This window comes from Nylanderia fulva, unplaced genomic scaffold (assembly GCF_048542155.1).
Source record: "Nylanderia fulva isolate GAGA-0341 unplaced genomic scaffold, ASM4854215v1 Scaffold432, whole genome shotgun sequence".
NCBI classification, from domain to species: Eukaryota; Metazoa; Arthropoda; class Insecta; order Hymenoptera; family Formicidae; genus Nylanderia; species Nylanderia fulva.
The window spans coordinates 7,266-69,080 of record NW_028190513.1 but is presented as its reverse complement, the minus strand read 5'-3'; the positions used below and the strand labels follow the sequence as shown (position 1 = coordinate 69,080).

General features: G+C 38.8%; 2 protein-coding genes, 1 long non-coding RNA gene, 1 other non-coding gene and 3 pseudogenes across 5 annotated transcripts; 4 read left to right on the top strand and 3 right to left on the bottom strand.

The window, feature by feature from the left end:
* The first annotated feature begins 1,946 nt into the window (after positions 1 to 1,946).
* Positions 1,947 to 3,813, top strand: LOC114930363 (uncharacterized). Its single transcript, XM_085486458.1, has 4 exons — positions 1,947 to 2,063; positions 2,467 to 2,638; positions 2,773 to 2,971; positions 3,502 to 3,813. The coding sequence occupies exons 1-4, from the start codon at positions 1,981 to 1,983 to the stop codon at positions 3,786 to 3,788; spliced, it is 741 nt and encodes a 246-aa protein (XP_085342584.1). The 5' UTR covers positions 1,947 to 1,980; the 3' UTR covers positions 3,789 to 3,813.
* An 8,929-nt stretch (positions 3,814 to 12,742) lies between these two features.
* Positions 12,743 to 13,641, top strand: LOC114936634 (uncharacterized). Its single transcript, XM_085486457.1, has 2 exons — positions 12,743 to 13,129; positions 13,266 to 13,641. Exons 1-2 carry the CDS (start codon positions 13,083 to 13,085, stop codon positions 13,639 to 13,641), a joined length of 423 nt encoding a protein of 140 aa, XP_085342583.1. The 5' UTR covers positions 12,743 to 13,082.
* A 6,148-nt stretch (positions 13,642 to 19,789) lies between these two features.
* On the top strand, positions 19,790 to 20,677 carry LOC146721666 (uncharacterized). Of its 2 annotated transcripts, none has more exons than XR_014925576.1 (4): positions 19,790 to 19,861; positions 20,011 to 20,127; positions 20,205 to 20,368; positions 20,495 to 20,677. It is a non-coding gene; the product is annotated as an uncharacterized LOC146721666 (long non-coding RNA). The 2 variants fall into 2 exon arrangements; XR_014925577.1 differs by having other exon boundaries at positions 19,956 to 20,127.
* Positions 20,678 to 30,646: 9,969 nt separating this feature from the next.
* On the top strand, positions 30,647 to 31,389 carry LOC114941312 (uncharacterized; annotated as a pseudogene).
* A 13,070-nt stretch (positions 31,390 to 44,459) lies between these two features.
* Positions 44,460 to 46,786, bottom strand: LOC146721665 (large subunit ribosomal RNA; annotated as a pseudogene).
* A 1,061-nt stretch (positions 46,787 to 47,847) lies between these two features.
* Positions 47,848 to 48,002, bottom strand: LOC146721664 (5.8S ribosomal RNA). Its single transcript, XR_014925578.1, has one exon. It is a non-coding gene; the product is annotated as a 5.8S ribosomal RNA (ribosomal RNA).
* An 818-nt stretch (positions 48,003 to 48,820) lies between these two features.
* LOC146721663 (small subunit ribosomal RNA) lies at positions 48,821 to 50,650 on the bottom strand (annotated as a pseudogene).
* Positions 50,651 to 61,815: the final 11,165 nt, after the last annotated feature.

Sequence of the window (61,815 nt, the reverse complement as noted above, 5' to 3'; positions counted from 1 at the left end):
GAAGAGCAGTCGCCCGGCAAGCGAAAGAAGGTCTCGGGTTCGATTCCCGATTCAGCGATTTTCGGATCTATATTTTTCTCTTGCATTCATTTATTTATTTTCCGTAGGGGGGTTAAAGGGGTATTGAAATTAAATCTCAAAATATGAGATTATTTCATATTTAAAATCTTGGCCGTGTCCAAGTAAAAATTTGGTGCCTTGTGCACCGGTATTTAATTCTAACGAAAAATTATTTAGTTTCGTTAGGATAACGCATTGTCATCCGCGATTTGGCTCTTGTTGCCCGTCTTATACGTTAAATTTATATTTATATTACAGAGCCTTGTTAAAACTCTTATATTTGATACACGCTGGCTTAAAAAATGCGTTTGTTTACCAACATTAATATATATAACAGAGAAAAGTATAGAATCGAAAGGATCTGAATAGCTCAGCTGGAAGAGCAGTCGCCCGGCAAGCGAAAGGTCTCGGGTTCGATTCCCGATTCAGCGATTTTCGGATCTATATTTTTCTCTTGCATTCATTTATTTATTTTCCGTAGGGGGGTTAAAGGGGTATTGAAATTAAATCTCAAAATATGAGATTATTTCATATTTAAAATCTTGGCCGTGTCCAAGTAAAAATTTGGTGCCTTGTGCACCGGTATTTAATTCTAACGAAAAATTATTTAGTTTCGTTAGGATAACGCATTGTCATCCGCGATTTGGCTCTTGTTGCCCGTCTTATACGTTAAATTTATATTTATATTACAGAGCCTTGTTAAAACTCTTATATTTGATACACGCTGGCTTAAAAAATGCGTTTGTTTACCAACATTAATATATATAACAGAGAAAAGTATAGAATCGAAAGGATCTGAATAGCTCAGCTGGAAGAGCAGTCGCCCGGCAAGCGAAAGGTCTCGGGTTCGATTCCCGATTCAGCGATTTTCGGATCTATATTTTTCTCTTGCATTCATTTATTTATTTTCCGTAGGGGGGTTAAAGGGGTATTGAAATTAAATCTCAAAATATGAGATTATTTCATATTTAAAATCTTGGCCGTGTCCAAGTAAAAATTTGGTGCCTTGTGCACCGGTATTTAATTCTAACGAAAAATTATTTAGTTTCGTTAGGATAACGCATTGTCATCCGCGATTTGGCTCTTGTTGCCCGTCTTATACGTTAAATTTATATTTATATTACAGAGCCTTGTTAAAACTCTTATATTTGATACACGCTGGCTTAAAAAATGCGTTTGTTTACCAACATTAATATATATAACAGAGAAAAGTATAGAATCGAAAGGATCTGAATAGCTCAGCTGGAAGAGCAGTCGCCTGGCAAGCGAAAGGTCTCGGGTTCGATTCCCGATTCAGCGATTTTCGGATCTATATTTTTCTCTTGCATTCATTTATTTATTTTCCGTAGGGGGGTTAAAGGGGTATTGAAATTAAATCTCAAAATATGAGATTATTTCATATTTAAAATCTTGGCCGTGTCCAAGTAAAAATTTGGTGCCTTGTGCACCGGTATTTAATTCTAACGAAAAATTATTTAGTTTCGTTAGGATAACGCATTGTCATCCGCGATTTGGCTCTTGTTGCCCGTCTTATACGTTAAATTTATATTTATATTACAGAGCCTTGTTAAAACTCTTATAAAGTTATTCATATTTATTTGTTTTTAACTTTCTATTGTTTTTCAAGGAAAAACAAATATTTCTTTTTTCATCGTTTCTAAGGAAAAAAAAAGACGCTAGCAAAAAACCGTAGAGCATTTCTTGTGTGTATCGACTCCAAGACGGTTGTGTAGTACATTCATTTTCTTTTTAACGTAAGTATTAAAGATTATTATGCTGAAAATATCAGTATCAAAATTAATAAATTCTACTTTCACAGAGCAAAATTTTGGTATAAAACTCAATGTTGAACATTATTTATATTATTAATAATTGTTAAAAAAGCATTTAATAATATAAACACATTAATATAGGTTTAACATGGCTTTAAAAGAAATAACAAATACCAATTTGTTTACAAAAAAAGAAATTTTGGAGGACATTATGGAAAACGATACGACTTTGTAAGTTATATTTTCTTAATGATTATGCATATTAATAATTAGTTATAATATTATAAAGAAAATAAAAACTATAAAACTAAATTTACACACCTCGCGCGCACACAGTCACATGCATACATAAAAACACACACACACACACACACACATACACGTACACTTAAATTTTCACATGTAACATACACATTATACATTTAAATATACATAGATGCAGATACACACAAATATACAAACGCATACGCACAAAAACACATATACATATACACATTATATATTTATTTACAATTATAGTTTTACATTAAATAATTTTAGCAATAATTTATAATTTTAAATTTTAATTATATTAGATATTTTAATTTTAATCAAACATTTCCTTATTTCAATCAAATAAATTCTTTCATTATAGTGAAATAACTGGCTACGTCAGTTCAATATTTCAAATTAAATCAACCACAAGAAATGGCAAAACAACGCATCTTTTTAATTTTATTATGAGCAACGGTGAAATTACCATTCAAATTGCTGCCTGGAATGATTTAGCTTTTAAATATGCAGACATAATAACTCAAACAGAACAAGTAAGATATTTTTATATTTATATAGTATTAAAATAAGATTTTTTATATATTATTATTTATATAACATTACATTTTAATATATTTATATAATATTATTTATCATATTAATTAAAACAAATTCTTAAATTGTATAGGTTTATTCTCTACAAAAAGTGGTACCTAAAATCCCTTTGAGGAAAGAATATTTACATAATGCTTCATTTCCATACGAATTATTAATCCGAAGTTCCACTATTGTCGTTCCTATTGGCATTTATAAAATACCAAAAGAAATTGAAACAATTTCTTTGATTAAAATGCAAAATGCCAGAACCAAAAGTGGTTTAATAATAGGTAATTTAATATTATAATCTCTCTTATATGTTAATCAATATATTTAAATTTAAAACTTTTTGATTATCCAAAATCAAATTTTGATTTTTAATTGTAAATTTAATAATAATAATCAAATATAACAATATCAAACATAATAACAATAATCAAATATAACAATTTAACGATATCAAATAATAACAATAATCAAACATAACAACAATTATCAAATATAATTAAATATACTCAGTAAACACAAAGTAACTGTAACATAACATATATATTAAAAAGTCCGTTTTAATAAGATAACAGTTACGTGACATGCTCTGTTATATAACAGTTACATTATAGGAACAGACATTTTAATATATATTATGTTATTATTATTTTGTGTTTACTAACATAATCAAAAGAATTTAATTTAAGTTTTAGTAGAATATGCTTCTTTTATTTCAACTATCAATTCTGAAACATTCTGTATATTTGTTTTCATTAAAATTCCTAATTATATGAATTAATTATTATCTAAAATATTTTAATTTTCTTTTCAGAAATGGAACATCATATAAAAATGATTTTTGAAAAATCATCTAATAATCATTTTTACATTGGAGCGATTACAGATGGTTATTATAAACTGTCTGTTTTAATAACATGTAATGGAGAATTTGAAGATAATTTCACTTACGGCTCACCAATTAAAGTAATAGGAAAAATGCAAGTACCTGAAAATAAACCTCCATATCTTTCAGTTTCGTCAGTGGAAAATGTGCAATTAATTGACGGCGAAAAAATGTCATTTTTGCAAACCTTAAAAGGATATCATCCTATTCCATAAATTTTAACAAAATTATTTTCTTTACGAAGAGACAATTTGATTTTAAAAATACAAATATTTTACATATTTAAAGTAATAAATAACATATTTTAAATACTTTAAATATTTACAATAAGTAACATTATATTTTAAATATTTAGCATTATTATACGTATTATTATATGTATTTTATATTAAATATTTAATATTACTATGTTTTACTTTCTCGTTCTCATTTGCAAATAATATATATATATATATATATATATATATATATATACGAGGTGTGTTCAAAAAGTATCGCGAATTTTGAATTTCCGCGGGTTACGTATATTCGATTTTCGATTTTTTTGTGGCGTTATATTGGTACTCATGTTTCTCATTTATGCCGACAAGTACGGCCATTTTGAATGTTCAGTTAATTTTTGACAGCTGCTTTGCTTGCACGTGTTTTGGCTCGTCTTCGATTTTTGCCTATTCCAAAAAATGGATCAAAGAATCTGTATCAAATTTTGTGTGAAAAACAAAATTAAGTGCGCGGACGCATTCCGAATGTTGACTGTGGCATATGGTGAAGCTACCTTGGACCGAAGCAACGTTTATCGGTGGTACAAAATGTTTTCCGAGGGCCGAGAAGATGTGAACGACGATGAGCGTGCCGGACGCCCGAGCACGTCAACAACAGACGAAAACATTGATGAAGTGAAGAAAATAGTATTGGTCAATCGTCGAATCACCGTTAGAGAAGTTGCTGAAGACCTAAACATATCGATTGGCTCGTGCCATTCGATTTTTACCAATGATTTGGGCATGACACGGGTCGCCGCGAAATTCGTACCAAAATTGCTCAATTTCGACCAAAAACAGCATCGAATTTTTGGCCAAAAACAACACACTAATAATGCCGCAGCCACCGTATTTCCCAGATCTGGCCCCCTGTGACTTTTTCTTGTTCCCGAAACTGAAGAGGCCCATGAAAGGACGACGCTACGCTACGATTGAGGAGATAAAGACAGCATCGAAGGAGGAGCTGAACAAGATCACAAAAAATGATTTTTTGAAGTGCTTCGAGGATTGGAAAAAACGTTGGCACAAGTGTATAATATCTGGTGGGGATTACTTTGAAGGGGACAAAATAGATATTCATGAATAAATAAATAATTTTTGAAAAAACAAAATTCGCGATACTTTTTGAACACACCTCGTATATATTGATAAAATGTTACAAATAAAATTCAGAAAAAGAATAAATAAATGATCTTCAATTAAATAATTATCTCCATAATTTTATCTTATTCAAATTCTGAATTTCTTTCTAGCTAATATGCGACTATAAAAAGTTATTCAATTCAATTCAATTCAATTCTTTATTCGTCCCCTAAGGGATTGAAGGCGCTTTTGAAGGAGCGTTCCCCAACCTTACAAAACTCTTACAATTATACTTATATCTACTCTTATCTCTACTCTTACATCTAATTTACAAATAACTTAATTCTACCTTAACCTACTTATCTACTACTTTAGAGAGAGAAAGAGCCGTCCCTACCTATCGCTTCGCTTCGGCTTCCGATTCCCCATATATTCTCCACCACCTCATTCATACCTCACTCATTCTCCTCCTCATACTTCCCTCGTCCTTTTCCCCTCCCTCCCCCTTTTCTTCCGTTCTCCCCTCTTCCCTCTTTTTCTCTATTTCTCTCATCCATCCTTCCCCTTCTCCTCCTTCCTGCAATATTCCCTTCATTCTTTCCCACCAGTTTCCCTTCTCCCCTTCTTCCCCACATTCTCCTATCACATGCTCCCATGTTTCATCTTCTATCCCGCATAACCTACATCTTCTTTTCTCCTTTTCTTCCCAGTATCTCGCCCCTCTCATCTCATTGTTCATTCTGAACTTAACTATCCTTCTCCATCTACTTTCCCCCCATCCCTTTCTCAGGTATTCCGGTAAACCCTCCTCCTTCCATTCCTCATACCATCTATTATATCTCGACTCTCTTATCCTCTCCCATCTTTCCTCCTTTTGCCTTTCCCTGTCTTTCTGTTCCCACCCCTCATATACTTCCTCTCCCCTTCCCCTTTTTTCCTCCATCTCTTTCCCTTCTATTCCTCTTTCTTCCCAGAATTTCTCCCTCTCTTCCTCCCACATCGTTCTTTCCTTTCCTTTTCTTATCCTCTCTTTCATATCCTCAAAACATTTCCTCGCTAAACTTCCTCCCCTTCCTTCCTCCAACTTCCTCTCATACCCTACCGCCCTCCTTCCTGCCCTTATCCTAAATTTGTCTTTTCCTATCTCCTCTCTTACCATATACCCCGGCGTGCACCAGTCTACTCCTAACGTCCACCTAATCCATCGCTCCTGCATTGCCTCCACCTCTCTCCTCTCCTTCCATCCCCATATTTCCGCCCCATATTCCAACACCGTCCCCACCAACCTTTCCATTAGCCATACTCTTTTCATCCAGTCTCCTGCAAACCTTCTCTTTCCCATTCCCCACACCTGTCTTATCACCGCTCCTGCTTTCCTAACTCTGTTCTTTACCTGCGCCTCCTGCCCCCCGTTCCTCTGTAGCTTATACCCTAAATATGTGAATTCTTTCACTTCCTCTAACCTTTTTCCTTTCCATCTCCACTCCACTCTCTTCATTCTTCCTCCTCCCTTTTTAAACCTCATTACCTTTGTCTTATCCACATTCACCTCTAACCTTTTCTTGTCCATATAACTTTTCATTTTCCCCAACATATGTATCATCCCTTCCTCATCCTCCGCCAACAGTACCATGTCATCTGCGTACGCCAAACAATGCACCTTTTCCCCTCCCAGTTTCACCCCCCCCCCAACCTCCTTTTCTTAGCACTTCCTCTATATCCGCTATCAGCAGACTGAATAAGTGCGGACTCATTGGGCAACCTTGCCTCACCCCCCTTGCCGTCCAAAAATTTTCTCCCTCCTCTTTCCCCACTCTTACCTTACTCCTCGTTTCCCTGTACACCTCTTCTATCCTACTCCTTAATCCTTCCCTCACTCCCCTCCCCTTCATTGCCTCCATTAACACCTCCCTATCTACCGAGTCAAACGCCGCCTTCAGGTCCATAAATGCCGCAACTACCTTTCCTCCCTTCTTATTTACCCTCTTATTCACCAGATAGTTCAACACATAGATACTATCCATCACCCCCATTCCCTTTCTAAAACCTGTCTGACTCTCCGGTATCATATTCTTCCCCTCCATTTCTTCCTTTAACCTTTCAGTTAAAATCCCCACGTATATCTTGTATAGCGTTGGCATCAATGTCACTCCTCTATAGTTTTCCACTTTATTCCCCGTTCCCTTTTTCAACAGTGGCACTATTATCCCTTCTTTCCACCTCTCCGGCCATCCTTCTCCTCTCCATACTCTGTTGCACATTTCCCATACCCACTCTTCTACCCTCTCCCCTCCATATTTCCATACCTCACTCGGTATCCCATCCTCCCCCGCTGCTTTTCCTTTCTTCAGTTTTCCCAGCATCCTCTTCACTTCCTCCCTGCTTATCTCCTGCTCCTCATCTCTCTCCCTTTTTTCTTTTCCTCCTCTTACAACTTTTACCTCTATCCCTCCCAATAAGTCCATGAAGTATTCCTTCCATTCCTCCGCCTTTATCTCCTCATTCACCCCTTCTCTCTTTTTCCTTTCCCTGTTTATAATCTTCCATACTTCTCCTTCCGTTCTTGCCTCTATCGCCTCCTTGTAACATCTTAGCCTCTCCTCCTCCCTTTTTCCTTTACACATTAGCCTATATTCCGCCCTTACTTTTCTATATCCTTCTCCTCCTCCTCCTTTTTTCCTCCATTCCCTTAACTTTTTCCTCACTTCTTTCCTCTTCTCCTCACATTCCTCGTCCCACCACCCTTTCCTTTTCCCTTCTTCACTCTCTTTTTCTCCTTCTCTCAATTCCTCTTCTATTCTTCCTATTTTTTCCTCTAGCTCCTCTTCAATCCCCTCCTTCCACCCCTCTCCCCACTCTATTTCCTCTTTTATTCTTTCTCCTCCCCTCTTTGTCCATCTCCCTCTTTTTCTTATTCCTTTTCCCTCCCCCCTTTTTCCCTTTTCAGCTCCTCCTCTTCTTTCTAGCGTTACAATCAATGGGTGATGGTCCGATTCTATGTTATCTCCCACCTCCATTCTCTTTATCCTTTCCTTTACTCTATCCTCTCCCACCACATAATCTATTACCGATTTCCCTCTTCCTCCTGTATATGTGTACTCCCCCTTCCTATCCCCTCTTATCCCTCCGTTAAAAATTCCCCATCCCACCTCTTCCAACTCTTTTATCAACTTCTTCCCTTCCTCATTAACTTTCTTGTCCTTCGATCTTCTTTCTTCTTCCTCCTCCCCTCCTATCACTCCCCCCCTTCTACCTGTCCTTAGCGTTGAAATCTCCTCCAAAATCGTCCATTTATTTTCTTCTTTCTCTTCCATCCATTCCTTCATTTCCTCCAATTTCCTTTCCATGTCCCCGTTGATGTATACGCCTATTACCCTCCACTTCTCTCTTCCTACTTCTAAATCCGCCATCATTATTCCCTCCTCCTTTTCTCCCATTTCTGATACTTTTATCTTCCCCCTCTCCTCCCTTACCCCATGATCATTCCCCCTATCGGTCTTCCTTTCTTCTTTCTCTTCTTTGCTGCTTGCTTCTCCCATCTATATCCTTTCGGTAACCTCTTTTTAATCGCCTCCCACCCCCTTTCCTCTATCCATGTTTCCATCATCACCACCACCTCCCAATCTTCTATTTCCTTCCAGAACTTTATAAAAAGTTATTCATTATATTATATTATACTTATATTTTTCAGAGTATCAATAATACAGTCATAAAATATTATTTCTTTCTTTACTTGAATAATGACATAATATGTTATTTCGCTATAATAAAAAAAAAATTTTTTATTAAAATAAAGAAATGTTTAATTAAATAAAATTAAAATATATAAATTAATAAAAATTTAAAATTATAAGTTATTGCTAAAATTATAATTTTACTATAAATATAAAATTATAAAAACTATCAATATTGGTAATATTTAAAAGACGTATTTTTTGTATTTTACATTCTAAATTGTAGTTAAAATTATATATATAATAATTCTGCTTAATTATTTTAGTTGTAATTACGTATAATCAAATTAAATAAATAGTAAATAAATGTGAATAATTATGTGTGTAAAATATGATGTATTTATTGATAAAATGCTACAAATCTTTGATAAAAAAATTCCAAAAAAATATATAATTAATTTTTAATTAAATAATTATTTATCACACGCGCGTACTTACGCACGCGCACACAAACACACACAAACACATATACACAGACATACACACACATGCACACACATGCACACACATGCACATACACATGTACGTACACACGCACACTCGCACGCACGCACGCACAGTATAAAATTAAAATATCTATACTGATTCAAATTTTAAGTTATAAATTATTGCTAAAATTATTGATTAAATTATGCTAAAGTCATAAAATTATTATGAATTATTATAAAATTATAAAAAAATGTCAATATTTTAAATATTTTTTTAAATACTAAAAGATTATCATTTTCTACATTGTTTTTACGTTCTTATTTGTAGTTAAGATTATATAATATCTTATTTGTAGTTAAGATTATATAATAATTATAGTTATAGTTAATTATTTTTAATTCAAAATTGCAAGCTGTCAAACGAACATTGCATCGCTCATCGTCGCGCACTTCACGTCAACTTGCGTCGCGAGATCGATCGCGTCGCCACGACCAATCACGATCGGAATAAAGCGGCAACAATGGGATCGCGATTTTCGGCAAACTTCCTGGTATCACAGAGATTTTACTGTAGGGATAATGCTGGACGAATATAACTTTGCTTTTCCTTTAATTCTAACATATTTAATATTTTCCTTTTTTTTTGCATTTCTTGCGTGAAAAAACTGTTCATATATTTCTGTTATAACTTGATTATCTTTATCGTCATTATACATTTCATTTATTAAAATAGTTAAAAATACTTTGAAACTCATGTCTCTCTACTTCACACTTACATACAACAGTATAAATTATTTGACAGTTTTGAATTTGCGCGTATAGAAAAAAATCAACACGTTTTAGTGACATGGTTGCTGGTACCTATACCAAAAATAGTTCCGCCTCTACCAATAACAACCACGGTACATGTACCAAACAGTTGCCAAAAATCGCCTATTATAAAATTTAGAAATTCTGGTGCTTTTGTGCATGCATTGGTTTCTGATATGGGGTCTAATTTTATGCAGCTATCCCGTGAATTAGGTATTTCGACAGAAAATTCAACATTTTTAGTAAATGAAGAGGAAATTTTTTATATTTTTGATACTCCTTATTTAATGAAAGCAACTCGTAATAATTTATTAAAATATAATTTTAAATTTGATAATAAAGTTGCTTCATAAAATCATATAATCCAATTTTATAATAGAGATTCTAAACAATGAATAAAAATGGCTCCTCATCTAACAAAATATCATATTGAACCAAATTCCTTTCAACGAATGAAAGTAAAATATGCTGTCCAAATATTTAGCAATCGGGTAGCTGCAGGTATATGCACGCAAATGTCGTTTGGTTTTCTTCCAAGTGAAGCAGTTGGCATAATAGAACTTATTGAAAAATTAGATAAATTATTTGATATTATAAATTCATTTGCTTTAAATAATCCAAAAGAATATGGAGAAATTTATACTGGTAGTGAGAAACAAAAAGAGTTCTTAGAGAAAATGTTACATCTTTTCAAATATATTACAATAATTAATGCCAACGGTTCACGTGTTAATGTAAATATTAAATGTTTTCAGTGCTGGCAGATTACAATTAATAGTATAATGCAGTTATGGAATAAAAAATTAAAATTTTTTAATTTTCCTTATCTTCGAACACGAAGAATAAATCAAAATTGTGTCGAAAATTTCTTTGATACTATTATGCAACAAGATGGTAATTCTCTGAATCCGACATCGATTTAATTTATGCGTGCCTTTAAAAAATTACTCAGTATTAAATTTCTACAGCATTCTGAATCTCAAAATTGTGCTCATGATAATTACCAAATGTTAAATTTTATTAAGAAGCCGTGTTCAAGTAAATGTTTAAATCAAACTATTCCACTTTTGCCACGTAAAATTTTAGATATCCCGAACCATGATTACTATTCCATGGATCTGCCAGAGGAGAATGCGTTTACATATGTGTGTGGATGTTTGATTAAAAAGTGTATGGAAATTTATTCCTGTAATACATGTATATTATATGTAAATAAAAATAACGCTGTTTTAGAAGACACTATATTATATTGTTCTTTTCGAGCTTATTCTAATGAAGAAAATAATTTATATGGCTATTTAAACATACCAAATAGCAATTTTTGTTTTTAAATCCATCAATTAGAAGAATTATTTGTAAAAAATTTTGAAAATAATTGTTTTAAAAGAAATATTGCCAATTATCTTTTTTATTTAGTGCAAACTATACTTTTTGAATTGCTATGCCAAGATTTTTTTTACTAATTTTTTGATAAAATTATTTTTACGTACGTGTATATATTTTACATTAACACAGCATAATAAATCATGCAAAAGCATTAGTAAGAAAAATAGGAAACTTCTAAATGTGAAACATTTATAAATCTTAATATTAAGTATACAGTCTTATAGCCTGTCTTATATATGTTAAATTTATATATACAGTCTTATTTTCATAATAAAAAGTGTGATTGCGCTTTAAATGAAATATTAATATTTATAACATTTGCTTTATATATATCATACATTAACATTATTAACAACTTGATCTTATATATACATAATTTTTTATTAAAATTAATTTATTTTACATGTAGTAATATACTAAAAAGAGAGCAAAAATGAAGAAAGAGTGAAAAAAAAGTTCAGATGGCAGTACTGTTATACTCGCTGATTTCGCGCATGCGTACTCCATTTTATGTTACACAAACATCAAAGGTGCCGACAGAGAGTTGTGCTATTGTATATACTGTGATATTACTTCTATAACAACTGTGGAACGCTAGCGAATTTTAAGCAACACTTACTGTAAACGCATTTTAATTAAGCGAAGAACTGTAGTGACATTGGTGCAACTGAACTTAAGACGTTTCAATAAATAGAATCTTATATAATACAAATTTAAACAATTAAAAAATGCGTAAAAAGATTTAAAACCTAGAACATTAGGTTTGTTCTTCTTGCTTACACTTCGTACACTATCGTGTAAAGTGTACACTTTGGCGTTCTTCTTGTCGGAAATGACGTAGAGTTGTGCGATTACACTGGATTACACGCTGTTCGTCTTGAAAAGTGGATCACACTTTTATGACGAATTTTACACTGGTTTACACGAGCCTGAGAGGTGGTGTACGCAGTGTAAAGTTACACTAAGAGGTTATAGTTTTCCACGATTGCTTCCTAATTTTATTTTTTACAATGGAAGAAGTCGTATAAGTGCCTAAAACGGCAATAGTATTTCGAAATGCCGATGAATCAATAATTATTGATGAAGAAGGTTACATAACATGCCAAACCGACAGTATGTATACATTTTTAATTGTTTTATTTACATATGTGTTTTGTTAATTGTATGTATACATTTTTAATTGTTTTATTTACATGTGTATCATGTTAATTTGTAGGTGGGCTAACTTTTAAAATACACACTTCCGAAATAGATTTGAATGGTCCACCCATTACATGTACTTTGGATAACGAAAAAGTTTTAATAGTATTAACATCTACACACAGAACAATAGACACACCGGACACTAACATTTCCAATCAAGAAAATCAGAAGCCAAACGTCATTCAACACAATTTGAAATTTTTACATGAAATGATGCAAATACCAAACTATTTTTATCACTCTACAAGGAGAAGAAAAAATTAGTTAGTTCTAGAAGAATTAAAAATTTTAAAGAAATGTGGAAGCGTATAAGCGACGAGATGAGAAACTCGGGATACGACGTGACTCCTATACAAGTGGAAAATAAATGGAAGACTTTAGAAAGACAATATAAAAAAGTTATTTCCAATAATAATAAGACAGGAAGAGGGCGGATTACCTGTAGTTACCAAACGTTTACGTATAGCTAAAATTGAAATAATAATAAATCATAATAAATTGATGCTTTATTTTTACTTACATGCTTTTACAGGGAACTGACAGAAATTTTGGGAAAGAGCCACAAAATAGTTCCACTTGCTGTGGCGGGTCCGGAAATAAGAGTAATGGTCCGAAATAGTATATCAGATCTCAGGACTTTATTGAATAACAGGTTTGTTTCGTAAATACTAATATCATCTATGAATTGTGATTTAAGTATATTTATTATTGCATATTTTGAAAATTGTTCATATATTTTCATATATTATCATTAATTTTTGAAAATTAATTTTATTTTTTAACTTTAGTGCGCCGATTTTAATGCCAGTATCGACAACAATTGTATTACCAACCACATCAAACGTAGAAAAAAGAGAGGAACCTGAAGATATGCCTGTGGCTGATGAAAGTGAAGTAGTAACCGTACCTGAAAATGCCAACCTCGTTGCTGTTGCTAAAAAAAGAATCGCCACTGGAACAACGGCAAAGGCATTGCAACAGTGCCAAAAAGAGATGCAAGAATACAGGAAGACACTCGAAAAACGCGATGAAAATCAAGATAAAATGTTATCACAAATCCTGGAAACCTATAAATCAATAAAAGATAGACAAGAAGAACATTTGACCGCAATAGAAAACCACAGAAAGGAAATTATTCAACAAAGACAACGAAGAAACGACTAATTGGAAGAAAAAAAAATTCATTAAAAAAATTTTTAAATTTATTTTTAAAAAATTAACCAGTGTGACGTGGCGACTCTTCTTTTCAGTAAATTTAGCCGACGATTATATTATTTTATTCCATTTAATTTCCACTTGTATTGCAGTCACGTCATATCCTTAGTTTTTCATTTCGTTACTTATGCGTTTCCACATTTCTTGTACAGTGTTGAAAACAGCTTTGTATTATATTTGTGAAGTTTATTGTTTATTGTTGATTTAATGGAACAATTTAATAAAAGAATTTTTATATTAATATGAAATAAGGATTTTTATTGAAAACACATTTATTATTTATAATTCACAAATAATATAATATATAAGGCCTTTAAAAGATAAATTTACATAATTCTTATTTAAATAGAATGTACAATAATTGAGACATTTATTGTGCTGCGAGTTGTCTACATATTTCATCTCTAAGTTCTCGTCCCTGTTGATTATCCTGCGGTATTGCATTATCTCCAACCATATTAATCAGTGCATTTACAGCATCAGGATCAGGTTGATTTTCATCGGGAGGTGGTTCAAATAACTGTAAATCATTAGCATTCGCCATATTGTGCAAAACACAACATGCATGCACAACCTGAACCATTCGAACAATGTCTCGTAACTTAAAATGGTACAATTGACGAAATCGCTGTTTCAGATTACCAAATGCATTTTCGATAATAACTCGACATGAACTCAATCTTTGGTTAAAATTGATTTGAGCTCGTGTCAAATGTCCGTTATCTCTATACGAAACAATCAACCGTTGTAAACAGGGATACGCACTATCTCCAAGCAAGTATCCATCTTCTGCAAATTAAAAAAATTGGTTCAGTAAAAGATTGTACACTAAGTCTCTTTACAATAGCATCCGAATATACATTTTGATATTATTTTAATCTAAAAAAAATTACGTCACAAACCTCCACAAAGTTCATTCAGTCTATTGTACACAGGCGATTCCCTGAAAACTCTTGCATCATGAACCGATCCAGAGTAACCGATAAACACATTCATAAACTTTTGTCCGTGGTTCACAATGCCTTGTAACTGAATGGAAAAAAATTGTTTCCTATTTATGTACAAATCTTTGTCTTCTATTGGTTTGTCGATTCGAATGTGCGATCCATCTATGGCACCTGTAATAATGAATTATTTAGTAATGAAATAATCGAAATTCTATATGTATGAAAATAGTACTTTTGAAATATACCTATTACTCCAGGAAATCTGTTTTGCATTTGTAGAAAATGTTCTTTAATGGCTTCTCTCTCTTGCATTGTAGGAAATCTGATGACATTTGGTGCAAGAGATATTAAAAAATTTGTGATCCGGGATATAACATTGTACAGCGCACTTATGGTAATCCCAAATTTATCTGCTACATCCCGATAGCCACTGCTTTCATGTCCAACGTACCAAAGAAAACTTATGATATGTTTCTCTGGAGAAATAGGCTCGTAGCCTGCATAAGCTGTGATAACATACATAGATATAATAAGATATTATATTCATAAAATTATGCAACTAAAATATGTTATTTATAAATAATATTAATGTATGTGGAACTCATAATTATGATATAATTAACCTTGTAATGCCAAAAAAATTTGAGATGCTGCAAAACGATTGATCAATTCATTGGTCACTTCTCGTGATAAGCGAAAGTGCATTATGAAATCACTCTCAGTGTATAAATGTACAACATTTTCAATATAATTTAAAATTTTTACGTGATGTACTCTTTAAACAACTCCTAATACTGGCTCTAATAATTGTCCAATGTCTTCATCTAAAAAACAATGTTTTGAGGTTAGATTACATAGGTTAAATTACTTTAAACAGTGGTTAAATGTACTCACATGTAGTAAGTAAAAAATTATTTAACTATCTTACCATTATTTGCAGCAAATAAAACAGGTGGTTCAGGAACAATCTCGTCAAAATCCTCTTCATCGGATGACAAATCAGATTCAGACTCCGACTCCAAAATGTGATTAAGAATTTCTACATTTAATTCATTCATCATTTTGTGATAATTGTAACAATATAACCAATAATAAATTTTAAACAATAAAATTCCACTTTTTTATTAAAACTTTAAATATGAACACTATGCACAAATAGCTGTCGTATTTATAAACACTTGATGTTACACTTCGGCGTTCTCGTTGAAAAGCTTACACTTTACACTGAATTTACACGACGTTACCCCCACTCTCAAAAATTGGACGGAGTAAAAGTGTACACTATACACTTTTCGTGTAAGCAAGAAGAACAAACCTATTGTTTAACAGAGCAATTGTACTTAAAAATATCTGCAAACATTTTTAAAAAGGATGGAGAGATGTAAACTAAAATGTGAAAAACAAGTTATTATAAATAACGTAACAAAAATTAAAAACCATCAAAACTTTTAGAATTATATACCAACTGCGAAATATTGAATCCGCAAAATATATAAAAAAAACTAAGATCGACAAATGTAAGTATTGAAGGCTTGATCGACTAATATAATTTGCTGACGGTTTCTTAACTACGGAAAGGCATTCCGCCGTCAGGCCATCTGTCGGTGGGAGGTAATACTAAACACAAGCCAAGAAACTAACTATTATTTTTATTTTTATCGACAACAAGGGCTCTAAATCGAAGGATCGGGGGAAAATCTAGCCATATACATTCCCGTAAAAGTAGAACGTTCCATCTTGCACGGTTCAATTGTTATTAATTTTTTAATTTTCAAAATGTAATATTCGTTTTTAAGAATATTTGCAAACATAAATGGGTGTAACTCGGGCCTTCGGTGCGTGATGTCGTTGGCACTCGCGTTTGTGCAAAAGGATAAGCTTCTATCTCCAACAGTTCCTTTGTTATTAATTATTCAAATTATTTTTTCAAAAAGTAGTAACTATTTCTTTTTTTGCTTTTTGTCGACATCAGGGATTCTAACTCGGAGAATCGGAGGACGGCCTCGCCATCTACGTTCCTGCGAAAGTAGAACGTTCCATCTTGCGCGGTTTATTTGTTATTAATTTTTTAATTTTTAAAATGTAATATTCTTTTTTAACAATATTTGCAGACATAAATGGCTGCAACTCGGGCCTTAGGTGCGTGATGTTAACACTCACGTTTGTACAAAAGGACAAGCCTCCATCTTCAACGGTTCTTTTGTTATTAATTATTCAAACTATTTTTCAAATACATATACATATACATGTAGCGACTTATGAATAAATTCACCAGATCTTTTAAGAAAGTAATGTTTATTCATTGAAAGTATAAAGCGAAAGACAAAAAGAATTAATATATAACAAATAAATGAATGAATGTGTTGTTATGGAAATATTGATTTTTCTTAAAAACATTATGTTAATTAATGAATTGAAGTTATTACAAATGTATAAAGATGTAAAAAGTGTAAAAGTGCAGTGAAAAGTGTAAGGTGTAATAAAAGTGTAGAGTGTAAATAAAAGGTGTGGATGATAAATGCTACAGTACTCCCTCCCAAGTGACGATATTCGTTGCGAAATGGACTTTCTTCTTCTTTGGTGGGTAGGTACGTAGAGCTTTTCCAACAGTAGAAGAAGAAGAAGGAGGATTTGAAGTAGCAGAAACAGGAGCTGAAGTAGCAGGAACAGGAGCTGAAGATCTGGTAGAAAGTTCAGTAGAATCTGAAGTTCTAGGAATGAAGGCTGGCTTGAGACGTTCTGTCGAAATATTGACAACTCTTCCTGAAACGTTAACTGCAAATAAATGATCAGAGATACGTTTCTCAATAGGAAAAGGGCCAGAATAAGGAGGTTGTAGTGACTTCCTAACAGCATCTTCTCGAATCCAAACATGAGTACAATCAAAAAGATTCTTGTGAACGAAAGGTGATCTTTTGCAATGATGACTTGTAGGAGATGATCTGATATTCCTCATATGAATCCTGTGTTTTTCAAGAAAGATTTCAAGATCTGCAGGAAAATCTTCTTCAATGAAAAATTCTCCAGGAATACAAAGAGTGGATCCATAAAGAAGTTCTGCTGGTAAAGCTTTTAAATCTTCTTTGAAACACGAACGTAATCCCAAAAGAATTGAAGGTAACGATTCTATCCAGTTGGTTGTTTCGTGGCACATAATCGCTGCTTTCAAAGTTCTATGCCATCTTTCCAGAATTCCATTTGAAGCAGGATGATAAGCAGAAGTTCTAATTCTTTGACAGCCAATTAGGTTTGTTAAAGCTTTGAATAAAGCTGCTTCAAACTGAGGACCTTGATCTGTTGTAATGCTGATAGGAGAACCAAAACGTGCTACCCAATGTGAATAAAATGTTGTAGAAACAGTTTCAGCAGAAATCTCAGAAATAGGAACAGCTTCAGGCCATCTGGAAAAACGATCAATCATAGTAAGACAATAACGGTAATTTTGACAAATAGGAAGTGGTCCAACAATGTCTAAATGCACATGCTGAAAGCGTTGATCAGGAATTGCAATCTTAATTGGAGAATTCTTGGTGTGTCTTGAAATCTTCGCACGTTGACATGGAAGACAAGTTCGAGTCCATTCCTTCACATCTTTCTTCAAAGAAGGCCAAATGAATTTCAGTAGTAATTGTTTAGATGTCAATCTGCCGCTGGGGCGAGCGAGTCCATGAACAACATCAAAAATTCTCTTGCGTAAGAGTTTAGGAACATATGGACGAATTAATTCCGAAGAACAATCACAATAAATAGGTATGGTTGATCCTGAAAGAATAAGTTTCTTCAACAGAAGTGAAGAATTTGAAGAAAGTAAAACTTGAAGTTCTTCATCTTCTTTCTGATAATTAGCAAGTTTTTCTAAAGAAACTATAATAGACATTGAAATAGATTCAATTCTTGACAGAGCATCAGCAACTGAATTCATTTTTCCAGAAATATAGGTAATATTTGTAGAGAATTGAGCAATAAAGTCCAATTGTCTGATCTGTCTTGGTGACGCTTTATCCAATTTCTGACGGAAAGCAAAAATCAAAGGTTTATGATCAGTTCTGATAATCAGTTGTCTTCCTTCACCAAAATGCCTGAAATGTTTAATAGCCAAATAAATGCTAAGAAGTTCTCTATCATAAGTGCTATAATTTCTTTGAGCTTTGTCTAGTTTCTTTGAGAAAAATGTTATTGGTTTGATATCGTCGTCAATAGACTGTTCAAGTGATGCACCAACAGCAAAGTCAGAAGCATCACAAGTTAAAATAAGAGGAGCATGAGGAGCAGGATGAGAAAGGGTAGTAACTTGTAAAAGTTCTTCTTTACATGACTCGAAAGCTAATTCCGCTTCTTTAGTCCAAGAAATAATTCTTCTATCCCTCTTGCGACTGTCCTTTAAATATTCTGTTAACAGAGCTTGATGATTTGCAGCATCCTTGAGACAGCGACGATAATAATTGATAATTCCTAAGAATCTGCGTAATTCATGAAGTGTCTTAGGTTTAGGATAATCAATAATTGATTTCACTTTTTCGGATGTAGGTTTAACTCCTTGGTTAGAAACTAAGTAACCAAGAAAAGAAATCTCGCTTTGACCGAAAAGACATTTAGCGACATTGATTGTCATTCCAGTTTGTTGAAGACGATCAAAAATAATGCGTAAGTGAGCAATATGTTCTTTCTCGTCTTTAGAAGCGATAAGAATGTCATCAAGATAACAAAAGGCAAAACTCAAATCATTAAGTAAAGAGTTCATGAGCCGTTGAAAAGTTTGGGCTGCGTTTAGTAAACCGAAAGGCATTACGACAAATTCAAAAAGCCCAAATGGAGTAGTGACAGCTGTTTTGTGAATATCTTCTTTAGCGACGGGTACTTGATAGTACGCTTTAACTAAGTCGATTTTAGAAAAGATATTCTTACCAAAAAGTGAAAAAGAAAAATCTTGAATATGAGGTAAGGGATAACGATCCGGGATAGTCACTGAATTGAGTGCACGATAATCACCACACAGTCTCCAAGAATTTTGTTCCTTTTTAGGTACCATATGTAGAGGGGCTGCCCAGGAGCTGCTTGAAGGCCTGCAAATTCCTTGCTCCATCATAGATTTGAATTCTTCCTTGGCACATTTAAGTTTCTCAGGAGTAAGTCTTCTGGGAGTTGAAAATTTAGGAGAACCTTCCGTAAAGATATGATGCTCAACACCATGCGTTTTTACCGAGGAAATTGGAGAAAAACGGGTGAGTCCTGGAAATTCGGTTAAAAATTTATGGTACACAGAATCAGGAGATGTGGTAAAAATTGACAAATGCGCAACTTCTTGAATTTTTCCAGTATTCATAAGACCGGTAACGTTATCAATCAATTTCTTGTTTTTAATGTCAATCAGGAGATTAAAATGACAAAGGAAATCGGCGCCTAAAATAGGACGTTGAATATCCGCGACACAAAATTTCCATTTGAATTCTCTCCTAAGACCGAGGTTCAAAATTAAAGTTTTAGAACCGTAAGTACTAATTTGAGTACCATTTGCGGCAAAAAGTTTTAAATTAGTATGCCACGGCTTCAATAAAACTCTTTTAGGTAACAACGATATATCAGCGCCCGTATCGACAAGAAAATTCAAATTTGAATGTCTGTCGAAAATAATGAGGCGATTGTTAGAAACACCGTCGTAAGCAGCTTCAGTCTTAAACGGCGTTTTTAGTTTTCCTGTGAAGCCAAGAATGTTTTGGACATAGAACAAGGTAAAGTACATCGTTTAGCTTTATCACCAAACTTCTTATGGTAAAAGCAAATTGATGTATCTTTAATATCTTTATTTGATTTGTCTTTGTTACGCGATAACGATCTAAATCTTCTATTCTCTCTAGACCGGCTTTTGGAACGATCTCGACGACGAGAAACTTCAAGAGCTTCGATTCTTCGTAATAAATCCGCAAAATCCAAAGATTTATTATTTGCATTATTGGAAACTTCCGCGACTTGCAAACCGCCGTCCCGATCAGCAATTTTATCGGCTAATTCCGCAAGTTTAATAAGAGGAACATCTTCTACTACGGCTAAAGTCGTTTGAATTCTATGTGGTAAGCGTTGAAGCCAAATCATTTGCAAAACACTATCCGCTAAAGATCCTCCAGACAAATGACGAATTTCTCGAAGTAATTCCGAAGGCTTTTTATCATTAAGTTCAATTCCAGCTAATATTTGTCTCAAACGTTTTTCCTCTGAATCCGTAAAGCGATTTATTAATATTTTCTTTAAATAATTATATTTATCTGTTTCAGGTGGATTTTCAATGACTTCAGATATGTTTATTAAGGCTTGTTCATCAAGATGACGAATGACAGAAATATATTTAATATCATCTGATCGAATTCGATAAACCGTAAACTCACTTTCAATAGAAGCAAACCAGAGTTTAGGTTGCTTATGCCAGAAAGTCGGTAGTTTTAATAAATGAAACTCATTTGAGTGAATTTGTAACATAGGATCACTCACCTAATGTCCAGTTTGAGAAGGTAAAATATTAATATTATCTGATCCAACCTGATTTGATCCGCTCGCCTAATCCATATCAATCTGTGTATCCGTACAGAGTCTAACTGGTGATCTATCGATTGGCATTTTCCTCTTGTTCCAGGAATCCGATAAAATGATTTGAGAATTTCCGTGAAGGACTAATCCGCCTCTAATGTTTCAAAGATCCGGAGAATGAATCTCTTAAAATCAGAATATCCAGCAATTCCTCCAAGCGATGATAATATTTCGCAGACGTCAAATACGACGATCACTTGACACTTATTCCGCATCAGCTTTTAAAATGCGTCGGCTTTAATATCACGTCGGGGTCACCAAAAATGTAGCGACTTATGAATAAATTCACCAGATCTTTTAAGAAAGTAATGTTTGTTCATTGAAAGTATAAAGTGAAAGACAAAAAGAATTAATATATAACAAATAAATGAATGAATGTGTTGTTATGGAAATATTGATTTTTCTTAAAAACATTATGTTAATTAATGAATTGAAGTTATTACAAATGTATAAAGATGTAAAAAGTGTAAAAGTGCAGTGAAAAGTGTAAGGTATAATAAAAGTGTAGAGTGTAAATGAAAGGTGTGGATGATGAATGCTACATACAAGGTTTGTCAAAAGTATGGGTACTTCTGAATATCTCGTGAGGATGACGTTTTTAAAAAAATGTTAAAAATCAAATTGAATGCTTAAAACGTCGCTAGTGATATTTAAAATAGGAACGATATATTAAATTTGACCCAAACTACACAAAGAAAATTTTTATTTTATTTCCACAACGTTTCGACCATTTGTTTTTGGTCCTTTTCAAGTGAGAAACTAGAATGATACAATTAATTAAGATTAATAAAGATAAACATTTTGATGTTAAACGCAAGAATTAAAATTTACATACTTTCTTAATAAAAGCGCAGTTAGGTGACACTGTTGTCATCATTAAACAATGTAATTATATCGGAACTTTAAAACATTTGAAAAAACTTTTGAAAGAACTTTTGAAAGAAAGAAACCGCATTTTGTCGTTATAATGGAGGATCGTCAAAAACTGAGTATGTAGAGTTTATACGACCTTTATAATTTTGTCATAGATGTTGTTTAAACTCTCTTCTATCTTGTTTAAGATAGATTACCTAACGACAATAGAACTAATGTTGTGTATAAAATTGACTGTAAAAATTGTGATTCTTCATATATCGGTCAAACAAAAAGACATTTGCGTACTCGTATAAAAGAACATTTTAACAATATAAAATTACATGTAACAAATCATTCGGTCATAAGCAAACATAGACAAGAGTTGGGACATGAATTTGATTGGGTATCACCCGTTATATTACATAATAAAAAACATGTTAAAAAGAGAGAAATCGCAGAGATGTTTTTTATCAAAAAAGTTAATAATACAGTTAACCTACATAAAGACACAGAGAATTTAAACAACATTAATGACATAATTATAAAAATCATAAACTCTACATACTCAGTTTTTGACGATCCATCATAACGATAAGATGCAGTTTTTTTCTTTCAAAAGTTTCTTCAAATGTTTTAAAAATTCAGATATAATCACATTGTTTAATAATGACAACAAAGTCAACTAACTGCGCTTTTATTAAGAAAGTATGTAAATTTTAATTCTTGCGTTTAACATCAAAATGTTTATCTTTATTAATTTTAATTGTATCATTCTAATTTCTCATACTTCCTATGTTAAATACAAAAGTTTTAGAATTTGAACGTGCGCACTTGATGGTGCTCTTGAACTTGATCTTGAGGTCAAATTAAGAGGTCAAATCAAAGACAACTTGATTTATTTTAATAGGACTATCTATTTTTGATATCAGAATTGGAAAGAACGGAAATGTCACGTTGAAACATGTGGTCATAAAGAAGGATTAAAATGACCTTCGGGAGTTATTTCAAGGCCAAAATAATTTTTTTGCAAAGCAATTGGAGTCGGTTTCTAAAAAAATAAAAATGGTTGCATGAGTGTTTTAGCGTACAAAAGAGATATCTGGTGATGAGATAATTTGACCTTTACACGAGGATCAAATATAGAGGATAGAGGTCAAATTATAAGAGTGTCCTCATCGTCAAGTATCTTATTTTGAATCCTACAACTTTTGCAGGAAACATTTTTCTCTTAAGTGATTTATTTTTGAAATATTTGGCCGTTCCGAAACTTTGGGGACACTCTTAATCGAAAGACGAGAAGACAGACCGGATAGAAAGCGAAAGTCTAACGGTAGAAAAAGCGTCGACTTCAAGAATACGCTGCCGACAATAAAGATAGAAAACGCGAGAATTAATTTTAAACGAACAGTCCGATACCTTAGAGTTATTTTCGACCACAAGATGAGAGTTAAAATGGATTGCCAAAAATTAAGTAACAGCCGTCGAGTCACTATTCCAAAAACTAGGTAGAGTCGCGCGAGCCAAGTGGAGACTTAAATACGACGCGTTAAATGTTATATACCGTGGAGCCTTTGTACCAAAAATAACGTACACCGTCGCAAGTTGGGCGGATTTATGCACAAAACGGGACATCAAAACTTTGAAAGCGGCGCAGCGGAGAGCGCTAATATCGATTATTAAAGCATATCGGACAGCATTCTTCGAATCACTTTGCGTAGTAGCAGGAGCAATGCCGGTTGACATTCTACTAAAAGAATACGCGACGCGATACCACGCGCGGAAAGGTCAGGCAATAAATTTCGGGAACGTTGAAATACCCGCGGAAACCAAGAAAAGAATAGCAATAAGTATTATTCAGGATGAGGCAATACTAAACATGTGGCAGACAGAGTGGGAATCTTTAAACAATGATCGTACCACTTTCGTCTTCTTCAATAATGTGCGGAACAGAATAGTCGCACAAACGCTCCAAACTGATTACTGGGTCACACAGGTCTTCACCCGACACGGAAATTTCAGAATCACGCACATCGGGTCCTAATGGCGTAAGTGCGGTCCCTAGGAGGAAAATCAGCTGGAGAAGCAGGAGGGCTCGCTCGTTGTGGCTAAATTGTCCATTCTGCGTACGCCCGTAGGCGCTGCTGGATTTTTCTATCGTCCATTTTCGAGGCGGTTCCGGTGACGGTAGGTAGCAGTTGTGGCGTATGCCCGCATGGGCGAGGTAGCCGAAGCTCGTCGCCTTCGCGGCAGCAACTTTTACAATAACTGTCTTAAACGGTCCCGCCGGGGTACCGGCCGATTCTCCGGAGTAAGGTCGCCTTCATAGAAGGGTCTGTTAGAGTTAACAAAGTATTTCCTCTCTACTCGTGGGATTAAAATGAGTTATGATAAAATGCCTAATATAGTTTTAAGTAAAAATATAAATAAAATTAAAAGAACTTTATTGACCACCACTGGCCAAGAGTAATAATTCTTTTATTGCAAAAGAAACAACGTTTCGACCCTAAATTGCGTCCTCTTTAGGCTACAAAAATTAATTACAATACAGTGTAAGTAAGAGACAAGGTTGAAAGTAATAACAAAATAAAACGTCTAATTTATAATTATAATAACAATGATAAATTATTAAATTAAGGCCATGTGTAACGAGCAATACGATATTATTTTATTATTGAGAAGAAAATTCTTAATTTGAAATAATAATTATACAAACGTTTCGAGCTCTACTTGCTCCTCTTCAGTGCGCAAAAAAATAGTGCAAAAAAGTCAGTTCAGTAGCAAAAAAACAATGGTCAGTTTAACAACAATAGAAAAAAAGAAATTGCAGAAGATAATAGCAAGAAAAAATTTTTCGTCATTCCATACATTAATAACATTTCTGAGACAATAGCATCGACAATAAAAAAATCAGATTTTAGAGTAGGATACCGTTGTCTAAATAATCTTAACAAATTAATTAAAGTCCACAAGGACAAAAACGTGCATAACAATAATAATAATGTTGTCTACAAAATTAATTGTAAGGATTGTGAAGCTTCGTATGTTGGGCAAACCAAAAGAAAATTACGCACTAGACTAAAAGAGCATATGAATAATATTAAATTTGATTCCTCCAAGCATTCTGTGGTCTCTGAACATATTATGGATAAAAAACATGCTTTTGATTGGGATAACGTTAAAATACTTGATATTGAATCTAATTATTATAAAAGACTTATCTCGGAAATGATACACATCAAGGAACAAAGGCATGGTATAAATAATAACACAGACACCGAATTGCTTAACAACGCGTATTTCGACATTCTAGAAGAAATATCGAATTTTTAGACTTATGTAAATGTTTATTTTGTGAGATCTGACACCTATTTATTCGACTTTTTAAAAGACTAGACAACAGTCAAGTACTAACAATAAGGCCAACAACAATTAGAAGCAAATAAAAATTCTTTAATAGTGAAAAAGTGAAGTGCATTCATTCAATCATCCCGATTCAAGCCCTGACGCCCCGGATCCTCATCCTAATTTAGCGCGACTCCTTGTGCCTTACCCGGGGCACACAACAATGGATATTACAAATTATAATATTATAATTATAAAGCAATGCAAAATTAATACCTAATCAAAACATCACATACCAATGCTCAAGCTCGTATGACAATAAAAACAATGATAAATTATTAAATTAAGGATAAATTAAGGATAAATTATTAAAAACAATTAGAAGCAACGTCATCTCAAGTTATTCGGAACAATTTGTAAGCATAAAGGTTCAATATTTTAGTAGTTAGTTTAATTTATAATTTTTAATCTTTTTTTCACATACACATTAGTGGAATCCTATTTTACAATTGAATAAATTCTTTAAATTCAATTAACAAATATCAAATAATTTGGAGAGGATGAACATAATCATTGCCAGATCGAGGGACTTTCGTCAAATAACGATAAGTGGTTCATTTGGAGTAATGTATAAGTGTCACTCCAAGTTTTTATTAATAATTCTAATATATTTTATGAATAACCGGACGAATCATTCTGCTTCTAATTGGGTTCTTACTTTGTTGAACTATTTTAATGGTCTCAATTCATTGTAAATATATTTTGCGTTTTAACTATGACTCAACTATATAACTTATATTGACTATGTATTGCGGATTTTTTATTAGAATTTTATGTATTTATTTATTATCGTTATTTATTATCACTATTTTTTTGCGCACTGAAGAGGAGCAAGTAGAGCTCGAAACGTTTGTATAATTATTATTTCAAATTAAGAATTTTCTTCTCAATAATAAAATAATATCGTATTGCTCGTTACACATGGCCTTAATTTAATAATTTATCATTGTTTTTATTGTCATACGAGCTTGAGCATTGGTATGTGATGTTTTGATTAGGTATTAATTTTGCATTGCTTTATAATTATAATATTATAATTTGTAATATCCATTGTTGTGTGCCCCGGGTAAGGCACAAGGAGTCGCGCTAAATTAGGATGAGGATCCGGGGCGTCAGGGCTTGAATCGGGATGATTGAATGAATGCACTTCACTTTTTCACTATTAAAGAATTTTTATTTGAATTAACTACTTGACGTTTTCTTTATTTCCACTAGTTAACTATGACTTCGTGAATCGCGCGCGCGACTGCGATAAGATGTTATAGATCGCACGCGGTTAGCGAGGTTACTCTAAATTAACGACTCGAGAGCGACTCCTGAACGCGTCTCCTGCTCCGTTTTTATAGTCTTGCTTTTTGGAAGTTCTTTGATCGGAAAGGGTGCCTGGCAACAGGTCAAGGACCTAGGTGCAAGCGAAGTAAATTCCAAGTCCTTCCGCTTTGCTTGCACATTGGGCAATTTCGGTTCTGCGTGTGTCTCGCAGCGTATGCGTTTTTACGCGGTCAGTGCTCGTCGTCAAGCGGATGTAATATGAGTAATTATACCTTAATAGTTATAGTTTTTAGAGATATAACACCATTATTTAATGTAGAATGGTAAAAACTATACGCTCGTGATGTCAATTTATAGTATAAGATCAAAATTTAAAAAACTTGACATAATATAATTAATATCCTAATGAAAAGTAGTACTCCTTTTGATAAGTAACGTTAGATTAACCGAACACAGATTAGCCAACAACAAGTCAAAAACATTGTTAAGAGAGAAATAAAAGTCGATTAAATAAGATAAAATAATCAACACAACTAAAATAATACAACTAAAACCTCCGTAAACAGAAAATAAAACGTATATACATAGTAAATAAAAATGATATTAAAATGGAATTATTATAGGTAAAATATAAATAATATAATGCGTTAGGACTAAAATAAATTAAGAATAGTGTCATAAATCAAATTTAAATGTTCGTGTCCCTTTGCAAATTTATGGAATTTTTTTGTTTCTTAATAAAAATCATTTCACTTATTTCTTTCTTTTTTACGTTAGCTTTGTTATGTAGGATGGAAACATTAGTCCAAATCATGGTTAAGCGACACTCTATGTTTATTAATGACAGAATAATTAGTTTCATTCTCCAGTTTTTGGTCGAATTAAATGCATCTCATTATTTGTCGAAATTTGTCACTAACGATCAACAATTATTTGTAAAGAATTAGTTTTATGTTTTTTGATGTTAGAGTTATGTTTTTTTATGCGCGTATCCAGATGACGTTTGATTTTCCCAATATAACAGGAATTGCAATTATTACAAGAAGTATACAGTGGAACCTCTCTCAGTTGGATTGATGCGGAGACAAACCCGACTGCGAGAGGTATCCAATAGCATGCTAGAAAGCGGTCACGATGGACTTAGCCTCTTTCCTTCTCTGTCTTCGACACAGTGCCGTGCAGTGCTCAAGTATGGAGGACGGAATCCTTACATATTTTACGAAGTGAGTGTATATTTATAATTTTGTCGCATAGCAATTGCAAAAATAATGCGACATAAGCATGCGTATGTGATCACACAACATGTATATATTACCACATGCGCATCCTCATATCGCTGCCTTTCGTCCCGTGCATTGACAGATTTCCTAAACTCGTTATTTTGTTTCAGGACAATTTCATGCAAAAACGCGTCGATTAAGCATTTACATAAATACAGTGAGATAGACAAAGTCAAGAAAAAATACCGGCGATTAGAAATTTCTAAAAAAATAGCAATATTGAGTTGCTTGGAAAAAGGTGAATCCGTTGCAAAATTGGCAGCTAAGTACAACGTCGCACATTCTACGATATGGTTAATCAAAAAGAAGAAAAATGACCTTTATAAATATGCAAGTTTAGTAAAGGATAATGACGGTTCTTTAAAGAAAAAAGTAATAAACTATGTAGAACATCAGCTTCTGAATAAAGCGTTATTTATGTGGTTTCAACAACGGCGTTTACTAGAAGAACCAATCTCGGGTCCACTTCTAAAAAAAAAGCAATTATCCTCAATCAAAAATTGAATGGCCCTGATCACTTCAAAGGAAGTAACGGTTAGCTGTGGAGGTAAAAAATTTATGTCTATTACGTATATATTATTTATATATTATGTACATAAATATGTATGTATACATATTTATGTACATAATATATAAATAATATAATATAAATATAAATAATATATAAAATACATAAATATGTATGTATACATATGTATGTATACATATTTATGTATATATTATGACAGATTTAAACAACGACATGATATTCGCGAGCTCAGCGTTCAAAAAGAAAGTCTGTTTAGTGATAACGAAGTTGCACAATTATTTTTTGCACAGTTTTCTGCGGAAATGAAAGAAGAAGAATACGACTCTAAAAATATATACAATGCGGACGAGAGTAGTTTGTTATGGAAAAATTTGCCAAGGAAAACTCTCGCAAGTCGTTCAGAGCAAACTGCCCCGGGACGAAAAGTACTAAAAGATCGAGTGACTTTCATGCTATGTACAAATGCCACAGGATCGCACAAGCTCAAAATTATGGTTATCGGAAAATACAAACAGCCTTGCTGCTTCAAAAACGTGACTAATTTACCAGTTTTTTATAAAAATCAGAAGAGTAGCTGGATGGACGTCGAAATTTTCGAACAGTGGTTCCTAGAGTGTTTCATACCAAAAGTGGAAAAGGAACACAAACGTATGAAAAGAGAAGGAAAAGTCATACTTTTTGTTGACAATGCTCCATGTCATAAACTTTCAGCTCGATGTATTACAGAGAATCCGCATTTTGTCATCAATTTTTTTCCTCCGAATGTAACAGCAATCATTCAGCCAATGGATCAAGGCGTCATTGAAAAATTGAAAAGAATGTAAGTAGTGATATAAGGCTGGTTCTAACTCTGGGCCTCTGAGCGGGGTGCGGGGCGAGGGGATATCCTAAGGGTGGGGGAATGACGTCACACTGGGCAGGGATTTATGACGTCAAGCTGGGCAGGGGTTTATGACTGCCCAAATTTAAAAAAGGGGCACTCCAATATTCATAAAATCCTTTTTTTGGTGCATTTTATTGTTCCGACATACGGAAGGGAATTGAGATTTTAGGGCCAACGTTGCGACGAACTATCAAAATGTTATTTATAGGCGGTACGAGTGTAAAAGCGCTGACGTTCGGCAGCTTTGTATCCTCGCGAAAAATCTTCCATAAACGGAAGAGAAACATTTTCCTTTTTTTTTTTTTACAACACATCGGCGCCAACGTTCGGCTGCCTTACTCCTCCACACATAAAACGGCATGGGAAACTATTTTTTGGGATACACCAAATGCTAAAAAAGAATACAGAATTAGATGAAATATATATAAGGAGGATGAGAGCGCGTCAAGCCATAGTACGATTTTGAAAATGCATAGATGCAGTGGTGCAAAAGTTTAGTGATTACTTTCTTGCGTCAGTGGCATAATAGTGATTAAAAAGAAAAGAACATTGAAAACGCGGAGCATATTGAGCGCAATTTATTGGAGCGGTCCCACCAAATCGCCACCTTGGGCAAATTTTTAGAATGGTTGCAACAGTGCGACGAATTTATCGCACAGCTTGAAGAATGCAACCGTGTCAAGCGTCCGCGACTCTCAATCGGACATAGACAATCTATGGTGGCTACAATAGTGCGACTCGAGGGTGTAAAGGTACGCTTGCAGAGACAATATATGTGTATTGGTGGTGAATACAGTGGCGGTGGCAATATCGACGGCAACAATAACGTGCAAAGACTCGTTTGGCGCGAAATTGATACGGCGTTCGAGAGTCGTATACTGACCGGTGCAATAATTAATACAAACTACATCAAACCGCGACAATTTTTAGAAAATGCTAAAAACATTGTAATTGAGAATGTGCAAAATATGTTGCAGAGACACATCAGTGTGAAGGTGAACACTATATTTAATGGTGAGTTTGTATCTGATAACCGTGATAACCGTGCCAATAAAAGCGTCAATGCGATAAACTTTGAACTCTTTCGCACGTCTGATTTACGCGAGTGGTACGAGCGCCGCGTTATCGAGCCCACGCTAGCATCGCTAGAAGAGTTTCAGGAACGCGATAGCGGTTGAGCATTGTCGCGAATAATAGATTTAACTGTAAATATAAATAAATACAATCCAATGCGCGCGGGATGTCGTATCAAATTACCGCGAGAAATTGTGACAAAGAGAGCGGTGGTTAATGCGCAATCAGCGGACAATGCGTGTTTCGCATGGTCAGTGGTGGCCGCTCTTTACCCTGCTGAAAGAAAGCACGAGTCGAGAATCCTCTTATCCACATTACACAACAGTGCTGAATCTCCAGAACATTGAGTTTCCAGTGACTATAAATCAAATTAAAAAGTTTGAACTTGCAAACAACATCTCCGTGAATGTGTACAGCATCGAGAACAACATTGTCCCGCTACGTCTTTCAGAGAAAAAAAGACAGACACGTCAATTTGCTGTACGTGCAAGACGAAAACAGCGTTGGACATTTCGCTTGGATAAAGAATTTATCTCGACTTGTCAGTGCGCAACTGAGTAAAAAGAAATGTAGAAGATATATCTGTGATCGGTACGTATATATTTATTAAACTAAAATTTAAAAAATAATTTTAATTAAAATTATAATTTTTTATTTTACAGATGTTTACACTATTTCAATTCGGAAGACAAGTTGCAGACGCATACTGTAGACTGTGGAAAATTAAATGACTGCGCTATCCGATTACCGAGCGATAAGGACAAGTGGCTTAGCTTCAACAACTACAACAGAAAGGAGCGGCTTCCGTTTGTGGTGTACGCCGATTTGGAATGCGTTTTGAAAAAGATGGAACAAGAAAAAATATTTAACGTATAAAACGGGCAACAAGAGCCAAATCGCGGATGACAATGCGTTATCCTAACGAAACTAAATAATTTTTCGTTAGAATTAAATACCGGTGCACAAGGCACCAAATTTTTACTTGGACACGGCCAAGATTTTAAATATGAAATAATCTCATATTTTGAGATTTAATTTCAATACCCCTTTTAACCCCCCTACGGAAAATAAATAAATGAATGCAAGAGAAAAATATAGATCCGAAAATCGTTGAATCGGGAATCGAACCCGAGACCTTTCGCTTGCCGGGCGACTGCTCTTCCAGCTGAGCTATTCAGATCCTTTCGATTCTATACTTTTCTCTGTTATATATATTAAGCAGTCGCCCGGCAAGCGAAAGGTCTCGGGTTCGATTCCCGATTCAGCGATTTTCGGATCTATATTTTTCTCTTGCATTCATTTATTTATTTTCCGTAGGGGGGTTAAAAGGGGTATTGAAATTAAATCTCAAAATATGAGATTATTTCATATTTAAAATCTTGGCCGTGTCCAAGTAAAAATTTGGTGCCTTGTGCACCGGTATTTAATTCTAACGAAAAATTATTTAGTTTCGTTAGGATAACGCATTGTCATCCGCGATTTGGCTCTTGTTGCCCGTCTTATACGTTAAATTTATATTTATATTACAGAGCCTTGTTAAAACTCTTATAAAGAAAAAATATATCAGCATCATCAAGTATTTAGCCTAGCTTATTATGTACATTGCTCGTACGACAATTCATTATCTATATATAATTCCTGCCGTAGTGTCGATTGCGTGGCGTGGTTTGCCGAAGAACTAAAAAATTTAGCAATACGTGTAAAAAATATTTTAAGTACAAACGTCCCCATGGTAAATTTAACATCTGACGAGTGGGAAAAACTTCGCAGCGCAACGCATTGTCATATATGCGAAAAACTGTTTGAGCAAGACGATGCACGCGTTCGCGATCATTGCCATCTCACCGGATGGTACAGAGGTCCCGCACACTTAAATTGCAGTTTAAATTATAAATAATCTTTTTGTATTCCGATAGTTTTTCATAATCTGTCCGGTTACGACGCGCATTTCATTATCGAGGACTAAGCCACAGCGTTCAAAGGGGGAATCGAATTACTTCCAATAACGAAAGAAAAATACATTTCATTCTCGAAAACTGTTAAATTGACGCAAGACAACAATTCAAAAAATCATATTAAATTACGTTTCATAGACTCATATAAATTTCTCAGTGCTAGTCTTGACAAATTGGCATCTTTTCTGAATAAAGACAAATTCAAAATTTTACAATCACAGTTTCAAAATTTATCTAGTGAAAAATTCAATCTTTTGACACGGAAAGGCGTCTTTCCATATAAATATATAGACTGTATCGACAAATTGCAAGATGCATGTTTACCACCGCGCGAATCATTTTACAGTTCTTTAATCGATGAAAAAGTATCCGAGAGTGATTATGCGCACGCCGAGAACGTATGGAACCGATTCTCCCTTCGAACGCTAGGTGAATATAGTGATTTATATTTAATAATTAATGTCTTGTTATTGGCAGACATATTTGAAAATTTTCGCGACAGTTGCATAAAGAGTTATGGGCTTGACTCTACGTATTACTATACTCTTCCGGGATATACATGGGACGCCATGTTAAAATATACAAATATAAAATTAAAATTATTTATAGACATTGTTCGCGAGCGGACTTGAAGCGTGAGTGAAGCGCAGAGAGGAGAGAAAATTTTGTTGGAGATAGATCGGGCGACACTATAAATAAATAGAGTCGGTTTCTAGAGAACTTGCACTTTTATTGATAGAACTCGAATAAAACAAGCGATAATCACAATTATTTCGATTCCGGATTTTATAATTATTATGTCCCGACGCCTTTCACTTGCGAAAATCGTATAAGAATTCAAATCGATGTCCAAATAATAGCCGTGTCCGTAATAATTTTCGCGTTTAAAGATTCTCGGTTATTTTGTCGTTTGTCGAAAGGCGACTGACTGACCGCGCTCGACTTTGCGCCTTATAATGACATTGATCCTTTTAGAAAGATCCGGCGGGAAAACAACTCCGACAACAAATTCTGTTATTAGAGTCTTTCTAGAAGGAACGAAAAGGTATGTTTAAAACAAATATTTTTCACGGCTGGCGGTACACATTGGCCCGAACGGACGCGTTCGCTGGCCGTGGCGTGGCGGCTTAGTGACAGCCGTCTCTCTCTTTCCCGCTAGCGCGTATCGGCTCGCAGCTAGAGCGGGAAAGAGAGAGAGACACTATTTAGCGCTTCTTTTCCTGATTTCGCGCTAATCATAACAGACATTGACATGGTTATGTTTATCGAACGGGGTATACGCGGCGGTCTTAGTCAATGTTCAGGTATACGCACATGCTAATAACAAGTACATGCAATCGTACGACTCATCGAAACCGTCATCCTACCTCATGTACTTAGATGTAAATAATTTGTACGGATGGGCAATGTGTCAACCATTGCCGTATGCCGATTTTTGATGGGTCGACGAATGTATCGAATTTCGACATCTCATCTATCGCACTCGATTCGCCTACAGGTTATATCCTCGAGGTAGATTTAGAATATCCACAACATCTTCATGATGCACACATTGATCTACCGTTTTGTCCGACACGCGACAAGCCGCCCGGCAAACGGGAGTATAAGCTAAGAATATCACGCAACGCTTTACGATAAGAAGCGTTACGTGATACACTACCACAACTTGCAGCAGTGCACGCGTCACGGGCTTCGCGTTACAAAAATATACTGCATACTACAATTTACTCAATCAGCATGGCTTAAAAATTATATCGAACTTAATACAGAGTTTAAAACACAAGCGAAAAATAATTTTGAAAAAAATTTATATAAATTAATGAATAATGCGGTATTTGGCAAAACGATGAAAAATGTGCGTAATCATGTGGATGTAAAATTATTAACAAAGTGGGACGGACGATACGGCGCAGAGGCAATGATCGCGAAACCAAATTTTCATAGTACAAGCATATTTTCGGAAAAGTTGGTTGCCATAGAATTACGAAAGGTAAAACTATATAAACCAATCTATGTCGGCATGTGCATACTCGACATATCGAAAGTATGTCTTTATGAATTTCATCATGAATACATGTCACCGCTCTATCGTGACAAATGCCGGGTAATGTACACCAACACAGACAGTTTAATATACCACATTGAATGTGAAAACGTCTATGAAAAGTGAAGTGTTATGCTGAAAATTTTGGAACAAAAAGAAATAATTTAGAAATAAATAAATAAAACAAACTTTTATGCCTAAAAGAGATACTATAACGTCGTCAGTAAGAATTTCCCAACCAGGATCATTATGATTAAACCACGCCATCGTATCTTCCTCATCGCATTCTTCACAGCCATGTATGTTATGAAGCATTGTTAAAGTTTCAGCAACATCATTCGCTCGAGATAAAGAATTTTTTTTGCTTGTAGATAGTGCAATTAACAGTTTCTACGCATTTCAGATGTTTTCTGCTGTTACTGTTTCCCATGCAATTGCAATCATATCACAACAATCTTTGAATGTCAATTGCTTAATCAACTGGATAACAAAAGATTTTTTTAGTACTTTCTTTTCAATTTTTCAATAACGCCTTGATCCATTGGCTGACTGATTGTTGTTACATTCGAAAGAAAAAATTGATGACAAAATGCGGATTCTCTGTAATACATCGAGCTGAAAGTTTATGACATGGAGTATTGTCAACAAAAAGTATGACTTTTCCTTCTCTTTTCATACGTTTGTGTTCCTTTTCCACTTCCGGTATGAAACACTCTAGGAACCACTGTTCGAAAATTTCGGCGTCCATTCAGTACTCTTCTGATTTTTATAAAAAAACTGGTAAATTAGTCACGTTTTTAAAGCAGCGAGGCTGTTTGTATTTTCCGATAACCATAATTTTGAGCTTGTGCGATTCTGTAGCATTTGTACATAGCATGAAAGTCACTCGATCTTTTAGTACTTTTCGTCCCGGGGCAGTTTGCTCTGAACGACTTGCGAGAGTTTTCCTTGGCAAATTTTTCCATAACAAACTACTCTTGTCCGCATTGTATATATTTTCAGGGTCGTATCCTTCTTCTTTCATTTCCACAGAAAACTGTTTAAAAAATAATTGTGCAACTTCGTTATCACTAGACAGACTTTCTCCTTGAACGCTGAGCTCGCGAATACCATGTCGTTGTTTAAATCTGTCATAATATATACATAAATATGTATGTATACATACATATTTATGTACATAATATATAAATAATATATACATAATTTTATGTACATAATATATAAATAATATATACGTAATAGACATAAATTTTTCACCTCCATAGCTAACCGTTACTTCCTTTGAAGTGATCAGGGCCATAAACGCCGTTGTTGAAACCACATAAATAACGCTTTATCCAGAAGCTGATGTTCAACATAGTTTATTACTTTTTTTCTTTAAAAAACCGTCATTATCCTTTACTAAACTTGCATATTTATAAAGGTCATTTTTCTTCTTTTTGATTAACCATATCGTAGAATGTGCGACGTTGTACTCAGCTGCCAATTTTGCAACGGATTCACCTTTTTCCAAGCAACTCAATATTGCTATTTTTTTAGAAATTTCTAATCGCCGGTATTTTTTCTTGACTTTGTCTATCTCACTGTATTTATGTAAATGCTCAATCGACGCGTTTTTGCATGAAATTGTCCTGAAATAAAATAACGAGTTTAGGAAATCTGTCAATGCACGGGACGAAAGTCAGCGATATGAGGATGCGCATGTGGTAATATATACATGTTGTGTGATCACATACGCATGCTTATGTCGCATTATTTTTGCAATTGCTATGCGACAAAATTATAAATATACACTCACTTCGTAAAATATGTAAGGATTCCGTTCTCCATGCTTGAGCACTGCACGGCACTGTGTCGAAGACAGAGAAGGAAAGAGGCTAAGTCCATTGTGACCGCTTTCTAGCATGCTATTGGATACCTCTCGTAGTCGGGTTTGTCTCCGCATCAACCCAACTGAGAGAGGTTCCACTGTATACAAAATTTCTTGTAATAATTGCAATTCCTGTTATATTGAGCGAATCAAACGTCATCTGGATACGCGCATAAAAAAACATAACTCTAACATCAAAAAACATGAAACTAATTCTTCACAAATAATTGTTGATCGTTAGTGACAAATTTCGACAAATAATAAGATGCATTTAATTCGACCAAAAACTGGAGAATAAAATTAATTATTAGTTAGTACGGCGGGACCGTTTAAGACAGTTATTGTAAGAGTTGCCGTCGCGAAGGCGACGAGCTCCGGCTACCTCGCCCATGCGGGCATACGCCACAACTGCTACCCACCGTTCACCGGAACTGCCTCGAGAATGGCGATAAAAAAATCCAGCAGCGCCTGCGGGCGTTCGCAGGATGGACAGTTTAGCCACAACGAGCGATCCCTCCTGCTTCTCCAGCTGATTTTCCTCCTAGAAACCGCACTTACGCCATTAGGACCCGATGTGCGTGATTCTGAAATTTCCGTGTCAGGTGAGGACCTGTATGACCCAGTGATCAGTTTGGAGCGTTTGTGCGACTTATTCTGTTCCGCACATTATTGAAGAAGACGAAAGTGGTACGATTATTGTTTGAAGCAGAGATGGCAAAATATCAATTAGATTTTTTATAATTGAACAAATGATATGAACAGATTTAATTAAAATATTTTTAATTAACGATTAATTTTAGAAAGATTAGTTAGAAATCGTTACAATGACGATTGATATAAGCTAGATTAATCGAAGATCGCTTAATTAACAATTAATATGATCGAAGTCAATTGAAGATTATTTAATTGACAATCGATATAAACGAAATTAATCGGAGAGCGATCGATTAAACGATTAATACAAGCTAATTTAATTAAAAGTTTTTCAATTAAACGATTAATAAGTTAATTTTAATTAGAAGTACTTTAATGGACGATTGAAAAAAAACAGATTCAATTGAAGACAATTCAATTGACAATTGATTTGAGCAGAAACAATTAAAAAATATATAATTGACGATTAAATATAGCAAATTTAATGCGAATCTCTTCCATTAATAATTGACTTAAGAAAATCGATATAATTTCTCTATTTCCATTAATTAACAATGTGTAACAATTAATACAATTTTAATTTTAATCGAAGATGTTTGATTGATAATATTAATATCATAAAAAAATCATAAAAATGAAAAGGTCAGGCCATGTTCAAAAGAAGATACTCAAAAATTTAAACCTTTCAAAATTTAAACGATCTAATAATAAATTATCACGAAAAGTAACTGATATGTTATTCAAGGTGCCAGTTCAAAGTGAACATACGTAAAGTGTATATTATCTAAATTTAGTAATAATATATTACCATGAAAAGTAACTGTGATATTTTATTCAAGGTGCAAGTTCACATTGAACATACATACATATAAGTGAAACTGATTACAATTTGATTCTAGAAAATAAGTGCAATATGTTATTCTTAGTGCACAAAATATAATAATCGTTTATAGAGATTTGATTTAAAATTCATACTAGCCCGTACAATGAAAAATAATTGCTCGTAATTCCAGAGTACCAATTTGTTAATGACTCAGAAAAATAACATGGCGGCCTGCAACGTCTCCATAGACTACGCGAACGTAGAACAAGAAGACTTTTGAATCTTAACATCTAAATTTATCCAACGCGAATAATCGTACGATCCCCTTCTCCAGACGTTTACTCGCCAATTAACAATATCCCCCCTTACATTGATTATTCTCATCCGCAATTTCCGGAGCCTTCACCGTTAGAATCAAATACGTTAATAACGAACCCTAATCATCAATTCTTACCCGATCCTGAATATTATATCCCGGATCAAAATCTACCAATCACATCGCCAGAGTACGACCCCATTTTACAATTTAACAACGAACAAACTTTTCACATTCTCAACGAGGACACCGCAAATCTCACTCACGACGTCGATGACGTCATCCCTGAGGAAGCGCAAGATAACTTCACTTCTTTCATAACTTACCTCAACCAGCCTAACAATCCGGAACTGGAGCTCAGTCATATTGTAACTCAATTTCAAGCTCCCCACAAACCACGTCAGGACCAATAAACTTTATATCGACGTAAAGGTTTTATAAATGAATAAATGACATTATATTTGTAAAATATCTTTATTTATCGACCCGACCCGTCGGTTTCCTTCTCCGTCCGATACTCTCAATCGAATCTCAAGCTCTCGGCTTCCCTGGGTATAGCCGGCCTAGCAGGTTGCCCATAAAACAAATAGAGAGCAGCTTCTTAAACGTCCACCGAGGTAGACGCGAGAGAAGACCGTCTTGTGCAAAAGGTAATTTATCGCCAGATGAATTATTGGACGTAACAATCGCCAGCAACAGGGGTCCGCCTTCCCCCTCGTATAAAAGTTGAAGGCATTTGAAATGTCTAACGAGACTGCCAGCAACACCCCGCCTTCCCTCACGACGGCCTCCGAGACCGAGCGGACACGCAAGATTGCGTCAACGGTTGACCGCCCGGCCCGAAAGCCGTACTGTCTGTCGTCTAGGTTCGGACCATCCCGGGACAGGTGATGGACGAGGCGGGCAGCGATGATTCTTTCCAGAATCTTTCCCGCCTCGTCCAACAGGCATATCGGCCTGTACGCCGAGGGCGAATCCCTAGGTTTTCCTTCCTTAGAGATTAGGACTATGGATGCCCTTTTCCACTTGCGGGGGAAGGAGCCCTCCCTGAGGCACCCGTTGTACAGGCGCCTTATGGGCTCGACCAGTTCCTTGGAGGCGAGGGCCCAGATTTTTCTGTGGATGCCGTCAGGTCCAGGGGCTTTCCCCTTCTTGATCCTCTTGACGGCATCCCGGATTTCCCCTCCCGTGACCCCTATCTCTGTTTCGTCCCAGTCCTGCTCCCCGGCCTGTATCGGGCTTTGTGTGCCCGACGCCCGGGGGAACAGGACCTCTATGATATTTTTTACGAGATGGGGGTCCAACGACTCCGTTAGTGGTGCCGTCCCTCCTCTCAATTTATTGAGAACTATTTTATAGGGACGGCCCAACGGGTCGTCGTCTAGGGAGGAGATTAGTTCTTCCCAGGCCCTCGCCTTCGCCTGTTGGATGGAGGCGCGTAGGTCGTCTCTTCTATGTTTATAGGCGTCCCACGCGTCCTCCAATCCTTCTGGGTCTAGTAGCGCGTGCTTCTTCCTCCTTTTTATCTCCCTCCTTGCGTGGTCGGTGGACCGCCTTAGCTCGGCGATGTCCTCCGACCACCAGTACGCATGCTTCGGGGACCGGGCTTTGACCTTGGGCATGGCTACGTCGCATGCTTGGATTACGCCGCTTGTTAGCCATGCCCTATGCTCTTCTAAATCCCCGGTCCCCTCTTCCCTTCCTATCATGGCGGCATTAATTGCCGCCATAAACATGTCCGTGTCCAGCTTCCTGAGAGCCCATCTTTTGGAGACCGCCTCTCTTTGTAGGCGACGCTCTGCGACCTCCTTTGTGGTGATAGCGACGGAGATCTCTATGTATCTGTGGTCAGATAGAGTTTCGATCTCCGTCGCCACCCTCCACTTCTTAACCATCCTTGCTGCAGGGCGGGTCATCCATGTGAGATCCACAATTGACCCGCCCTGTCGGCGCACACATGTCTTTTCGCTCCCCAAATTGAGGAGCGTCAGGTCGCATTGCGCCGCCCACTCTTCAACTTCATCACCCCGCCAGTCGGTCCGCGGGGAACCCCATGCCGTTGATTTGGCATTGAAATCCCCCGCGACCATTATCGGTTTGGGGTAATGACAGGCAATCTCCCTCTCTAGGGTCCTCAACCTCCCGCCGAATTTGTTGTTTTTTAAGCTCGGCGGGAGGTATACCCCTATAACGATGATGGGCCCCCAGGAAGCCGCCACGTATCCCTCGCCCGCCCCTATGAGATCCAGAGGGGGGAAGTCGGGCGTATTCCTCCTTACTATTGCGGCGGAGCCGTCGGTACTTTTTACCCAGTTTTTATTGGGTACTTTGTACGGCTCCGCCACAATGCCTAAGCCGCAGGATCTCTCCGCCATAGTATAGACGAAGAGATTCTGGGCGTTCCTCGCATGGTTGGTTTGGAGTATTCTATCGGCCATCCTCAACCATTTTTGTCCTGGTTCCTCCTTCCGACGCTATTTCCATAGCGTCCGCGTTCTCCCTCCCCCCCCCCCCAGTTCTTCCTGGAGGCGCTGTCTTTTTCCAACGCCTTGGTTGCTGGAGGGGCCTTTCTCCTTCCTCAGCTATTTTTCTTCCTCCCTTAGCTCTGGGGGGCCTTTGTTCTTTGGGTCTCTCCTGGGTGTTTTGCGTGGGAGAGACACTTTCCAAAGGCTCCACCTCCATTCTTGTTGCCCCGGATTCTTTTGGGGCTCCCATTGCTTTAGCTAGTGGGATGCCCCTTCTCCCTTTCTGCACCGGTTTGCAGGCCTTTCCCCCCGTCCTGTGATTGGCGGGGAGGTTCTTATCCCCGCAAACCGCGCAGTGTACCGGGACTTCGCACGTCTTGGCCTCATGGCCTTCCTGACCGCAGCGGTAACATTTACCACTGCGGTCCGCCTTGTTTGGGCATCGCGCTCTGACGTGGCCACCCTCCAGGCATTTATAACTGTCACGTCCGGCCTTATTACTATGTCTGGGTATGTAAATTTTTTTCCATCTATAAGGAATAAATCCTAAAACTATCAAACATCATTTGAAAAGCGCGCCAAAGCCGGCCATGACGCTTAACTCCGCCTAGAAACTAAGCGTGGCGCTTCGTAGCGCCTAAGGATCTCCCACCACAGTGAGAGCCCCTACTCCGGAGAGTTCCCCCTCTCCAGGCTGCCGCAGGCCCGAGCCGCCGAAACGAAGGACCTCAGAGCAGTCCCGAATTTCGGCAGTTCTCTGCGTGACACCGAACAGTATAGTCGCACTTCTAAATTCTAAGTCCAAATTCTAAATCCTAACTCTAATTCTAAAATTCTAACTCTAAGTATAATATTCTAACTCTAAATTCTAAGTCTAAATCTAAATTCTAATTCTAAGTTTTAGTCTCGAATTTTGTACTACTATACGAATAAATCAGTGTATTCATGTGTGAAAACTAGTGTTCAGTATTCTTCGAAACTTCCACTCCCGTGATAAAATACGATAGCGTTTAAATTTGTCATACGGCGTTTGAATTCAGAATAATTCAAACTGTGTTTGGAGCGGACCACCGCTCATCACAGTCAGAATTAACATTTTCAGTATTTGCCAAAATAAGGAATTGATAGTGAGGTCCGCCGCATATCAACCCTCCTTATTTGAGTAATCATTCAGAGGATGCATCAAATTCAATATGCCTAAGACGCGACGCGCGGGAAGGAAGAATCAATTACGAAAACTAAACCGACTTTATCGTGAATCAGCGACCGAGGAATATTCTCAATTCCTCGGAGTGGAGTTTCAGGCCGATCCTGAATACGAGGACATTTTCAACATTAAAAATAATAACAACGACGAACTCCTACAGTGGAAGTGCATACCAATAACGTTCCAACCACGACGCCTGCCGCCGCCAAACATCCCAGTAAACGACCCTCGCCGCACGCACTACCTCCAAGTACGAGCCGACACGATCAAGAAAGTGCTACTAAAGATAAGTGAAATTCATGTTAACCTAAGGAATCGCGCGTGTTAGCAAATTCAGAGACGCTTCTACCACGTGGAAGAGAACATTCTAGAAAAATCTCCGACGCATTTTTCCTCTTTTCCATCGTCACTGCGGAAGCTATAAAAAAAGGGTCAGGCTATAAAACTAGGGTCGCCCATTACACGCGGTGCAACTCTCGAACTTCTAACACGGAAAAACGCAAATAATTCAATCTCTTAAAAATCTTCGTGGCTCAAGAAATAACTTTGTAAAATCCGTACAACAAAATAGTCACTTAAACAATAATCAATTGAGAACACTCTTGATTTACCGACATTACCGACATTATACCGACATATGTTCTTTTACCGACATTACCGACATTATACCGACGTACGTTCTTATACCGACGTTACCGACAATATACCGACGTATGTTCTTTTACCGACATCTTACCGACGTTTGTTACCAACGATTACCGACCACTTACCGACGGTTTCTACCGACGTTCGTTACCGACATCTGCCGACGTCGTATCGACACCACATCGACTCACTTTACCGACATTTATCGACTTCCCGACAACGTCCGGTCTCATCAACCATCTACGAGCGAACAACGCATGATCTTTTAAAATACAGCTAACTTGGCAGGTATAGATGTGCCCAATCCTCTTTAGAGGTGTAACCCCTCTTCCAGGAGTTAATCTCCCAATACCTCTCGAGCCTCCGTATTACTGTCAAGTCGGTGTCGGGTACATTCATTGTGAAACTAAAGCCGCTCTTTGTCTTTCATGCTTCGCCACGTTACCTCGAACTTCTAAATTATTCTGGACACGGATCCGGAAACATAGCCTAATCATAGGTGGATTACTAGTTGGGATAGTTTGCGGAACTTGTAGCAACCGCCTCACCCTTTCACGAGCGGGTGACCTATGCGAACTTTGCGAGTCTATATACGGGGACTACTCGCGCAACCCAGATAGCGTCCCGGCGAGGATAGAAGACGGGACCACAATCATAACTGTGGAATTACAGATAGGCTCCACGTCGTAATTGCTACCTTAAGGGTAATACGTTTTCCCCCCTCCCTCCGCATCGTGCAACCTTTGTCGGAAAACCCTTCGTCGTGGGTATCCCCGGAAAAATTTCCGTAATACGACGTTGTCTCGCGCAATAGTTCGAGTACGTGCAACGCGAATCATACACTCGCGAATAGCACGCCGCGACTGCGAACGGGACGTAACACCGTGTCTCCATAAGATTTGGGACTTGAGCCAAGCTATGGATCCCTCCTCCTATGGACGGCTAATCCGAAGGGAAAAGCTCCCTCAGATTCGCGCCTAGTGCGCCGCGAAGCACCTTTAGAGTCCCCAGCTCCTCTGGCCACGGCTTAAGGACAATTGTCCCCGCCCTACAAGCCTGGGTGTTCACCCGGCGTTCGAGCGTGACCGTGACACTCGAGAGAGGAACCGAAAAACCCCGCCGATGCCCAGAAATGTGTGTCGGTACACACACTCTGCCCGAAACCATTGCCCCGTTAGCCGCCGAGGGGTACCTCGACGTTTCCAGCTCTCACCGCGTGGAGGTGGGGATGGCGCATGGACCGACGTCCTTGGAGAGCCGCGGCAATTGTGCCTGGAGCGGAACGCTCCCGCTTGGCACTGGCCATATGGCCAGCCCGAGCCCCAGACAAACTCGGAAAGGACGCCTTAACCTCGTTAGCCCACTCCTCGATTGCTCGCGCAGTCTAGGGTGGTTACCAGCGGGAACCAATAGGAGGTGAGGTTTGGCTAGGCCGCGAGAGGCTATAACTTGCGCATCGTCAGCCCTGTGCAACTACGACTCTCAACAGGGAAGCCTTTATCCCCGGCTCAAAGAATCCACTAAACGGGTATCAAGAGCCGAGGAGACCACCTTAAGAGAGTCATAGTTACTCCCGCCGTTTACCCGCGCTTGCTTGAATTTCTTCACGTTGACATTCAGAGCACTGGGCAGAAATCACATTGCGTCAACACCCGCGAGGGCCATCGCAATGCTTTGTTTTAATTAGACAGTCGGATTCCCCTAGTCCGTGCCAGTTCTGAGCTGAGCGTTGAATGGCGGCCGAAGAAGACGACCACGACGGCTTGCGCCGCCACGGAAGCCTCGCAGCAAGGAAGATCCGCAAAAGGCCAAGGCACGGGACCGAGCTCGGATCCCGGGACCGGCGCAAAAACGCCGACCGTTCACCTCGCCCAGGCCCGGCACGTCAGCCCCGCTTCTCAGAGCCAATCCTTATTCCGAAGTTACGGATCCAATTTGCCGATTTCCCTTACCTACATTATTCTATCGACTAGAGGCTCTTTACCTTGGAGACCTGCTGCGGATATGGGTACGAACCGGCGCGACACCTCCACGTGGCCCTCTCCTGGATTTTCAAGGTCCAAGGGAAAGATCCGGACACCGCCGCAACTGCGGTACTCTTCGCGTTCCAAACCCTATCTCCCTGCTAGAGGTTTCCAGGGAACTCGAACGCTTATACAGAAAAGAAAACTCTTCCCGGATCTCCCGACGGCGTCTCCAGATCATTTTGGGTTACCCCGACGAACACTCTTACGAGGGCCCGAATTGTATGCGGTTCCGCTGCCGGGTTCCGGAATAGGAACCGGATTCCCTTTCGCCCAACGGGCGTGTGTCTTTCGTATAATATTTATTATTATTCCTTGACACTCGAGTCTATTGTACGCCGTCATTGACATAGGATTTCTCCTAGGGCTTAGGATCGACTGACTCGTGTGCAACGGCTGTTCACACAAAACCCTTCTCCACGTCAGTCCTTCAGGGCCTCGCTGGAGTATTTGCTACTACCACCAAGATCTGCACCGACGGCGGCTCCAGGCAGGCTCGCGCCCAGACCCTTCTGCGCTCACCGTCGCGACCCTCTTACTCGTCAGGGCTTTGTGACGACGCGAGAGAAGTCTAACGCCCGCTCCCGGTTGCCGCCCCACTTGCCGCTGACGGCAGAGTATAGGCTCGACGCTTCAGCGCCATCCATTTTCAAGGCTAGTTGCTTCGGCAGGTGAGTTGTTACAAACTCCTTAGCGGATTCCGACTTCTATGGCCACCGTCCTGCTGTCTTAAGCAACCAACGCCTTTCATGGTGTCCCATGAGCGTCGAGTTGGGCGCCTTAACTCTGCGTTTGGTTCATCCCACAGCGCCAGTTCTGCTTACCAAAAATGGCCCACTTAGCATTCTGATCCAAAGATGCTCGTGGCTTCATAATTCAAGAAAGCCAGAGATCTCACCCATTTAAAGTTTGAGAATAGGTTGAGGTCATTTCGGCCCCAAGGCTTCTAATCATTCGCTTTACCAGATGAGACACGCGCGCGTTCCGTGCGGAACGGCCGAGTGCCAGCTATCCTGAGGGAAACTTCGGAGAGAACCAGCTACTAAATGGTTCGATTAGTCTTTCGTCCCTATACCCAGTTCCTACGATCGATTTGCACGTCAGAATCGCTACGGACCTCCATCAGGGTTTCCCCTGACTTTGTCCTGACCAGGCATAGTTCATCATCTTTCGGGTCCCAACGTGTACGTTCTGGGTGCGCCTCTTCTCGCGATGAAAACAAAACGCTCCGGGAGTGCGAGGCCGCATCGCGACGCGGCCCATCCTCCCTAGGTCGACGGCCAGGACCGACCTTCACTTTCATTGCGCCTTTAGGTCTCGCGACAAGTCCCAATGACTCGCGTACATGTTAGACTCCTTGGTCCGTGTTTCAAGACGGGTCCTAAGAGTACCCAAAGCAGTAGCGTCGCCGACCGGTATCGGTCTCCCGCAAGACCGCGGGAGACGTTCGCAGGCCTGTCGAAGGTGTACCGTAACCAACAGCGGGCCAGGACCGGGGACGGCGCGAAGTCCGTAACCTCCGAGTACCGTGGCGCGCGCTTGCGACGGTCTCGACGCACCGTGAATAGTGCGGCCTGATACCTTGCGCGTACCGCCGAGCAGCCGGCCGGGCGACCGAGGGTTTGTCGCGTGCCGTTTTACCGGCGACGCGACAGATACCGCACTTGGGCCGTAGACCGACACCCAGCGGGTCGCAACGTTCTACTTGGGGAGAAGTGCACGACGACAAGCGCCGGACATCGGCGCGCGGTAGCGTGCCCGCGCGCGAGCCGCAAGGACTCCGCGGGACATCGCCGACCGACGCAAAGCCAGTGCCGCTGACGATGAATCTCCCCGTTCGATCTTTTGGGTTTCTTAGGTTTACCCCTGAACGATTTCACGTACTCTTGAACTCTCTCTTCAAAGTTCTTTTCAACTTTCCCTCACGGTACTTGTTCGCTATCGGTCTCGTGGTCGTATTTAGCCTTAGATGGAGTTTACCACCCACTTAGAGCTGCACTCTCAAGCAACCCGACTCTAAGGAGAGATCCTCCCGAAGCGCGCACAGGTCGCTACGGGCCTGGCACCCTCTACGGGTAAGTGGCCCCATTCAAGATGGACTTGGACGCGACGCGGCACCTCGGGATAAGCGGATCCTCCCAAACACCACATTTCCCTGTGGCGGAACCGCGGGATTCGGTGCTGGGCTCTTTCCTGTTCGCTCGCCGCTACTAAGGAAATCCTGGTTAGTTTCTTTTCCTCCGCTTAATAATATGCTTAAATTCAGCGGGTAATCTCGCCTGCTCTGAGGTCGTCGCATAGTGAGTTTTCGTAGCCGTTTGCCTCCTCCGCGTTGCTCATCGTCGTCTCTCCTCTATAATATATATTATAAGAGGGAGAGAGAGAGAGCGTCGACGAGAGAGCAGCAGCGGCAGCACACGAAATACGCGAGAAGGCAAATCGCCGGGGCGCTAACCGCACACACACACACACACACTCGTTGGTGGTAATGGAGACGATATATCGCGGGGTTCGAGATTCTCGGCTCTCCCTTCTCTTTTATATACGAAATTCGGGCGGAATTGATTCGACAAATACACGACGCGGCGCGCCGGTCCCCTTTTTTCGCTTTACGAAAATTTCGTGGACTCGGACACGCGGTCGGCTCGCGATTCAAAACCCTTCTCCGTAAAGAGGTAAAGGATTACGAATGCTCTCTCCGCCGGACGACGACGCGCCGTATATTTCTCCGTAATACCGTTATGTGTGCGGGCAAGGGCGCCTCGGCATAAGACGCGCGAGCGCTATCGCACCGAGAGACGCGGCACAGAGTGCGAGAGCAGTCCGGTCAGTCTGTGTGATGTACGGAGAGGAGAGACGGTGAGACAAGCGCTACCTACTTTCGGGAGACAACGACGCACGCGCCGCTCTAGGGAAAGCGGTGCCATTCACCGTCCTGACCCTTTTTTTGGCCGTTTGTTGCTCCCTTTGCGCGCGCTCTTACTCTCATCCCATTTCTCCTCGGCTCTCGCGTACACACACGACTTGGATACACAAACACGCTCCCCCTCTTAATTCGCGCAGCATTCTCTGGGCGCGCGTTCGCCAACGTTTTACACGCTTGTGCGCTTCTCCTCCTCATTATTATTTCGGTGTGTCATTTCAGACGACGCCAGGATTTGCGCCGCGGCCGGTCGGCGCGGCACAGACACCTCGGGCGAACGTCCAACGATCGCTCGTACGCCCATTGTAAGCGTTGCACAGGGCACAGGCGACGCGCGCGCCATTCTCTGATCGCCCGCGTCGTGGCCGTGCGCGCTTTTCGGGCGCAAGCAGTTTAGGGGTACTAAAACGACCCTCAGCCAGGCGTGGTCCGGGAATTGTATCCGTGGACCGCAATGTGCGTTCAAAATGTCAATGTTCATGTGTCCTGCAGTTCACAAGTTGACGCGCAATTAGCTGCGTTCTTCATCGACCCACGAGCCAAGTGATCCACCGTTCAGGGTAATTGTTCGAAATTTTTGCGTTCGCGAAAAAACGCGCTTCTCGTTCAACCATCGTGGTCTCTTCTCTCGGACGAGAGAGAGAGAATAATCGTGGTGGCTCTTCGATCAGCCTGTTGTGAGTTGTGTTTCTCGATCGGAGCATCTCTCCCGCAACGGGAGAGCCGGGGCGGAAGCTCTTTGAAGAAACCGTCGGACCGACACAGTTGACAGATTGGTCGAAATATCATCGATCCCTTCTGTGTTATATTATATATAATAATATATGGGGGTCCTCTCGCTCGGCACTCGCGGTCGCACACCGTGTGTTCTCGGCACGCTGACCGCTGCCCCGCGAAAACGGGGAGGGCGCGCGTCGACGAACGTCGTGGGTGCTGCACACACGCGTGCGCGGGCATAGGTTACCACCGGTTCGCGCTCAACGCCGAATCGACGCTTTGTGTGTGTGTGGCCGGAGAATGGCACACACATGAGCGTGATCGCGAAGCGTCTCGCTCCGAATCGTCGTCCTCGCCCGTCGCTACTACCGATTGAATGATTTAGTGAGGTCTTCGGACTGGTGCGCGGCAATGTCTCGGCATTGCCGATGTTGCCGGGAAGATGACCAAACTTGATCATTTAGAGGAAGTAAAAGTCGTAACAAGGTTTCTGTAGGTGAACCTGCGGAAGGATCATTAACGTTCCGGAGGTCCTGCTCTGCGTCAAGAGTCCTCTCTTTTGGGAGAGACGCGCGCTCGCAGCAGTCGGCGACTGAATGGACGCGCTGAAAAGGCGCTGTCAGAGAAAAAGAAAATAACGGATTTGACGGAATTTGTTGTTGTGTTTTGATATATCGACGGACGCCGTCGCGCCTCTCTGACCAAAAGTAGTCGGCAAGCAGAGCAGCGCGCCCGGCGGTGTGTACAAAGGGCAGGGACGTAACCAACGCGAGCTTATGACTCGCGCTTACTGGGAATTCCTCGTTCATGGGGAACAATTGCAAGCCCCAATCCCTAGCACGAAGGAGGTTCAGCGGGTTACCCGGGCCTTTCGGCCAGGGAACACACGCTGATTCCTTCAGTGTAGCGCGCGTGCGGCCCATAACATCTAAGGGCATCACAGACCTGTTATTGCACAATCTCGTGCGGCTAGAAGCCGCCTGTCCCTCTAAGAAGATTTGTTTGTACGTTGGTAGTAAAAACCCGCCAGCCGAAGCCGGGGGCCTTTGCGATACCATAAGGTACGCTTATTTAGCAGGCTAGAGTCTCGTTTGTTATCGGAATTAACCAGACAAATCGCTCCACCAACTAAGAACGGCCATGCACCACCACCCACCGAATCGAGGAAGAGCTATCAATCTGTCAATCCTTCCGGTGTCTGGGCCTGGTGAGGTTTCCCGTGTTGAGTCAAATTAAACCGCAGGCTCCACTCCTGGTGGTGCTCTTCCGTCAATTCCTTTAAGTTTCAGCTTTGCAACCATACTTCTCCCGGAACCCAAAAGCTTTGGTTTCCCGGAAGCTGCCCGCCGAGTCATCGGAGGAACTTCGGTGGATCGCTAGCTGGCATCGTTTATGGTTAGAACTAGGGCGGTATCTGATCGCCTTTGAACCTCTAACTTTCGTTCTTGATTAATGAAAACATTTTTGGCAAATGCTTTTGCTTCTGTCCGTCTTGCGACGATCCAAGAATTTCACCTCTAACGTCGCAATACGAATGCCCCCATCTGTTCCTATTAATCATTACCTCGGGGTTCCGAAAACCAACAAAATAGAACCAAGGTCCTATTCCATTATTCTATGCACGCAGTATTCAGGCGAAGGTAGCCTGCTTTAAGCACTCTAATTTGTTCAAAGTAAACGTACCGGCCCGACTCGACACTCAGTAAAGAGCACCGCGACGGGATATTTAGTTGGGCCGCCCCTCGCGAGGCTAAGCCCACCGGTAGGACGTCCCACATCACGCCAGTTAAACATCGCCAGCGGTGAACCGACGGTGTGCGACATAGATTCAACTACGAGCTTTTTATTCGCAACAACTTTAATATACGCTATTGGAGCTGGAATTACCGCGGCTGCTGGCACCAGACTTGCCCTCCAATGGATCCGCGTTAAAGGATTTAAAGTGTACTCATTCCGATTACGGGGCCTCGGATGAGTCCCGTATCGTTATTTTTCGTCACTACCTCCCCGTGCCGGGAGTGGGTAATTTGCGCGCCTGCTGCCTTCCTTGGATGTGGCTTAGCCGTTTCTCAGGCTCCCTTTTCGGAATCGAATCCTGATTCCCCGTTACCCGTTAACCATGGTAGGCGCAGAACCTACCATCGACAGTTGATAAGGCAGACATTTGAAAGATGCGTCGCCGGTGCTAGGACCGTGCGATCAGCACAAAGTTATTCAGAGTCACCAAAATAAACGGTGGACGAACGGCGAGCCGCCCGCCACCGATTGGTTTTGATCTAATAAAAGCGTCCCTTCCATCACTGGTCGGGACTCTGTTTTGCATGTATTAGCTCTAGAATTACCACAATTATCCAAGTAAATGTGGGTACAATCTAATGAACCATAACTGATTTAATGAGCCATTCGCGGTTTCACCTTAATTCGGCATACACTGAGACATGCATGGCTTAATCTTTGAGACAAGCATATGACTACTGGCAGGATCAACCAGGGAGCTTCGTGTTCGGTTACTCGCAAGGGAGTAACTCGCGAGCGAGCCCGAAAACTCGTCGCTAGCTTTTTTTTGCGCGCGCGCGTTTGATGCCGAAACACCGACGCGCGCGACACGCTCGTATGTGCCATTTTATTTGCCGCCGGTCTTGCTCAGCCGGTCGGCGACACTCTGCTGTGTTTAACGCTATTATGCAAAGCGTACGAGAGAACGACGGAGGGAAGGTAAACCCCCGCCGCCGCCGCCTCTCTTCCTCTCCGTTCAAATCCACAAGATCAAAATACTCGTGTTCTTATTCTCCCAAATGTTATGATGCGCGGTCTCGAGAGACCGCGCGATTCACCCTGACGCTAGATCGACGATGGCGATGCTTAGACGTCGAGGACTGTTCTGTCTGGTTTGTACGCGTTTAACCGCACACGACCAGCAATAAGATTTCGCTACGGCGTAAAAAGCGAGCGGGAAGAAGCAACTCTTCCCGCAAACTCGTATCCGTGGAGTAGATGCTCGGTAAGCGCGACGATTCCGCTGCTGCGTACGAAACGAGAGGGAACCGCGCGGCCAACACACTAGAGGCGTGCGCGCCACATAAGAGCCATTCGGTCTTGCGACACCGACTCGTGGCAATGCTGTGTTCGTAATAAATAAGTGTGCGTTAATTTTGCGCGCGTTCGGCGACGAACGAAAAGAGCCGCACCGTAATCCCCGGCGAAGAGGAATACGAGACGACGCGAGAGTCGACGTACGTTCTCGCGAGACACGCAACCTCCAAGCATGAGAGATTTGGCGGCGGCGCGTTCTGCGACGATCGTATATTATTTTATATATTCGTGTTTTCCATCAAACATTTTATATAAATGTTCTCTCCGTGTCAGAGTCGCGACTCGACAAAGTCCGTTCTTGACCCGTTCGGGCAATTCTTCGTTTGTCAACGTCGAGAGCGCGACACGTATAATATCTCCTCCTTTTATAGTACCCAACCGACCGGCCAAGCGGTCGGCGACGGTACGGAGAGCGGTCGAAACACGCTCGAGAGGCAGTTTCAACACGCCGAATTTTAAAAGATAAAGAGCCAGTATATCAAAAAGCTCGACGTTTATCTCCAAAAAAGAAAGAAAAAGTAAATGAACACAAACACATGGGTTCAAGAGGGTATTGCGCAACCTTCCCTCTCCGATTACGCGAGTCCAGTAGTACTAGTCAAAAAAAAAGATGGATGTACTAGACTCTGTGTCGATTATCGACGATTGAATAAAAAAATTGTACGAGATAGATACCCGCTTCCACTCATTAAAGACCAATTAGATCTTTTGCAAAACGCAATCTTTTTTAGTACACTTGACCTTAAGAACGGATTTTTTCCAATTGATAAAAACAGTCGAAAATATACAGCCTTTATCGTTCCTGATGGCCACTACGAATTTTTAAAAGTACCCTTTGGTCTATGTAATTCCCCATCAATTTTTCAAAGATTCATAAATATAACTTTTAAAGATGCAATACGCGATAAAAGAGTATTAACTTACTTGGATGATTTAATAATACCTTCCAGAGATATAGATACTGGAATACAAAATCTCGAAATAATACTAAAAACCGCGAGCAAAGCAGGATTAATAATAAATTTAAAAAAATGCTATTTTCTGCAAGAAAAAGTAGAATTTCTTGGTCACGTGGTAGAGAATTGTCAAGTATACCCATCCCAAAATAAAATCGAAACAGTACGTAAATTTCCAGAGCCAACTAATATAAAACAAATACAAAGTTTTCTCGGATTAAGGGCTACTTCAGAAAATTTGTATTTAAATATTCAGTCATAGCACGCCCATTGAGTAATTTACTGAAATCTAATACAAAATTCCAATTTACAGAAAAAGAGAAAAAAGCGTTTATCCATCTCAAAGAAATATTATGTAACAAACCCGTCTTACATTTATATAAACTAGGCGCACAGACAGAATGACACACCGACGCGTCAGCTGATGGATATGGTGCAATCTTAATGCAAAAAAGCGACAAAGATAATAAATTTCACCCGATATACTATTCTAGTGGTAAAACTTCTCCAGCAGAACAGCGTTATACGAGTTATGAGCTAGAGGTACTTGCAATTGTCAGAGCATTACTTAAATTTCGTGTTTACTTGTTAGGAATATCATTTAAAATAATAACAGATTGCCGCGCATTTACTCTAATCATGCACAAAAAAGATTTATGTGTACGTGTAGCCAGATGGGCTTTACTCCTCGAAGAATTTAATTACACTATTGAGCACCGACCAGGAAAAAACATGTTACATGTAGATGCGTTAAGCCGCAATCCTCTTCCAAAATGTATGGTAATAAACACTAGTGATAGTTTAACTATAAAATTTAAACAAGCGCAACAAGAAGATAATGATATAAAAATAATATATGATAGCGTCAAAGAAAATAATATAGAAGGCTATACTATCAGAAATAATTTGCTTTTTAAAACACATAATGGAGATATTCTACTAGTTGTTCCAAAGTCGATGCACACACAAATCATTAAGCAAGTACATGATAGAGGTCATTTTCCCATTGCAAAAACTGAAGCATTATTATTAAAAGATTACTGGATGCCCAATATAAAATCAAAAATACAAAAAAACATTAAAAAACTGCGTAGCTTGTATCTTAGCTGAGAAAAAACAAGGTAAACAAGAAGGATATCTAAATACGATAGAAAAAGGTGAATTACTATTAGACACTTATCATATTGACCACTTAGGACTCTTACCTCTCACAAAAAAGAGTTACAAATATATCCTTGCAATAGTCGACGCGTTTACAAAGTTCTTATGGCTATATGCCACAAAATCGACTAACGCGAGCGAAGTCATAGATAAACTTAAAAAACAATCAGATATCTTTGGAAATCCAAGACGAATAATTCCAGATCGAGGCGCAGCTTTCACATCAAAAGAATTCGCAGAATATTGTGTAAAAGAAAATATCACTCATGTATTAATCACCACCGGAGTTCCACGAGCAAATGGGCAAATAGAGCGCGTAAATAGAACCTTGATACCATTATTAACTAAGCTTACAGACTCTAAACGCGAAGAATGGTTTAAATTCCTTAAGTTAACTCAATTATATTTAAATTGTATCCCACATAGGAGTATCGATACGACACCATTCCATTTATTTTTCGGAACTCATGCGCGTATACGAGATGATCCTCAAATTCGAGAACTTATTGAAAAAGAGTGGATCGAAGATTTTCAAGATAACCGAGACAATTTACGTAAACATGCAAAAGAATGTATTTTAAAAATTCAACGTGAAAATTAAGCAACTTTCAATAAAAAGCGTAAATCAGCAACAAAATACAATGAAAATGATGTAGTAGCAATAAAGCGTACGCAATTAGGACCTGGTCTTAAGTTAGCAAATAAATATCTTGGTCCATACTCTGTAACAAAAATATTGCGAAATGATCGATACACTGTATAAAAAATAGGGGAACATGAAGGACCTCTTACAACATCTACATCTGCGGATCATATGAAACCGTGGGTAGATTATGCGAGCAATAATTCAGAAGAATAAAATAATTAACATTTGAGGACAAATGTTCGTGCAGAATGGCCAAGTGTGGGAATGTATAAAGTACATATGTAGTATGCGTGAGTGAGTGTGTGCACGTGATGGATGAGTGATAGAAGAGAGCGACAAGAAAAGAACGCGAAGACAATTTTCAAAACAAGATTCCAAACTTGAAAATAAGCCAAATAATGGATATGTATGTGTATGCGTGATGAATGCGTGATAAATGCGTGTATGAGAAGCGAGCTCGAATATAAAAGGCCGATGCCGATCAAGCAAGCATTGATTCGCGAGTCGAACAGAACACTTTGCAAGCGATCTGTATTATTTGCTGTCCTTTGTAACGTCCAGACAAATTTCAAAATTTCAATCTTTTTCAAAAATTAATTCTTTAACATATTAGTCATGACAATCGCTAACCTACATGAAAGACCGGTATTAACAAATATTTAGTCTCGCATACAATCGCTCATAAGTTAAAAAACATGATTTCTGCCCGCCCCTCACCCCCCCTCATTGCCCCTGAGTTAGAACTCCCCTAGTATACCTACTATTAGAAATTCGTTCCTGATGCAAGTTACTTATCAATTTACATATAACTATAAAATGTAAATGTAAATTGATAAATTTTACCTGTCTATCATGACTATTAAACTCTAACTATAAAATAACAATAGAAGTTACAATTAAGCTTTTCTACCATTTACATGCAAATATGAATATAAATTAAAGCAAATAAGATTATTTTAATCTATAACAAAATTTACGAAGTAATGCATTTTATTTTAAATTGCAAAAGGAATCGACATATTTTAAAGAATAATACCTAAAATATATAGATATCGTTCGTAAAGTAGTAATTAAGTATGAAACCCGCTTTATTATGTGAACTCGGCTTTACTCTCAAGAAACATCTAAAAGATTCTAGAAGGTTCTAGAAAGACGGTTGAGAACCGTTACATTCCTGAAGCATGACGCAAAGCATGATGCAACGCTGAAACACGTTGCAACCTGCAAGGCCCGTTGCAAGCCGCGTAGCAATGAGTCATCAAAGAAGCACCGCTATCGCTACCAAGAAGAAGATAAGATAAGTCGGAGCGCATAGCCAACAAAGGCATACCGCTATCGCTACCGAGAATAGGATAAGGAAAATCGGAGCGCCCGGCGATGAGTCATCAAAGGAACGCCGCTATCGCTACCAAGAAGCCATCTCTCCGGGACTTAACCGTCGCAATCTCTACCAGGAACAGATTGTCTCCGGTACTTCCCCGGCATATCTCTCTTGCCATTGGCTAAGCCGCATCGCCCGATGGGAGGAGCGAGCCACATTTTACGGTATATAAACCCTGCGCCCGGCACGGAACGGCAGTGATCCGCCAAAGTTGTTCCAGTCAATCAGCTCTAATCCAGCAATCAACCAGCAAGTACTACGGGGTCCTGAAGACAACGAGACTTAGCCGCCATTTTGGTGAGGCATAGCCGCCATTTCGGACCGAGGTACCGAGGCTCCTCAGATCTTCAGACTCAGAGGGAAGAACACAGTAGCGAAGTGTACCATAGCAAGGCACATAAGACATTGTCTAACCTTGTGAGTATTTAAGCCAGTTCACATATCCTTAAATAGTAAAGCGCGACGGACACTCATTATATTTAATCATTATATTTAATTATCCAATATTAACTCAATCTTACATTACATTCCAAACTCTGAATTTTGAACATAGACATAAGCAATATATTACTCTGCGTTTCCGATATTATGTCAATCTACGATTTGCATCTGCACACGTCTGCGTTACAATCGTCGATCTATTCAATATTCTATCCAATACTATTCAATACTATTTAATCAATTTCGCATACTTATTTGATCTATTATAATAAATATACTTATGTATTTTATTGTATTACTGCTTACTTATATATGTATGTAACCCTGTATCCTACCACATATTAGCGAATTGAATGCCGCTAATTCCTCTGTACACATTAGAAACTATATCCTGTCAGAAGGTACATTCGCAAGTCATCTCTGAGGTGCACGTTTAGTAAAGTGAACGTCGCATTAGCCTATTAAGACAAGGACCAGAGAACCCGGCCTAGCCGGATGAACACTTACCTCTCTATCGCTTTTACGCTTTTATTACCTTGCATTTTCCAATAGTTGCGAATACTTTACCACACCAACTGACAGTGATTTTGCATATTGATATTCGATTCATTTGACAAGTGTACACCACCTGACCCCATTTACAACCAATAGAAATATACCCTGTCATAAGGTACATTCGCAAGTCATCTCTGAGGTGCACGTTTAGTAAAGTGAACGTCGCATTAGCCTATTAAGACAAGGACCAGAGAACCCGGCCTAGCCGGATGAACACCTATCTCTCTATTCTTTTACGCTTTTATTACCTTGCATTTTCCAATAGTTGCGAATACTTTACCAAACCGAATGACAGAGGTCTTGATAATTACTAAGAATTATTACTTCAATATTTAAGACTTAAATCTTTGATGCTTGAAAGTACAAATATTAATATTCTTGATATAGATATTAATACACGTACTAAGATTCCTTTTCCTATTCCACATTATTACCAATTCTCTTTCAGTATCGTTTAATTATAATTATAATTGACACAACGCTTAATTAATTAACAGGTGAAGGGCATTCTCGTATAGATTAACCTTTCATCTCGTCTCTAACTCTTTAACACGTAAATCACGACTTAAACGTGAGTCACGTTCAATTACCTTTGATTATTTAACTATCTCAGTTCTATTAAACATATTATTCATATAAATTTATTTAACCATTAGATGGTCTCTCCCTTCCGAAGGAAGAATCAAATTGATCGCGACGAGCAACGTCTCCACAGACTACGCGAACATAGGACAAGAAGAGTCTTAAACTTACATGTCCAAATATTTCCTACGCGAGTAATCGTTCGATCCCCTTCTCCAGACGTTTATTCGCCTATAAACAACCTTCCGCCCTACATTGATTATTCTCACCCGCAATTTCCGGAGCCCTCGCCGTTAGAATCAAATACGTTAATAACGAACCCTAATCATCAATTCTTACCCGATCCTGAATATTATATCCCGGATCAAAATCTACCAATCACATCGCCAGAGTACGACCCCATTTTACAATTTAACAACGAACAAACCTTTCACATTCTCAACGAGGACACCGCGAATCTCACTCACGACGTCGATGACGTCATCCCTGAGGAAGCGCAAGATAACTTCACTTCTTTCGTAACTTACCTCAACCAGCCTAACAATCCGGAACTGGAGCTCAGTCATATTGTAACTCAATTTCAAGCTCCCCACGAACCACGTCAGGACCAATAAACTTTATATCGACGTAAAGGTTTTATAAATGAATAAATGACATTATATTTGTAAAATATCTTTATTTATTGACCCGACCCGTCGGTTTCCTTCTCCGTCCGATACTCTCAATCGAATCTCAAGCTCTCGGCTTCCCTGAATATAGCCGGCCTAGCAGGTTGCCCATAAAACAAATAGAGAGCAGCTTCTTAAACGTCCACCGAGGTAGACGCGAGAGAAGACCGTCTTGTGCAGAAAATAATTTATCGCTAGATGAATTATTGGACGTAACAATATATTACCGCCGGCATTAGCATTACCCGAGGTGTACCGCGTGGAGGTTGCCGGTCGGATTTACACCTCATATGTCAGAGTATGTGCATGTGTGTATGCGTGTGTACTTGTACATGTGTTGCAGTAGAGATGAGGACCCCGCGGTTCGTCACTTCTGCGGTATTTAATGACTCCAAACCCTCTCTACTGTGTGTGTAAATAAAAAATAAAAAATAATATATGTAAAATAAAAAAATATAAAAATATAAAAATATAAAAATATAAAATATAAAAAAATATAAAAATATAAAAATATAAAAAATATAAAAAATATAAAATATAAAAATATAAAAAATATACGGTGACGGCGAGTGAGCAGCGAGAGAGAGAGATGTGGCGGCTCGAGGTAGTGGCATCTACACATAAAAATATAAAAATAATTTAATATTTTATAGATTTTTTGGTATTTTAATATACTTACAGCCCTGACGGGACAGTGAGAGAGAGGGGGGGTCGCATCACCCATCGCTGTCATCAGACTCGACATCTGTGCATAGAAATATAATAATTTAATATTTTATATATTTTTTGACATATTATATATATATATATATATACTCACGTCCTTGACATGTGGGACAAGCGTTGGCCAGGTAGAATATGTTATAATCTTTCCCGGCAATCCTCGCAACGCAGTTCGGGTACATTTATGTACCGCGATGTTGTGTGTCCCTCGAGGGTTGTGATGCTTAGGAATCTGCCCCTGTTTCTCACGAAACAGCGAAAGCAGATCCTGATCATCCCCCATGGTGCGACGAATGCCATGACATACGACGCCACAGTGCATACCCTCGCTGTCTCGTCGAGGGATGCAGTGGCGCGTATGCCATACATGCGGGACCTGCACGACTCCCGGACAGCGTTGTCAGTATCGTACCCATTCGTCATTGTCATCTTCATCTTCATCTTCATCGTCATCGTCATCGTCATCTTCATCGTCATCGTCATCGTCATCATCATCATCATCGTCATTGTCATCGCCGTCTTCTTCAATGGGTACGATATCAACGTCCTATATCCTCAATGTCGTCCAATAGGATGTTCACATCCCTGTCGTACACAGGGTCGTACATCGCACCATCACTGTCACTGTCGTCGTCGGAGATGGTTATAACTTCCATCTCATCATCAGGGACGACGACCACCTCCATCTCGTCATCAGGGACGACCACCACCTCCATCTCTTCATCGTCGGAGATCACTACTTCTTTGTCTTTCTCCATTTTTTGCAAAAACAATACACTGTATGCTCACTGTATGCTCACTAGTATGTCACCGTACTATGACCCGGCAGTGACATCGGTCCTCATTATATATCCCGGTCATCCCTTTGTTCATGCAATGATCTCCGACGAAACAAAAATAGCGGCTGCTCAGTAGTTGTCTATCGACATGTTTACACCTTCCGCGAAGACATATCTACTCTCTCTCTCAGAACACGTTGATATCACATATGTTGTACACCTATTTTATCACAGAAAAGATAAATAGGCTGCCGACAAGAAATCTGGCGATGATGATGATGATGATGATGATGATGATGATGATGACGGTTCTCTCCTATCTGACTCCTCCTCCATTTCTTGGTCAGAATCATTTTCGGATGATTGTGTTTTGCATGACACCGATGGTGAAGGCATGTCCATGTAGCCAAAATCATAGTTGTCCACAGTGAAATAATCGACACAATTTTTGTATCGACGTTGATAACATGCGACTCGCTTGTGTCGCTTAGACGTTCTGGTGCATTTAGATAAATCACCAGCCACTCTTACAATGTCTTCATGCGTTTCCAGGAACTGGGCTACACGTCTTGTATGCGGTTTTCGCACACCAAGTTCGCGATTTCGCACATATCGTACAATTGAAGTCGCCGCTTCACGTTTATTACAAAACGGGTTATCTTTTTTTTCATTGTGACAGCATACCTCGAGATGTCTATACCATCTCTCGACAGTCTTATAACACCCCTTCTCATGATACTCTGCATGATTTTGCGGTGCGCTCTCCATTTTTTTTATGTCTATCACTTATTCGCACTTTTAACCTCAGCCTATTTTCGCTGACATTCGCTGCAATCCCTGATCATCGGTGCTGGACCGTCAATATGCGTTCGCATCCACGGCCGATTGTAGTGTTCGAGGCAGCGACGATATGTCTGAACCTCCGGATCCGTCTTGATATGCTCCGGAAGCTTGTCCCACAAATGCTCTACGAAATAGCCGCACTTTTGCAGTAAAACAATCTTCGGAATATATTGTAACTGTTCGGCACTTAAACTGAGAATGTCGGAAGCACTTGATAGTATTACAAACATTCTGAATGAAGAGAGCGTGCGCTCGCCAGTGGTACTATGGCCCGGCAGCTGCATCGGTCCTCATTATATATCCCGATCATCCCTTTGTTCGTGAAGATGATGATGCAATTGTTAATTCGCGAGAAATATCTTATCTTCGGAGAAAATTTAGATATCGCTGATAATTCTTAGAAATACATAGATAAGGCCGCCCGTTACCTTTCATTTCACCCCAGTCGGATCGACACGTCGGATTGGATTGACATGTCGCAACCTGTACGGATCAACCCGCTTGAATTGTCGGCAAACCTTTTGTTCTTAGTAATTCGCAGAATTATCTTATCTTCGGAGAAAACTTAGATATCCGATTGTCGGCGCTCGGCTTGGATTTTGCGGCAGCCATTTGCAGAATTTTTATCTTATCAAATTTAGATGAAGAAACGCAACCCCCTTAGTAATAGATATCCGATATCCGATTGTCGGCGCTCTGGGATCCAAAATGCGGCAGCCATTCGCAGAATTTTTATCTTATCAAATTTAGATGAAGAAACGCAACCCCCTTAGTAATAGATATCCGATTGTCGGCGCTCGGGGAATTCAAAATGCGGCAGCCATTCGCAGAATTTTTATCTTATCAAATTTAGATGAAGAAACGCAACCCCCTTAGTAATAGATATCTGAATGTCGGCGCTCGATCCAAGCCTGAAACGGCGGCAGCCATTCGCAGAATTTTTATCTTATCAAATTTAGATGAAGAAACGCAACCCCCTTAGTAATAGATATCTGAATGTCGGCGCTCGATCCAAGCCTGAAACGGCGGCAGCCATTCGCAGAATTTTTATCTTATCTTGGATTTTCGGAGAAAATTTATGAAAACTTAGATACCGCTCAAAGACGCCGCTTATCTTTGATACCTTACAAAGACGCCGCTTATCTTGGATTAGAAAACTTAGCTTATCTTATCTTGGATTTTCGGAGAAAATTTATGAAAACTTTGATACCTTACAAAGACGCCGCTTATCTTATCTTATCTTGTTTATGAACATATCAGGTAACATGATCCCTTTATCTTATCTTGTTTATAAATATATCAGGTAACATGATCCCCTTATCAGGTAACATGATCCCCTTATTAGGTTATCTGATATGTTTATAAACAAAAGATAAGCTTATCTACTGATAAGACCCCCTCCCCCCGCGTGACGTCACCCCCCTCGCCCCCGATTCCCCCACGCCCCGCATCCCCCCTCATTGCCCCTGAGTTAGAACCCCCCTAGTATACCTACTCACCGTTATCTATTCTAGTCTCGTCAAGATATGGTTTGGGGTAATTTTTTGAACATTTTCCATTTACCAAACACCAATCGCCACAAGGTCCATGAATCATATGTCTCATAATTATGTCATGTAAAGTACGATTTTCACATGGATCAGGAATTTCAGCAGAAATATATTTATCAACGATTTGTGGAGTTGTTATTTTACAATTATATTTTAAAGTTACTAACAAATGGACATTTGGTAAACCACGTTTTTGAAATTTAATAACATATACAAAAGTTGCTACTTCTCCAAAAAATTGTTGTTTAACAATTAAATCAATTAAATAATACTTTTTAATA

Excerpts from the sequence above, each read along its gene's own strand:
- LOC114930363 (XM_085486458.1), top strand. The coding sequence starts at position 1,981 with ATGGCTTTAAAAGAAATAACAAATACCAATTTGTTTACAAAAAAAGAA. Across the intron at positions 2,064-2,466 it reads ATGGAAAACGATACGACTTT|TGAAATAACTGGCTACGTCA; the intron begins GTAAGTTATATT and ends CTTTCATTATAG. Across the intron at positions 2,639-2,772 it reads TAATAACTCAAACAGAACAA|GTTTATTCTCTACAAAAAGT; the intron begins GTAAGATATTTT and ends TAAATTGTATAG.
- LOC114936634 (XM_085486457.1), top strand. The coding sequence starts at position 13,083 with ATGGTCCGAAATAGTATATCAGATCTCAGGACTTTATTGAATAACAG. Across the intron at positions 13,130-13,265 it reads AGGACTTTATTGAATAACAG|TGCGCCGATTTTAATGCCAG; the intron begins GTTTGTTTCGTA and ends TTTTAACTTTAG.